Raw genomic sequence first — 72,089 nt, 5'->3', positions numbered from 1 at the left:
CGCTTGACTGGCCAAGTTTGACTGACCCCTGAGAGATACCGTCAGAGGCTTAGGGACAGTACCAAACTTTCCAAACAAACCTGGGTTGACTGTTTTGATTTCTCCATTAAGGCACTAAATGGTTGGATGCGGGGCAGCAAAGTAGATGATTACAAAGGATTATATGACTTGATTCTGAGAGAGCATATGCTCAGTATTTCTTTTACAGAGATGCACCAGCACTTGGTAGATAGTAAGCTGACTGATCCCAGGAAGCTTGCTGAGGAGGCAGACCTCTGGGTTAGCACCAGGGTGTCACGAAGGGTATCTGTGGGGGACACCCACAAAGGTGGTCAGGGTTCCCAACAGAAGAAAGAGAAGGGAGATAAACTTACAGATAAGGAACTCTCAAAAAGCCCCCAAAAGAATTCCCAGGGAAGAGGTGGCAACTATTCCTCTTCCAGATTTGGGAAAAAGACAGGGTATTTTGATAAATCATTAGGGAAATTCATCCCCAAATGCTTAGAGTGCTACCAGCATGGTCACTCTAAGGGCGACTCCCAGTGTTCTAAGAGAGCACCGTCCACTACCGGACAGACACCTGGGTCAAGTAGTGTAGCGCTCGGGGGGAGACAGACCCAGAAGCTTTGGGGAGCAGGCAGAGGTTTACCTAGTGTCCCTGGGAGAAAGAGAAATGGTGCCCAAAGCCGACATGCCACAAAATACTTCCAAGTATAGGCAGTGGGTCACCATTGATGGGCAAAGGGTGGAGGCTCTGCGTGACACAGGAGTCAGTATGACTACTGTCAAGAGTCAGCTGGTGTCAACAGAGCAGATAGTCCCTAATACATTCCACCAGGTCATAGTCACTGACAATCGCGAGAGTCACCTACTGGTGGCTCTGGTTCCCTTTGAGTGGGGGGGGTCTCTGGTACTCTGAAAGTAGCTGTGAGTCCTGCCATGCCTGTAGATTGTCTGCTAGGCAATGATCTTGAACATACTGCCTGGAAGGAGGTAGAGCTCAGATCCCACCTGGAGATGTTAGGTTTGCCTGAGTGGGCTGCATGACCACACGGTCCATGGCTGCCCGGGAAGGGTGTCAAGGGCGTCTGGAGCCTGGAACAATGGCCCAGACAGCTGCAAAAAGGAAGGGCAAGAGGCGCGGGAAACCCTCTTCAAATGTTCCCACGGTGGTGGACGGGACCCCTGAGGGAGAGGAGGCCCCTGAGCCAACTGGGGAGGTGTAGGAAAGTACCATCTTGCCTGGCATGTTACCCCCATTTTCACTGTACGTATGTATGTTTTAGCCCTTGTGTCAATGGGACCCTGCTAGGCAGGACCCCAGTGCTCATAGTATGTGCCCTGTATGTGTTCCCTGTGTGCTGCCTAACTGTATCACTGAGGCTCTGCTAACCAGAACCTCAGTGTTTATGCTCTCTCTCTGCTTTCTAAATTTTTCACTGCAGGCTAGTGACTAAATTTACCAATTCTCATTGGCACACTGGTACACCCATATAATCCCCTTGTATATGGTACTTAGGTACCCAGGGTATTGGGTTCCAGGAGATCCCTATGGGCTGCAGCATTTCTTTTGCTACCCATAGGGAGCTCAGACAATTCTTACACAGGCCTGCCACTGCAGCCTGAGTGAAATAACATCCACGTTATTTCACAGCCATTTGTCACTGCACATAAGTAACTTATAAGTCACCTATATGTCTAAACCTCAACTGGGGAAAGTTGGGTGCCAAGTTACTTAGTGTGTGGGCACCCTAGCACTAGCCAAGGTGCCCCCACATTGTTCAGGGCAAATTCCCCGGACTTTGTGAGTGCGAGGACACCATTACACACGTGCACTATACATAGGTCACTACCTATGTATAGCGTCACAATGGTAACTACGAACATGACCATGTAACATGTCTAAGATCATGGAATTGTCACCCCAATACCATTCTGGTATTGGGGGGACAATTCCATGATCCCCCTGGGCTCTAGCACAGAACCCGTGTACTGGCAAACTGCATTTCCGGGGTTTCCACTGTAGCTGCTGCCAACCCCTCAGACAGGATTCTACCCTCCGGGGGTCTGGGCAGCCCCAGCCCAGGAAGGCAGAACAAAGGATTTCCTCTGAGAGAGGGTGTTACACCCTCTCCCTTTGGAAATAGGTGTGAAGGGCTGGGGAGGAGTAGCCTCCCCCAGCCTCTGGAAATGCTTTGATGGGCACAGATGGTGCCCATCTCTGCATAAGGCAGTCTACACCGGTTCAGGGATCCCCCAGCCATGCTCTGGCATGAAACTGGACAAAGGAAAGGGGAGTAACCACTGTCAACACCAGGGCAGTGCGCGCTCTATTGCCGACTAGGATGCAAAAACCCAGCACTCTCAAAACAACGTAATTTATGCATTGTGCGGATATGTTGTTGTTTAACCTTTTGCATTGCAGAGTTCAATCCTGAAGACTTATTTTTAATGTGCTTACAAATGCTGTTCATTTGCAATGTATTGCTGCAGGCTTGTGTGTTAGGGGGTGGTCCCTTTCCAGGGCCTTCTAGATACTTTCCCTGCAGCATGCCTGGGTGTGGTTGTGGGCTGGGCCAAGACTCTATAAAAAGGAGCCAGCCCAGCTCCAAGTGCTCACTATTCAAAGGTCTCGGTGCAGAGCAGCAGCTACTTCCCGAGCTCCTGTCCCGGTGGCCTATTTGATCTTCCAGACATCTGACTTTCATTCTTCATTTGGAGATCTATGTTCTGGGCGGTAAGACGGTGGTTGGGCTGGCCTCCCGACGCCATTATCGAGAACTCTCATGTTCTTGGGCCTAATTCTTTTATGATTTGACAGAGTACTTTGCGCATGTGAAATATGCGCTTGAGTGTTTGTGACATTTGCAGGGTGACTTGCGAATCGGCAAGAAGCGCAATTCGTTTCATGATAATTTAATCTTATTAATTATTGCGCGCTACCATTTCTTGACATTTACATGGTGGCTTAAGAATCGTCAAGACGCGCGATTTGTTTTATGGTGTTTTAACTTTGTTGTTCATTGTGCGCTACCATTTCTTGACATTTACATGGTGGCTTAAGAATCGGCAAGACGTGCGATTCGCTTTATGGTGTTTTAACTTTGTTGTTCATTGCGCGCTACCATGTCTTGACATTTACATGGTGGCTTAAGAATCGGCAAAAGACGCGCGATTCGTTTCATTGTACTTTGATCTTGTTATTCATTGTGAGCTGTTATTTCTTGGCATTTACATCGTGGTTTACGAATCGGCAAGACGCACAATTCTCTCCTCGAGTTTAATTCATGTTGTTTATTGTATGCCACTATTCTAAAATAGTTATCATGTAATTTTCGAGTTGACAAGTTATGTGATTTGTTTTTCCTGAATCCATATTGTGTTATTCATGATGCACAATCCTTTTATGGTGTTTAATATATATATATATATATATATATGTATATATATATATATATAAATCTACAATATGCGCAATTTGTGTTGAAACATTTTAAGAGTACACAGAAGATCAGAGTGTCTAGATGCAATATTGTATGGTCCTAGTATGCATTCTCAAAAAAGGATTTATATGACTGGTTTAAAATTTAGTCAGAACGTTTTTCTGATTCTCATGTAAAGGAAAGTACTTAAATAAGAAAGTTTTCATTTAATCCATCTTGATTCCTTTACAGGTATCCAGTCATCTTGAAACTTAGTCATTTTAGACTCAATTCTTGGATTGTTCATGTTTTCAGAATGACTATGCTTAGAATCATAGTCTAGTATTGATTTCACGAGATATAACGTTCATATTGTGTGTTCTAACCTTTTTCTTACTGCAGGTCTCCTTCCCAGCTGTTTCCCTTCCTAATCCCCTCTTGAACTCTCTTAGCCTCTGTGATTTATCTATCAGAGTCTTGGAGCTGTTCAGTGGTGGACGTGTTGGGAACGTGCGCAGACCCCGAGGATCTGGTGACTCTGACACCACTCCCTTCACCAGTACCTCCCAGGGGAGGTGCCCAGAGCTCCTCCAGTGTGTCCCAGACCTCTTCCATCTTGGAAACAGAGGTGTTGGGGGCACACTGTACTGCTCTGAGTGGCCAGTGCCAGCAGGTGACGTCAGAGACCCCCTCTGATAGGCTCTTACCTCTCTTGGTAGCCAATCCTCCTTTCTTGGTAGCCAAACCTCCTTTTCTAGGTATTTAGAGTCTCTCCTCTGGGGAATTCTTGAGATAACGAATGCAAGAGCTCACCAGAGTTCCTCTGCACTTCCCTCTTCGACTTCTGCCAAGGATCGACTGCTGACTGCTCCAAGACGCCTGCAAAACCGCAACAAAGTAGCAAGATGACTACCAGCAACATTGTAGCGCCTAATCCTGCCAGCTTTCTCGACTGTTTCCTGGTGGTGCATGCTCTGGGGGCTTTCTGCCTTCACCCTGCACTGGAAGCCACAAAGAAATCTCCTGTGGGTCGACAGAATCTTCCCCCTGCTAACGCAGGCACCAAACTTCTGCATCACCGGTCCTCTGGGTCCCCTCTCATCTTGACGAGCGTGGTCCCTGGAACACAGGAACTCTATCCAAGTGACTCCCACAGTCCAGTGATCCTTCAGTCCAAGTTTGGTGGAGGTAAGTCCTTGCCTCCCCACGCTAGACTGCAAACCTGTGAACTGCTTGATTTGCAGCTGCTCCTGCTTCTGTGCACTTCTCCAAGGATTCCTTCGTGCACAGCCTAGCCTTGGTCCCCAGCACTCTATCCTGCAGTGCTAAACCCTCTGAGTTGGACTCCGACGTCGTGGGACCCTCCTTTGTGACTCTGAGCCAGCTCAAGTTCACAAATCTTCTAAGTGCCTGCTCTGGTACTTTTACGGGTGCTGCCTGCTTCTGTGGGAGCTCTCTGAGTTGCTGTGCGCCCCCTCTGTCTCCTCCTCCAAGGGGCGACATTCTGGTCCTTCCTGGTCCTCAGCAGCATCCAAAAACCTCTACTGCAACCCTTGCAGCTAGCAAGGCTTGTTTGTGGTATTTCTGTGTAAAAACACTTTTGCAACCTCCAGCACGCCGTGGGACATCTTCCATCCAAAGGAGAAGTTCCTAGCTCTCTTTGTTGTTGCAGAATCCTAAGCTTCTTCCACCCGGAGGCAGCCTTCTTGAACCTTCATCCGGGGTTTCCTTGGCTCCTGCCCCCCCTGGACACTTTCGCAACTCTTGGACTTGGTCCCCTTGCCTTGCAGGTCCTCAGGTCCAGGAATCCGTCTTCAGTGCTTTGCTGGTGTTTGTGGTTCTTGCAGAATCCCCCTATCACAACTATTGTGTCCTTTTGGGGCTGTAGGGGTACTTTACTCCTACTTTTCAGGGTCTTGGGGTGGGGTATCTTGGACACCCTTACTGTTTTCTCACTGTCCCAGCGACCCTCTACAAGCTCCCATAGGTCTGGGGTCCATTCGTGATTCGCATTCCACTTTTGGAGTATATGGTTTGTGTTGCCCCTAGACCTATGTTTGCCTACTGCATCCTATTGTAATTCTACACTGTTTACATTACTTTTCTTACTCTTACTTACCTGTTTTGGGTTTGTGTACATATGACTTGTGTATATTACTTACCTTCTAACCGAGGGTACTCAGTGAGATACTTTTGGCATATTGTCATAAAAATAAAGTACCTTTATTTTTAGTAACTCTGAGTATTGTGTTTTCTTATGATATTGTGCTAAATGATATAAGTGGTATAGTAGGAGCTTTGCATGTCTCCTAGTTCAGCCTAAGCTTTGCCATAGCTACCTTCTATTAGCCTAAGCGGCTAGAAGCACCTCTATTCTACTAATAATGGATAACTGGACCTGGCACAGGGTGTAAGTACCACAAAGTACCCACTATAAGCCAGGCCAGCCTCCTACAGGAGGACATAGCTGACCTGGGCAACCTGCCTGAACTTGCTGGCTGGCAAGTAGAGGGTGGGCCACCCAGGGCAGAATTCTGCACAGCGCAGAAGGAATGCCCCACACTGGAGGGTCTGAGACAACAGGCCACAGCCCAAGCAGCAGGTGACGCCTCTGGCACTCACTATATTTACTGGGAGAATGAGCTCCTTTACAGTGAGCGTAAGGTTCCAAGTCCTGAGGCAGCACGTGTGCTGGTGGTCCCCCATTGTTACTGGGCCTTCCTACTGGGTCTGGCTCACGAAATTCCCCTGGCAGGACACCTGGGCCAAGACAAGACCTTTAACCGGCTTGTCACCCACTTCCATTGGCCCAGAATGAGGATAGCCTCAGATAATTTCTGCAGAGCTTGCCCCCACCTGCCAGGCTAGTGGGAAGACAGGGAAACAGCTTAAGGCTCCCCTGCTCCCACTCCCCGTCGTTGGCACCCCCTTTGAAAGGGTGGGCATCGACATTGTTGGTCCCTTGGACCCCAAAACTGCCTCGGGCAACAGGTTTATCCTGGTTTTGGTGGGCCATGCCACTTGTTATCCTGAGGCAATCCCTCTGAGAACAGTGACTGCACCGGTGGTGACCAGAGCCCTGTTTGGAATATTTACCCGTGTGGGATTCCCTAAGGAAGTTGTGTCTGATAGGGGCACAAACTTCATGTCTGCGTAGATGAAGTCCATATGGGATGAGTGTGGGCTGCCCTACCGGTTCATCACCCCTTATCATCCTCAATCCAATGGGCTTGTTGAGAGATTCAACAAGGCCCTGAAGGGCATGATTAGTGGCCTGACTGAAGCCATGAGGCGTAAGTGGGACGTCCTCTTACCATGCCTACTGTTTGCTTACAGAGAGGAGCCCCAGAAAGGGGTGGGGTTCAGCCCCTTTAAGCTTCTCTATGGTCACCCTGTCGGGGGACCTCTAAGCATTGTTAAAGAGGGCTGGGAGAAAGCTTCCAAGACACCTCCCCAGGATGTGGTCAGCTACATGCTGACCCTCCTCAACCAAACCCAACACTTCTGGAAGCAGGCCAAAGATAACCTTGAGGCCAGTCAAGAGGTGATGAAGGAGTGGTACGACCGGAAGGCCACTCTGGTTGAGTTCTCACCTGGAGACAAAGTTTGGGTGATGGAGCCAGTGGAGCCTAGAGCTCTCCAGGACTGCTGAACTGGCCCCTTTGAAATTAAGGGGTGGAAGGGGGAGGCCACTTACCTAGTGGACCTCAAGACCCCTAGGCACCCCCTAAGGGTTCTCCATCACAACCGACTCAAACCTCACTTTGAGAGGTCTGCGGTCAGTATGCTCCTGGTCACAGAACCTCTCCGTGACCTCCTCTCTGCAAAAGAAGGTGATGGGTCCGTAGGGGCTGTCATTCTATCTGACTCCCTGACTCTAAACTAGAAAGGAGACTGCTATGAGCTGTTAGAACAGTTCTCTTCCCTGTTCTCCCTTACTCCTGGACTTACCCATTGATGTGTTCATGATATTGACACAGGAGACAGTCCCCCTACAAAGAACAAAATGTACAGGTTATCGGATAAGGTCAAGGCCAGCATCAAGGAGGAGGTCTCCAAGATGTTGACCTTAGGGGTTATTGAGAAATCCAGCAGTCCCTGGGCCAGCCCTGTGGTGCTCGTCTCCTAAAGCTGCTGCCCCCGGTGCCAAGCCAGAACTCCGGTTCTGCGTGGACTACCGGTGTCTCAATTCAGTCACACGGACTGACGCTCACCCCATCCCCCGAACAGACTAGGCACTGCCAAGTTCCTGAGTACATTTGATCTTACATCAGGATACTGGCAGATCGCCCTGACTGAGGGGGCTAAAGAGAGATCTGCATTTTCCACACCTGATGGCCATTACCAGTTCCGGGTGATGCCGTTTGGGTTGAAAAATGCCCCCGCTACCTTCCAACGTTTGGTAAACAGGGTCCTAGCTGGCAAGGATGCCTACTGTGCAGCCTACCTGGATGACATAGCTGCCTACAGTTCCAGCTGGGAGGAACACCTGCTCCACCTCAAGGAGGTGCTTCAGGCTCTGCGACAGGCAGGCCTGATCATCAAGGCTAGTAAGTGCCAGATTGGGCAGGGTTCCGTGGTGTACTTGGGACACCTAGTAGGTGGTGGCAAGGTGCAGCCACTCCAGGCCAAGATTGACACTATCAAGGCCTGGCAACCATTTAGAACACAGACTGAAGTGGGAGCCGTTTTAGGCCTCACTGGATACTACCGCAGATTTGTCAAGGGCTATGGTACCATTGTGTCACCCTTGACAGAACTCACTTCCAAGAAACAACCTAGGTTGGTGAATTGGACAGAGGCTTGTCAGAAAGCCTTTGATTTTCTGAAGGAAGCCATGTGCATGGCCCCGTGCTCAAGGCCCCTGACTTCTCCCAGGAATTTATTGTGCAGACAGACGCTTCAGATGTCATAGGGGCTGTTCTAGCACAGCTAAATGAGGAGGGCTCAGACCAACCAGTAGCCTTTGTCAGCAGAAGGCTATTACCACAGGAACAGAGGTGGAGTGCTATTGAAAGAGAAGCATTTGCTGTGGTCTGGGCACTGAAGAAGCTGAGACCAACCCTGTTTGGAACTCTCTTCCAGGTTCAGACAGACCACAGGCCCCCTCCGATGGCTCATGCAGTTGAGGGGTGAGAATCCAAAGCTCTTGAGGTGGTCCATTTCCCTACAGGGGATGGACTTTACGGTGGAGCATCGCCCGGGGATTGACCACGCCAATGCTGATGGTCTCTCCAGATAATTCCACCTTAGTGATGAGAGCACCCAGGAGGTTGGGTAGCTCTCCCCACTTTCAGCATGGGGGACACATGTTAGACCTGACAGCCTTAGGGTAGTCACCACTAACTTTTTGCCTGCCTCCCTCCACTTTTTGGACACTGTTTCTGCTGTTTTTTAGACTCTGCACACTTTACCACTGCTAACCAGTGCTAAAGTGCCAATGCTCTCTCCCTTTAAACATGGTAACATTGGATCCTACCCAATTGAACTATTTAATTTATTTATAAGTCCCTAGCAGAAGGCACTATGGGGGTTATTCCAACTTTGGAGGAGGTGTTAATCCGTCCCAAAAGTGACGGAAAAGTGACGGATTTACCACCAGACGTATTACGAGTCCATTATATCCTATGGAACTCATAATACGGCTGGTGGTATATCCGTCACTTTACCGTCACTTTTGTGACGGATCAACACCACCTCCAAAGTTAGAATAACCCCCTATGGGGGTTATTCTAACTTTGGAGGAGGTGTTAATCCGTCCCAAAAGTGACGGAAAAGTGACGGATTTACCACCAGCCGTATTACGAGTCCATTATATCCTATGGAACTCGTAATACGGCTGGTGGTATATCCGTCACTTTACCGTCACTTTTGGGACGGATTAACACTCCTCCAAAGTTAGAATAACCCCCTATATGTGTCCAGGGCTTGTAGATTGAATGCTACTAGTGGGCCTGCAGCCCACCCACTTAAGTAGCCCCTTAACCTTGTCTCAGGCCTGCCATTGCAAGGCTTGTGTGTTTAGTTTCACTGTCAATTCGACTTGGCATTTAAAAGTGCTTGCCAAGCCTAAAACTCCCATTGTTCTACATATAAGTCACCCTTAAGGTGTGCCCTAGGTAACCCCTAGGGCAGGGTGCTGTGTGGGTAAAAGGTAGGACATGTACCTGTGTAATTACATGTACTGGTAGTGTAAAACTCCTAAATTCGTTTTTACACTACTGTGAGGCCTGCTCCCTTCATAGGATAACATTGGGGCTGCCCTCATACATTGTTAGAGTGGTACCTGCTGATCTGAAAGGAGTAGGAAGGTCATATTTAGTATGGCCAGAATGGTAATACAAAATCCTGCTGACTGGTGAAGTTGGACTTAATATTACTATTTTAGAAATGTCACTTTTAGAAAGTGAGCATTTCTCTGCACTTAAATCTTTCCGTGCCTTACAATCCACATTTGGCTGGGTTTATTTGACAGCACCTTGTGCATTCACTCAGACACACCCCAAACACAGGATACTCAGCCTCACTTGCATACATCTGCATTTTGAATGGGTCTTCCTGGGCTGGGAGGGTGGAGGGCCTGCTCTCACACAGAGGACTGCCACACCCCCTACTGGGATCCTGGCAGACAGGATTGAACTGAAAGGGGACCTGGTGCACTTCTAAGCCACTCTTTGAAGTCTCCCCCACTTCAAAAGCACATTTGGGGATAAAATCAGGGCCTCTGCCCTACCACCTCAGACACTTCCTGGAGAAGAAACTTGTAACCAGAACCTACATCCTGCCAAGAAGAACTGCCTGGCTGCCCAACGGACTCACCTGACTGCTTTCTCTGAAGGACTGCTATCTGGATGTTGCCCTGCTGCCTTGCTGGCTGTGGTATAGAAGTACTCTCCAAGGGCTTGGATAGAGCTTGCCTCCTGTTCCCTGAAGTCTCAGGATCAAAAAGACTTCTCTCTTGCAACTGGACTCCTTGTGCGGCGAAAATTTGACTCACAGCTTGCCAAAAACGACGCACAGCCTGTCCCGCGGTGAAAACGTCACCGCACGCCGAACCAGAACGACGCCACTCGACTTTGCAAGGAAAAAATCGATAAGGCGCCTGTGGTGCGACCAGAACTTCGGCACACAGCCCACCAGATCGACGCACAGCCGACCTGGGGGCGACGCAGCCCGACCTCCAGAGGAGAAGTCGATGCAGCGCCTGCAGTGCGGGAGAAATTTCCCCGCGCCGCCCACCAGAATGACGCAGAGTGTGTCACAAGCCCAGGATTCCATGCACAGACCCTGGGGTGTCTGAAAACCCCGCAACCCGAAGTGTATCCACGACCAAGCATTGGAAATCGACGCACAGCCATCCTTGCATGGAAACTAAACAACGCATCAACCGTGTGCGGCCCGAGAAATCGACGCACACCCCTTTGTTTCCCGGCTTCTCCTCCTCTGCGGCCCCTTTGCGGAGATTTTACACACGAACCAGGTACTTTGTGCTTGAAAGAGACTTTGGGGGTCATTCTAACCCTGGCGGTCATCGACCGCCAGGGCTAAAATGACGGGGGCACCGCCAACAGGCTGGCGGTGCCCCGCAGGGCATTCTGACCGCGGCGGTTTGGCCGCGGTCAGAAGTGGAAAACCGGCGGTCTCCCGCCGGTTTTCCGCTGCCCATTTGAATCCTCCATGGCGGCGCAGCAAGCTGCGCCGCCATGTGGATTCTGACAGCCCATACCGCCATCCTGTTCCTGGCGGTTCGCCCGCCAGGAACAGGATGGCGGTATGGGTTGTCGTGGGGCCCCTGGGGGCCCCTGCAGTGCCCATGCCAATGGCATGGGCACTGCAGGGGCCCCCGTAAGAGGGCCCCACAAAGAATTTTACTGTCTGCATTGCAGACAGTGAAATTCGCGACGGGTGCCACTGCACCCGTCGCACCTTCCCACTCCGCCGGCTCCATTCGGAGCCGGCGTCCTCGTGGGAAGGTTGTTTTGCACTGGGCTGGCGGGCGGCCTTTTGGCGGTCGCCCGCCAGCCCAGTGCAAAACCCAGAATACCCGCAGCGGTCTTCAGACCGCGGAGCAGTATTCTGGAGGGGGAACTCTGGCGGGCGGCCTCCGCCGCCCGCCAGAGTTAGAATTAGGGCCTTTGTTTGCTTTTAAAAAGACTTAAGACACTTTATATCTCTTTTCAGTGATATCTTTACATTTTCTTATTGCATCTTTTATCGTTTTGACCTGCAATTATCCAGATAAATATTATATATTTTTCTAAACACTGTGTGGTGTATTATTGTGGTGCTATATTGTGTTATGGTATGATTTATTGCACAAATACTTTACACATTGCCTTCTAAGTTAAGCCTGACTGCTCAGTGCCAAGCTACCAGAGGGTGGGCTCAGGCTAATTTGGATTGTGTGTGACTTACCCTGACTAGAGTGAGGGTCCTTGCTTGGACAGGGGGTAAACTGACTGCCAACCGAAGACCCCATTTCTAACAACATCCTAGGGATTTATATACATCATTCAATCCTCTAGCCATCAACCTGCAAAACTAGGTCTGGTCATTCCTCTGAAGAGTATCTTATAAATCTGTTCAACCTTTTATTAGAAAGGCTCTTTTTGTGACCTTTACCTATCAAAGGGTCGGAAACAGCATAGTTTACCAAAAGGGAAGATCTGCACATCTCACTGGATATTGACAACAAAACTGCCCTCATACTCCTGTGCCTTTCATCTTCCCTCAACACTGTTAATCACACATTCCTGCTGGAAAGTCTAGAATGTTACGTATACATATCTGGAAACATGCTGCAATGGGTCCAGAGGTTTCTTCTTGATTGCAGCCAAAAGGCTCACATATATATGTCTTTTTTCTGCACTATAATGATTTTTGGTACAGCTCACTGAGTGGTACCAGGTGAATTTCCAGATGTAAACTGAGGGCACACCAATACACTCCTTTTTGGATAATGGTCCAAAGAATCCAACAAATATTACTTTGTGTCTAGGCCATATTTATCTCTGTATAAAGGAGAGCTTCCTACAGTAACGGCTGGTGACATTTAAAAATTGAAGGGCATAAAAGTTGAGTAGAACTTTTACGTGGAGGGAGACACGAGCAAGCTAAATGGACAAACGTGGGGTCGAGAGAAGGTCCTTCTCCCCAGAAAAAAAATAAAAAGATTGGCAAATGGAGTATTTTAAACAAAACAATTTAGTCATAAAGCAAGGCTTATAAAGCAGTGTGAATATATAGTCTTGAAATATTAAACACATCACACTAAAAACTGCCACATATCTTACTGCATTAATATGTTCAACAGCTACTGAAATGTACATGTTGTATAGCCCGACAACTTCAGCCCTTACACATGTGTGGTTCCTCAGTATCTTGGACTGCATGCAGCATCTACTTTGGAAGAAAATGATCTAACTTGGCTTCAGGAAGCACCCACAGCTGCTGGCTGTAATCAATCGTATGAAAGAAATTCCAGACAGGTCTTTAAGTAGGATGAAGAAAGTTAGGGGCTCTCTAAAAGGAAACATGTAAAATAAATATCTTTGATTCCTATTGTGTGCCACCCACCTAGCATTTTGGTTTCTCTTTGAGATGCAATTGCATCCAGATATATAACACAACAACTGACATACACCTAAAACCTGTCAGTACAATTCGCTTAGTCAATGGTTGTTAGCTTTTAAAGATAAATGAGTAACAACCTTTGTTATAAATAATTGACTTTTGAAATGTTTCAATTCTTAAATTGTGAGTCTGTGAATTAAATAGTATTGATGTCTGTTGAAGATGTTTTGGTCTTCAGCTATGTGCGCTTTATGTTACATATGTACGCCTTTTTTTCTCTGCATAGCTCGTTCATCTGCACATCTTCAACTGTACCTTTTTCCTCCTCAGCACCCATATTTCACTCTTCTGCGAATGCACTTGCTCGCATCTCCCTCGCTTCACAACTTCCAAACATACACTGCACTCACTCACATTTAAACAATTTATTTGCTTTTGCTTTTGCCTTGGAAATCTTTTGACATCTGCATACGCCTTCAAACACATTGCCACAGAATTTAGTTTGCAACTGGAATACATGATGATAGTTCTGTGTGCTCTGCAGAGAGGCCAACCAACCGACAAGCACTTGCTTTGGCTTCAACTTCAGCATAAGAACTCTCAATCAAATCCCCTAAAAAACACCTGTCATGGCTCAAAGTTTGCACTTGGCAAGATTCATAAAATGCACAGAAAAAATAACGAAACTCAACATGATTAAATGGATAACACTCTTGAGGAATGCAAGATTAAGTAAAACATGCAAAATAAGAGAGGAACTAAATATCTCACATACATTTCCTTAACGTTTTTCACGCTCATTGTTTGTAACGTAATCCATGTTTTTGGCATTAGTGCTAAGGTCATTGAAGATAGGGCCAGTATTATTGCCATACAGTAGATACATGTCTTTATTATAAACACATATTCCTCCCTACATGTGAATCAGAAATTTGGATCAACTTCGTAAGGGAACAAAACGCTACCCGTTTTTTGGATCAATTTCTGGTGGGGGGGATACAAATACAGCAGTTCTACTTCTAATGGGGCCAGGGCCTGGGGTGTCACAGTGGGGGAGGTGAGCATGACTTGGGGTCTGAGCACAATATACATAATACAAGATTATCATTGTAAAACTTATCATTACCCAGGACAAGGCACAAAGTTACATGTGCTTGTATCCACTCCTATGTGTGACAAATGGGAAAGGGTGGGATCTATGCCTATGAATGACAGATGGCTGCCCTATTGCAGAGGTGGAGATTCTGACGCCTGAAACCATGGTGCTGAAATACCAGAAATAGACTACAATGGCAATGAAGGGCTTTAGAACGGTAAGCCCTGCGCCCTGCGTCACATTGTAGAAAATTGACTTACTGCCTGGCTTCCAACTCCTGCTTCAGAGCGAGGCTGGGCAGGCAGCCTGGGACAGGCAGCCTGGGACAGGCAGCCTGGGACAGGCAGCTCAAACTTAAATACCTTGATTTGTTTAGAGATACTATAGGGCCGTATTTATACTCCGTTTGCGCCGAATTTGCGTCGTTTTTTTCGACGCAAGTTTGACGCTAAACTAACGCCAACTAACGCCATATTTATACTATGGCGTTAGAGGCGTATAGCGCCAAAGTTCCCGGAATGTGCGTCATTTTTTAGCGTGAACCCCTTCCTTGCGTTAATGATATGCAAGGGAGGCGTTCCCGTCTAAAAAATGACTCCCAGGCCTTTACGTGGTATTTATACTCCCGGGCAAAAGAGACGCCCGGGAGTGGGCGTGGCTAAAAACAGCGCATTTGCGCCGCTTTTTAACGCCTGGGTCAGGCATGGCGTTAAGGGACAAGTGGGCTCAAAATGAGCCCAGAGTGCCCTCCCCTGCCCCCAGGGACCCCCCCTGCCACCCTTGCCCACCCCAGGAGGACACCCAAGGCTGGAGGGACCCACCCCAGGGACATTCAGGTAAGTTCAGGTAAGTATTTTTTTATTTTTTTTAAATATTTTTTTGTGGCATAGGGGGGCCTGATTTGTGCCCCCCTACATGCCACTATGCCCAATGACCATGCCCAGGGGACAGAAGTCCCCTGGGCATGGCCATTGGGCAAGGGGGCATGACTCCTATCTTTACAATGATAGGAGTCATGTTGATGGGGGATGGGCGTCGAAAATAAATGGCGCAAGTCGGGTTACGATGATTTTTTCGACGTAACCTGACTTGCCCCATTTTAAGACGCCCATGCGCCATTTTCCCCCTACGCCGGCGCTGCCTGGTGTACGTGGTTTTTCTCGCGCACACCAGGCAGCGCCGGTCTGCTTGCGCCGGCTAACGCCATTCCATAAATACGGCGCCCGCATGGCGCTTCAGAATGGCGTTAGCCGGCGCAAAACTTTTTGACGCTAAACTGCGTTAGCGCAGTTTAGCGTCAAAAAGTATAAATATGGGCCTATAGTAACTCTAAATGAATTGATCTAATTAATATTTATGCAGGATTGTTTAGGAATTTCAGTGGGACGCAGCCCCTGAGCCCTCATGTGGAATCCGCCCCTGGCTTCCTGTGCCTGAATGTGGTTGAGAATGAGGTCACAGCAAAAGACTGAACACCCCTCAGTACACTTTGACTGGCCTTCAAACCATGGAACACTTCTACGTTTCAAACCCCTTTCAAGTACACGTCCAAGGAATTCTTATTGAAAGTGTATCACTTACTCTCCCAAATGCAATCCTGTGGTTAAATAGTGTGAACATGTAGCTCTCGCTTTTGCAGAAAATCCTGCCACTTCTCTTTAAGACCATGGCATTGAGCTGACAAGAGCCTTTATGTGGGCGTGCATTGACAAATGCAATATCATTTTTTGTCTTCCTACAACACTCATTGCCGTGTTTCAAAGACTTCAGAGCCAGACTCTGGGCCTGATTTAGAGTTTGGCGGAGGGGTTACTCCATCGCAGTATTCCGATTTCCATAGGATATTATGGAATCTTGATGTGAAGGAAGGGATATACATCACGTTTGAGACTGAGAAACCCCCTCCACCAAACTCTAAATCAGGCCCTCTGTCTTTACGTGCATGGGAGCACCACAAATCTGCTTCAATATTAAGTTTTTGAAGAAATGGACTATTCGTACTAGCATTTATCATTAAGATGTTGCACTCTAGTATGTGGCGGGGCTATCCATTCAAGATTGTAGCCATGTTGTGAGTGAGCTCTGGCCAGGCTGCTCAATTTGCTGTTACCTTACATTCAATAGGACTGCTACTCTTGATCCATGGATTTGTTGGTATCCTGTACCCGTGGTGCCTGCTGTCATTCTGTTGTAGCGCCGACCATCACATTATGGCAGCAACTCCAAACCCTGGGTGGGCACTGCTGCAACTGTGCAGCAGATTTGGGAATCCCATCAAGGTCTCCAGGCCCCCTGCTGTGTACTGTAGCCCTGGTGTAGATAGGTGGGACTGCCCTGTGTCAGCATGCAGTGGGTGTCTGGAGCTCCGGTAGAGTGGGCATTCTTCTTCTGAGGTGGGTCTCACAGTGCCCCTGCTGTTCTCCTCACTAGCCCACCTGGATGTTCATGGCTCATGTTTGTTCTTCACTACCGTAACTCCGACTGTTGGGGCTTGCACTTTCATTTTTCCTAGGCTGTCCTGGTCCCCAGGTCTCTGACATCAGGTGGTATAGATGCACCGTGCTGCTGCTTTGTCCCCACCACAGCTGTACTTCACCTGCATGTTGTTCACGCCCCTGTGCCCTGTGCAGAGGTTGAATTTGTGACTCCTGTTGCTGCCATATACTTGGGATTCCAGTTTTGGGATTGATGTGCCTGTTCTCTACAATTGCCCAGTCTGATTGTGACCTGGACCTTTTGATTATGGGGCTTCTCCTTTTTAAGGGGTCACCACTCATGGACACCTCCATGGGCATTGTGAACATGGTTCCCCTTTTCTTTTGGTAACTATCTGTCTATGATAAAGGTAGCCACTTCTGGGGGGACATCTGTTTGCCAACTCCCTGCCTGCTTCTATTGTTCGTCCTGGCCACCTCATTGCTCATTACTCATGAGCACATTGGCTGGCATGAGCCTGGCACCTACACCCATCATACACTGAAGAGTGTCTGACACTGATGTTGTTGTTGGACTGTGGACTCAGAGCTGGCTGCTTGTGCCTCTTACTACCACCCTTCTGAGTTTTCCTACTGGAGCTAGTTTGCACGGAGATGTGAAGGCAAGGGTAAACAGCTACTTCATTCTTATTTGCTAAGGATTTATTTGCTTGTGATTTGACTCCCAAATACAGCACCTTGAAGCTGCTCCTTCCACCCTTTCTTACCACGGGTGCCTCATTACAAAGCCCCTCATCTACTCTCCTTGTTCACCCACTAGCTATTTACCCTTGAGACGTGTTGGCAGCACAACTGACCACACCAGCTCCTGCCCACATAAGGAAGCCTAGAGCCCAAATCCTGACCCTGCTCACTTGAAAATGTTGAACTCCCCAAGACTGGCCTGCCCACAACATCTTCTCATCAGCTAAACTCAACAAAGTTATACATGCCACCGAAGCCTCACACGTAATTTTGAAAACAAAAATCAAATCAGTAGCCACCGTCTTTAACCTGGACCAACACAAACTTGCTGAAAGGGTCACCAATAAAGAGTTGCTTTTACAGGATAGCCACTCTTGCACACAAGACCTTAGCCAGCAGCTAGAAGAACTCAGTGAAAGAATCCAGTTTCTTGAGCGCAGGGCTTAGGACTGCAAGTCCTTCCAGACTGTGGGGGTGCTGGAAGGAAAAGAAGGCACCAGTGCCGACAATGGTTGACGAAAAAGGTGGTTACACCCATCCATTCTACCATGTTTCCAGTGGAGGGGGCTCATAGGAATTTCAGTTGTCGCTGTCCTCCAGGTGCACCTTCCAAAAAACCTTTGGCCATATTGCTGAACTACAGAGACAGAAATCACTAGATACAATCTCAATGTCAATCTGACCACTTTGGCATTGATGGAAATAAAGATGTTCCCTGATTTTATCATGGATGATCTACACAGGTGCACTTCCTTTAATGCCAGCAAGTGGCACCTGAGAGACCTTGGCCACCACAAAGCCTTCATCTTTCTCACTAAACTGAGAATCATCATGGATCAGCAGGATCACGTTTTCACTGAACATGAAGAAGAGTGGGGCTGGCTAGACATTCGCATTACTGCAGACAGCATTCGTCCAGAGCGTGGCCACTCTCGCAATGAGTCTGGGCATGCTAGATCTCAGAATGTCCCCTCTAACTCGCAGCTATTTCAATACAAACCAGCTGCCCTAGTTGCAACTGCAGGTCTGCATTGATAGGATGTCCTGTCCTCAGCCAAGGGATCGGGCTCAGTGCAATCCCACACCACAATTTCATCCTAGGCCTGTAACAATACACCTGACTGTCTCTCGCTGTGACCCCTCAGATGGCCAATAACTTAATGACTCACAATGCTGGCAATACTTCAACAAAGTGAACTGTGATCATTTGTACTCAGGCATCTAATTGGCTTCATATGTGGCTACACATGTGTAATATATATATATATATATATATATATATATATATATATATATATATATATATACAATGTTGTCCTGTTCTGGTTAGCAGAGCCTCAGTGACAACACACACATTAGGCCACAAACTATGAGCAATGGGGTCCTGGCTAGCAGGATCCTGTGAGACAGGCAAAACACACTGATATATAGGTTTTTATCCATGAGCACTGGGGTCCTGGCTAGCAGGATCCCAGTGACACAGTACAAACACACTGACACACACTCACAAACAGGACCAAAAGTGAGGGGTAACCATGCTAGAAAGAGGCTTCTTTCTCACAATTGGTATACCTCCTTCTATTCCCATGCAGTTCGTTCACAAAGCGGTAGGACCTCAGGGGGTTTGGCACAATTAATTCGCACAGGCGTACAGTGGTCAGCTACGATCCTATCTACTAGTTTTTCGGACATGCTGGCTGTTAGAATTGGTTTTAGTAGTGGAAACACCATGCTGCTGATAAATGTTTATAACGGAGTTATAGGGAAGAAGGATGAAACCGAAGTGCTATTTGCTCTGGAGGATTTTCAAATTGAGCATCGAGGTGTTGGAGAGCTCTTTACAGTGGGTGATTTGAATGCCACCATTGTTCATTTGACCTGGACCTAGTGGAAGAGCAAGACAGAGAGTGGAGAATCCCATTCCTAGATCTTCCTCCTGTTACGTGGTCTCCAAGAGCAGTACATATACTTGCCCTTACATTAACTTTTGACTTAAGAGCCATAAATGGGCGGACTTCTTCTGATTTGGGTAGTAAGCATTCCTTTAACAGGCCTGGCAATACAAATCGATCCGTTTAAAGTGCTGGCTGTATGTTTATGACATGGTAGTCCTTGACAGGGCGGACAGCGATCTCAATGCTCTTAGTCTGTTGGCCTCCTTTGCAAACACCCCCAAAAGTCCTGGGCCGTGCTCTAGTAGGGAATGCTGAAATCGCCAACAATGGCAAGGCCATTAAATGGGGGTGTGTTGAAAGGAAACCTGAGCTTGTGGAGGCAATAAACTCTGTGGCCAAGGAGCAAGTAGATCTACTGAATAACTTTGCCCTAGAGGAGAGAGGGCTGGTTTGGGCAAAAGCCCACGATTCTTTATTCGAAAACATAAGAAAATTGTTGCCCCAGGATAATAAGTGCTCACGTAAGGGGCAGAAAGAAAGTCCTTGGTACACCAAGGCCTGTAGGGAGGCAAAAATACAATTATTACAAACAATTACCAATAAGGTCAAGTCGCAGATTGTGCAGTGTAGGTCAAACTATAAGAAAGTATTGGAAAGGGCCAAGAGGGCTGGGAAGATTTTCTGTGGGTTGAGCTGTCCCAATCCCTGGCCTCGAAAGATAATGAAAAAGTTTGGGCAAATCCAGCCTTGCGGTCGAATGATGGTAAGAGACTCTTGGAATATTTCATACAACACCAGGAATGGGTCTCCCATTTTAGCAACCTATAATCGTGTTTCAGCATCCAAGGGTGGTTCACTGTGGATCCCCTGCTGTTAAAAAAACTGAAGGACCAAGATATCCTAGAGGTAACCCTTGGAGAGACTGAGAAGGCTATTAGTTCCATGTTGCGAGGGAAGGTACCTGGTCCCGATCATATCCCAAACGAGCTCTACAAATCTAATGTGGGTGTTTGGGGTCCATACGTGGACCATTTTGAAGGGTATGCCGGTCCCTGCTTCTTGGCATTCAGCAGAAATCATCCCTATTAATAAAAAGGGCCAATACAGTGCCCCTCGCAACTATAGGCGATTAGCTTTATAGATGCCTCCCAGAAGATTGTTTGTTGACAAGTTCTGAACCATTTCCTAGAGTGGACAGAGGAGAATTATATTTTATCTGAGTTCCAGGCAGGGTTCAGAAGCGGTGTTAGTACAGTAGATCAGATTTTCTGCTTCAATAGCATCTTCTGGAAGACAGTGATGGTAAATAGTGGATGGCTCTTTGTTGCCTTCTTTTACCTATGTGCCACATTTGATTTGGTACTCCGTACTATGCTCTGGACAACTCTAGATAATATGGGTATACCACCCATTTATTGGCAATCCTAGGAAGACTGCATGAGGAAAATTACGCGTATGTATGATGGGAAGACAAGGGGCAGTTGACCCCGCCCATAAGTACTCATAAGGAAGTCATGCATGGTTGCGTCATGGCCCCTACTCTGTTCTCCCTCTACTTAAATGATGTTGTGAGAAGGTTGGATAGGAATGGCTGCAATGCTTCTAGGGTGGGGACCAGGAGAGTGCCGACTCTGCTTTTCGCTGAAGACACTCTCTTGACTTCAAAATCGCTACGCAGATTGCAGCAACTGTTGGATAATTTTAATACTTTTTGCCAGGAACGGGGTCTGGAACTCAATAGTGCGAAAATTAAATGTATGGTTTTCCATCCAGCTAGATCTAAAGCTTATAAATATAAACTTGCTGTTGACACGACCCCGATTGAGCAAGGATCCAACTTTGACTACCTAGAATTGAGGTTAACACCTAATCTAGACTAGATGATGCAAGTTTCAAAGGCTGATTGCTCACTTTTGCACTATTCTTTTCAACTGCTATTGCTATTTAATAAAACGTTTTTTAAGAAAGTTGCTCCAGCAATAGAAATTTACAACATCAAGGCTCTGGGTGCAGCACTATATGGAGTAGAGGTATGGGGCTATGCTAATTGTGATGCCCTATGTCTCTCAGAGAAACTGTTTCTGAGACAGTTATTTGCACTCCCAAAGAGTACTCCTTTTGTCCTGCTTTTTTAGACTTGGCATTTAAGACAATTTCTCAGAAGGCTGAGGTTTGTCTTCTATTGTATTGGCACAGGACCTGGTCCTCACCCGCTCTAAATGCCTAAAGAGCATCTCTTAGAGATGTGCTAGCTCTTTCTGGCACTCAGCGGATACCATGGCTCATGCACATAAGGTCCTTGCTTAGGAAACAGCGATTGAAAGACCTGTGGATAACACTTGAGGCTTGTACATTTAGCTCCAGAACTATGATTAAATCAGCCTTTTGGCAGGTGGTACATAAGGAGATCATAGGCAATAGCAAAGGTACCCTGACCCTAGATTTTCTGGAGTTTCAGTCGACCCCAGCTACAAGTCTATGATTAATGAGATTACTCCCACTTTGGCTAGGAAACTGTTTTTACAATTTAGATATCAGACCCTACCAATCAGGTCTTTCTGCCCCAAATGGGTAAATATGTATCAACAGTGTTCTGAGTGTCCAGGCTGTAAAAGAGATAGAGCAGATGTACCTTACTTTTTGTGTTTTTGTCCAGTGTACAATGCACAGAGAACAAAATGGTTACTACCCTTATGTAGATCACTGGGTGTTAGGAGTTATCTGGCTGCTGCAAGGATTTTAAGAACTGACACCTCCAGATTGGTGATGTTTACAGTTGCTAGATATCTCAAGGCAGCCTGGATCTGGTGGTCTAAGTGAATTTGTGCTATTGAGACCTAGAGTACTCTATATTCCTCCTTTAGAAGGAATGCCTTAACACCTTTTTTTAAATATGTTTTGAACTTACTTACCTGACGTTCTAATAGTTGGTTTTTAAGGGTTTTACACATATTTTGCCCATCATATCACATTTTTTAGATGCAGTTTTTATTCTAAAGTCTTACAGTTCATGCACAATTCACTTTATCTTTTAAGGGGAGATAGGGAACCAGAAGTATCCCCTATGGCCTTCTTCATGCCAGATGGCATGTTGCACACACTTTTGGAGTAAGATTTAAGCTTCTCTCGAGGCTCTTTGTTTTAATTTGTATTCTTGTACTTATTATTATTATACTAACTGATTGTATTGCACTAGACTAAATACTGTATTTACTGTTTCATGTAATGTACATTTATTGTATTGTGCTTCTATGGTGATTTGAACCAAAATAAAGCTGATATGATGTTTTATTCCCCTACCCCCACACAAGAGATAAGAGTAGCAGAAATGCGACCTCACGTTGATACTACTAATGTACATTTTGGCAAGCTGAACAGAGTAAAGGTTCTATTGCTCAAAAAGCAAGTGGTGTTGACATCGGTCAAGGAGATGTACAATCTCCAAATAGTAAGATCCTCATCTGAGATACAATCCTTAATAAATACCAACTTCCCTAAGCACTTTAGAGAGCTGGTCTGCAGAATATTCACTTTTTTTAAGGCTGCTGGTTCTGGATGTGTTTTCACCTTCCAGACTGTCTTCGGAGTCATTCCTTCAGCTATCTATTCACTCTTTTCAAGTGTGTTTCATGGATTTCCTATAACTTTGGTGCTGAATGGTGGACTATTGCTGCTCCTATTCCTAAAACACAGTGGTTGTGCTTTCTCAGCTAAGCAGAGTGCTAGAACTACCACCAGCCCAGCTGTGTCGTGATTGCATGATGCAGTACTATGGCGCTCCATTGCTGGAAGAACTGGAACATGATTCGTCATTGTCATTCCGACCAGTCCTGTGGTATGTGAAACCTGTCTTTCATTGCACCTGGTGCCTATTCGAGTGTATCCTGTCAGCGTGTCTTGCAATACAGCCAGTGTCTCCTGTGGACAAGGGACTGTTAATGTTCCTGATGAGGGTTAATTCACGGTCATGCCCCATCAGACTGAGGTTGATTTGCGAGGCCACCTCTGAGCCACTGCTTGTGAACTGCTTGGCTCCAATGACACCAGGCACAATGGATGGTGCTGCCTTCGTGGGTGATCCTGCATCTGAGGCTTCTCCACACTTCTGCTTCGTCCCTCGCTCTGAACATGTTCCATTCATTGGGCATGTGAAAGGTCCACTCCCCCCACTGGATCAGTGTCATCATCCACATTGTTATCAGAGGTGTCACTATCTTCTGTCACTATGCTGGCATCTGGATCTCGAAGTTTTTTATATATTCCTCACCAGATAATGAGCTCATCTACTTTTTCATCTCTCCGACTGAGCTTCATATGAGCCTCCTTTGTTAGCGACCACTCCTCCACACCCCTATGACAGTTCTCTATTTCAGGAGCCCTCTGACCCATCCAAGTAAAGGTGACCCCGCATCTCACCAGCACCAGTGCTAGTTGCAGAAATGTATATGCCATTTTGCAACCGTCAGGTCTTTTAATGTTACCCAGTAAGCAGCACTGTGTGTGTGTGTTCTATTCTTATGTGTGTAGCCTGTTTAATTTATCCACCACCTGGTTCCAGAGAATTCTGCAGTGCCCGCCAGTCCCAGGCCAAGTGCAGAAAGCCCACCCCTCAAGCATCACAATGTGGACTGCGGGTTGCGTCTGTGTCATGTGATGAAGGGCAGTTAAATAGGTTCTGTGCAGGAAACTATAGTGCACCAACTTGAAGTGGGTGTTGCATGAGACTGCTTGAGCAATTTCACAGACATGCCCACGGTCCCTGTCTCCCAGTGGGGTTTTTAGGTCAGCAACCCAGGCTGCATGTGCCTGTGGTTGCTTTCCAGCTGCATCAGTTCTCATGGCTTCATAGAATAATGTGATCAGAAGCCTACCTGTCCCACAAGACATCAGGATCACCAGTGTGTGGGTGGACATGGGCACAGCATGGTAGGAGGGCCAGGTCAGCTTGGCCTCCTCAGCCAAGGCCACATGGTGTGAGAAGTGCCTTGGTCCTAGAGTAAACTCCGTGCAAGCCTCCTCAAATGTGAAATAATTGTCTCCAGGGTATATGTTCCCAAGTAAGGCATAACCACTCTACTTCCATGCCTGGAAGGACATAGGACATATTGGCCATCATTTGTCTTATCAGCATCAGTGTCATTAACAGTAGTTCTCAGTGGAATGGGGCATGTTTCAGCACTGCCTCAGCAAAGCCATAATGCAACAGACAGCAAGAACCATGGGATGTCTTTTGATACCCTTGCACCCTCCATTAACAGTTCTGCAAGTCAGTCTGTTTCCACCTTCTCTGCCAGCAAATGTTTTTCCCAATTGTCTCTCATGTCCAGCTATCAGGCTGCATGCTGTAAGTGCTCAGCATATGAATACAGGTACAGTCATGGCACCTCCAGTCTGCCTTCTTCATATTTTTTTGTTAGTGTGGCCAGGGCCACCCTACTACATCTGCCTGTCCACAGCAAGGAGCTACAATCAAGTCCAGTTGTCAGAGCACCCTCGCAGGGGAAAGAGCATAGCAATTCTGAAGGACATACAAACATTGAGGCAGTAGCACCATCTGTGAGATGGCCAGCCTGCCCATCAAAGAGAGGGGGAGTGTGCTCCAGATGTCATCAAGGTCTTTAGTGAGTCCAGTACCCTGCCCATGTTAAGGTGCAGTTGTTGTGTCCTGGGGTGTGCTACAGTGATCCCCAAGTATCTAAATTGTGCCAGTTCACAGATCAGACCGATGTCCAGGAGCCTCTGCACCAGAGTCGCGACCAGTGAAGCGAGCGAGAACAGCAGCAGCTTTGCACAGTTGAGTCAGAGACCGGACAGGTCACCAAACTCACCCCACAGACTCAACAGGATCATCAGTGAGATGTGGGTAGAGGAAAGATAGAATAGGACATCATCTGCATATAGCGATACAAAGCAACAAACACTCCCTAGGCGAAATGCCCCAATCCTACAGCTCCCGGCGTGCCCATACCACCAGGGGCACCATCGCAGTGCAAACAGGAACACTGAAAGCGGACATCACTGACGGGTCCCACAATCTAAAACCCATTTCTCTAAGTGACTCTCTCTCATGCTCGTTCCGGCACTGGGTTCAGTATACAGCAGTCGGACCCACCCATTAAACTGGGTCCAAAGCCTATGACTCTCAGGACCTTGAGTAAATAGCCCCAACCCACAATGTTCAATGTTCTAGGTCAACAAAGACGAATGCCATTTCCCTCATCATGACTCTGAACCTTGTGTAGAACATGGGCTCAGCACCAGTTATTCAGTATGGGGTTCTGTCCTGAGAGGAACCTGCACTGGTCCTCATGATGATGGTTGGTCATGTGTAATGTCAGTCGGTTGGCAAGCAGTTTACATAGAACCTTCATGTCAGAGTTAATCATGATGAGTAGCCTGTATGCTGCATGATCGGCCTTTTTGCTGCTTGGTTTTAGAAACCTGCTTATCTCTCCCTCCCTCATAGCTGTAGGCAACATCCCAATGTAGCAAGCCTCGAGTAAGACCTCCAGGATGTCCTGCATTATCATTGCTGAGAAAGCCTGGTAAACTTCAGCTGGGAAGCCATCCGCGTCTGGTTTCTTAGCCTGTGGGAGCACACCTAATGCTGTCCTTAGCTCCTCGAGTTCCATGGGGGCGTCCACGGCCTCATCAACCTCTAGTTCAAGTCTGGGATATTTCCAGGCTCTCCAAGAACAGTGTGTGTCAGTTCGGATCTATTTCTGGGTCTGCAGTGAACACTTACTGTAGATGTTCCTGGAATGCGCCCACTATGCCCACAATAGTGGTGACACTAGTGCACCCTGGCATCATCAGGTGTGCTGTGTGTGCTCTGTATGGAGGAGCCAAGCTAGGAGCCTACCAAATTTGTCATCCTCTCTGTGCTGCCTCTGTCTATACTGTTTCAGTGTGTAGTTATCTAGATCAGTGTTTTTCAACCACTGTTCCGCGGCACACTAGTGTGCCGCGAGAGGTTGCCTGGTGTGCCGTGGGAGGGGGCGCCGGACTGTAGGACATTGTGAACGGGTCGTTACGACCACGTCCACGCCAGCGCCAGCGCCAACCAGCTTCTCGCCAGGAAAGTCAGTTGCGCGTTCCCATGTCTCCATGGGAACGCTCCGGGCGTCGATGACGCGTTTCCCTGTTTCCAGGGAAACGCTTGAGGAATTCCGGGGCAGCGATGGTGAAAAGGCGCCAGAGCCGAAAGACGCGGAGAGGGAGAGCGCGACGAGGTCAGGGATTGATTTTTCTGGCTATCCAGTTTGGAGTGCACCAGTACTGTGATCCTGTGACACCAGTGGTAAGTGACATGAGCCACAAAGGGTAATATCCTTTAATCTCTGACTGTCCCAGGGCCTTAAGAGAAAGGCCTTAAAGTGGGCCCATTGTATTTAATCTCTTGTCTCTTCTCAACTGTGAACACAGGAATGTGTGTACTGTATGCTTCATAAGCCCTGCAACTAATGGTACAGCTGGTCCTGCTTGTGGTTGAGGCAGTATTGTTTTAAAGATGATTAAGAAATCATTATGTTGAAGAATAGCTTCAATGTTCCATGTAATCACTGCCCAGTTGTTGACCTCCCTGAATGTTACTATAACTTCCCCCATGTAAATCTGGTTTCGAAGCATGTGTGAAGTTTTAGGGAAATATGTGTACCCAACCGAAGTCAGACATTGTAGCATTTACCAAGGAGGAACAGCCGAAGTCGTATGTCGTGGCCATTATTTTGCTGGTTTTGTCTGAGGCAAGAACCCTTGGGGCTTTTCCCACTAGCGCACTTTACAAATTCTTTGATTGATTGATTGACTACTAGTCTGTTTCTGTATGGGATGCTCTGCTTGGGTCTGTGCCGATGCTCCTGTCTGGGGAAGTTCTCCTTTCAGCAACCATTTTAGTGTCTCTGTGCCCAAGCCTGTCACACCTTTGTATTGTGCATTGTGAAAGAAATGGTATTACAGGTGATGGAAGGTTACACATATCTGTGGTCTAGTCGGAACTGGTTACTAAAATTTTTGAATCCCACCACTGATGTTAAGGACTATAAATAGCTCCGGTGTCACTGTTACACTAACAGGAGGAGGACAGGAGGAGACATCGCCGATGAGCAGAAGAGCGCCAATGGATCTGGATTTGGAGGAAACATGAGCAGAAGAGCAGAAGAGCGCTGACTGATGGATCTGGATGGAGACATACGCAGAAGAGTGCTGAGTGTGACGGACAGCGGCTATCTGGAGGAGACAAGCGCAGTAAGTACTGAGTGACAGTGAGATACTGCAGTGATGGACAAGTTTTTGAAAAGGAAAGAACTGGACTCTGAACAAAATTTGGAGCCAGATGAGAGCCCAAGTACGAGTGGGGATCAAAAGAAAGCAAAGATGGTTAGCTCAAGCAAATTCTCTGGCACAAGGCAATATAGCGAAAGCTATATTTCATTTGGATTTACTTTCACCGGAGATGCAAACAAACCAACTCCACTGTGCGTGGTGTGTGGTGAAAAGCTAGCTAACAGTGCTATGGTCCCAAGCAAACTTAAACGCCATCTCCAAACGAAACACCCTTCGCTTCAAAACAAGAATGCGGACTATTTTGTTCGCCTGCGTCAAAACACGGAGAAAGAGGCAACTTTCATGAGAAAAACCACAAAGGTAAATGAAAGAGCTCTTAAAGCTAGCTATCAAGTTGCTGAACTTATAGCCAAGTCAAAAAAGTCGCACACTGTGGCAGAGACATTAATACTTCCCGCCTGCAAAGCTATTGTAGAGGAGATGCTCGGACCTGAAGCAGCTAAGGAAATAGCCAAAGTCCCTCTCTCAGACAACACAATTTCCAGACGTATTAATGACATGTCTGCAGACATCGAAAGTGTGGTTTTGGAAAAGATCCGTATCAGTGAGAAATTTGCATTGCAACTTGACGAGTCTACTGATATCAGTGGACATGCTCAACTCTTGGCCAATGTGCGTTTTGTTGATGGTGATGCAATTAGAGAAAACTTCTTTTTTTGCAAGGCATTGCCAGAAAAAACTACAGGAGAAGAAATTTTTCGGGTCACATCAGAATACCTTGAACAAGGAGGACTTAAGTGGGAAAACTGCACAAGTGTCTGCACCGATGGAGCTGCAGCCATGGTCGGGCGCACCAAAGGCTTTGTAAGCAGAGTGAAGGAAAGAAATCCAGATGTTATTGTTACGCATTGTTTTTTACACCGTGAGGCCCTCGTAGCCAAGACTTTACCAGCAGACCTAGTTCATGTGTTGGATGATGTTGTGCGCATGGTAAACTTTGTAAAGTCACGACCCATGAAAACTCGCATATTTGCAGCTTTGTGTGAGGAGATGGGAGCGAAGCATAAAACCTTGCTGTTTCATACGGAGGTCCGGTGGTTGTCGCATGGCAAGGTCTTGGTTCGTGTGTATGAGCTGCGGGAGGAACTTAAAGTGTTTCTGACAAATGAGAGGTCAGATTACGCAAAGCTGCTTGCAAGTGATGAGTGGTGTGCAAGGCTGGCATACCTGGCAGATATATTTCATCATCTGAATGAACTGAACACACGAATGCAAGGCCGAAATGAAAACCTGCTTACAAGTACAGATAAAATAAATGGATTCCGTTCAAAGGTGCAACTCTGGCATCAACACGTGGAAAGTGGCAATCTTGAAATGTTCACACTCACCAAGCAATGGCAAGGTGTTCACACTGCTGCACTGTGTGAGATAATAGTTAAACATTTAAAAACTCTTGAGGAGAAGTTGTCATTTTATTTCTCTTCAGTCTCCACTGAATGCCTTGACTGGGTTAGGGACCCTTATAGCTCAGTATCAGTTGGTGGAAAGGACATGACTTTACAGGAGCAGGAGGAACTAACTGAACTGAGACAAAATCGTGGTTTCAAGCTAAGATTTGCTGATCTACCTTTGGACAGTTTTTGGTTGGATACTGCCAAGGAGTTCCCCCTTCTGGCAAACAAAGCTATTTTGACATTGCTCCCATTTTCCACTACATATCTGTGTGAGATGAGCTTTTCAAGCATGATTGCTATAAAAACTAAATACAGAGAGAGACTGAGAGCCGTTGACGAAGAGCTACGTGTGTGTCTTTCTTCGATTCCAGCCAGAATATCAGCTTTGTGTTCAGCCAAACAGGCCCAGGTTGCGCACTGAATAAAGTATTTTATAATTTTTCATATTTCTGTTTACTTACTATTTCATAATAAAGTAATTATAAAATACTTTCTTTGTGTTTATTTGATTCCTATTCAAGAGAATTACTTTATATATAGTCAATATAGGCACAGAGTTAAATTTTTTAACATTTTCTAATGGTGGTGTGCCTCGTGATTTTTTTCATGAAACAAGTGTGCCTTTGCCCAAAAAAGGTTGAAAAACACTGATCTAGATGATCCCTAATATCTGCTATTCGCCTGTGCACACTCTGTTCTCTCCTGCATACATCAGGAAGAGTCTGGACCTCCACTTGTACTGAGACCAGCACCTATTCCTCCCTGCCCAATTCTGCCTGCAACTGTTGTTGCTCCCCGCAGGTTAGCCCCAGGTAAGTTCCCCTCATAACTGCTTGCAGCGCCTCCCATTCGGTGGCCCTAAGAGCCGTGAAGCCCCAGTTGGCCATCATGTAGTCTTTTATCATCTTTGATAGTGCTCTCCTTCCAGTCGGGTCCATTAGGATATCCACCAGCATCCTCCATGACAACTTGCTTTGTATTGGGACTCCCCAGTGTAACGTGCAACTGACTACGGAGTGATCTAACAGGAAGCATGCTAGGTGTGTTGACTCAATGTCCTCTGCTCGTAAGATCCCTCCTACCAATATCCTATCTAACCCACTAAAGGTGTTATGCATCATGGAATGGCATGTTTATGTCCTTTGGGCGGAGTGACTCATCTGTCAGATGTCCTCCAGGCCCATGTTATGCATTACCCCAATAAGCTGTTTAGTGCCCACTCTGGGTGGCATTCTGTCTAAGTTGCATTCTAGTATGCTGTTGAAGTCACCTACCCATATCAGGGATGACTCTGCATCCTGCATTACCAGGTCCTGCATTGCCCAGAAGTATGCAAGGTCATAAGTGTTCAGCATGGTTAGTATCCTTCCATCCAGGGCCCCCTGCAACAATACATTCCACCTTCCCACGTCAATCTCCTTGTACTTTAGGGAAAATGGAACTCAAGGGGCCATCCAGAGTAAAGTACCCCTGCCATATGTAGAGTAGGAGGAGTGAAAGACCTGTCCCTACACTTTTTAGCTAGTTATGTAGCACCTATGTCATTCAAGCATGCTATACTAATTTTATGCCTTTTCAAAAAGGTGAGTACCTTATAACTCTTGATGTACGTACCTAAACCCCTGACATTTCAGGCCAGGATTCTGTAGTCATCACCCATCACCCTCTGATAGTTCTGGTGTGAGCTCCCTCTCCTCCCACTACATGATCACTTACACTCAACTGCCATCCAACTAACAACACCAGTAACCAATACAAACCAAACTCCCCCACCCACCCACGAAGAAACATAGGGCAACTGTTTGACTAGCTATGTCCATCCTTTCGATGTAACAGGACTTACACAGCATCTCAGAATGTCCAGTAGGAAGCTGGCCAGCCACTCATACCTGCACATTTTATCTCAGCTTTTCTCATCTGCAACTGTTGTCACCTGGCGAGTTTATGCTCTCAATCTGATAATCCATGCCGCATCTAAGCATGTTATATCAATTCAAACCAACCCAAACACAGAAAAGCAGTTTATTTAACCTCTGCTTAAGAAGATATTGATTAATTAACCAATAGAATCACGTGTTGGTTTAGATCCAAGAGAGGTTGTTTATCCATAGTGAGGTCTGATGTGGAGAAAGTTATGAGACACTGGATGATGTCCTCTCCCTTTGATTATATTGAAATTAAGCAAAAAAAAAGAGCTTTTGATTGATAGCTTTATAAATCTGGAAGTTCGCACTCACCAAATAAAAGATATTGTTACCTCTGAGATTAGAATAATGAATTTTCCTTCGCCCCTGTCAGAAGTTATCAACAGTATACCCAATCTCAGTCTGAACATGGAGAACTTGTGAGGGGTAGAGATTCTACTATTCCTGATCAGCAAATTAGTAAAGATGACTCTGATATGAATTGACTGACTGGACCAGGATACTGAAGACTTGGGAAATGTTAGGTCTTTAACTCTCCCACCTACAATAATGAAGACTATTACTAGAGATACTGGAGTACGGGACTGCGCCATGTCATTTTCTAGTCCCATGAGGCAACAATCTTGGGAGAGAGAATGTGATTGCAGCAACCTTGCAGGGTCACTAGCCCAGCAAGATGGTCTCATTTTTATCTCATGGAACTTGGCTGGGGTTAAGATGAAGTTAAATGATCAAGATTGGCTGTCTTTTACAGGGTGGCATGATGTATGCCTATTTCAGGAAACTTAGGCAACGGACAAGGATTTTATTAATGGGTTTGTTAGCATAGCATGGAAGCAGAACCCTCTAAGAAATTTGGGCAGGGATAGGTGGGCTGATGATTTTAGTTAAATGCAACATTGTTTGCTCCCATGAATTGCTGAACATAGACTGTCCCGATTTGTTGGGCCTTGGGTTCATATTTCCAACAGGTCTACATCTGTTTTTTTATGTATATGCTAGGGCCATGCCCACCAGAAGTGATTCCCCAGTTATATCTAAATTTAAATGATCTAATTGATGTACGTCAACATGAAGCTAAAGCCATCGTAGCTGGAAACTTTAATGTGCCTTTTGAGCCTTCACCGCTTATTAGTCATGTAACTGAACAGGAGGACGAACACGGGGTGTCCCAAGTCTTACAGGGGCACCGCAGCAACATCCTTCCAACACTGCCATGAGATTGTATCGATGGTGGTGGGACGTGGCTTGAGAGTGTGTAATATGAGCACCCCTTCTGATCCTGGTGGAGAGGTTACATTCAAGAGTGGTTGACAATCTAGTGTCTTTGATTATGTCTTACTTGACATTAGTCTTAGGCCAAGGCTCCAGAACATGGCAGTTGTTTGTTGCAGTGACACAGACCATAATTCTCTGATTACCACCCTATTTGGGGATAAATATAAGAGATTATCATCAGTCTGTCCTGCTGTGCCCCCAGAACCCATTCTGAAAATAACTTTAGATGATTTCCTAGGCCTAGAGTATTGGCAGACTAAGAACTGCAGGCAGAGATCTATCAATGGTTTGGACATTATAAGTGAAAATATGAGAATATCCCAGAGTCTGCTATTCCAATTTTAGATATCCATAAGCATTTTAGCTCACTGAAGGGAATCTTTTATAAGGAGTCACGGAGCAAATAAAAAAATTGAATTTGATAAACACACCCTAAAAAGGGCTGTTAAAGGGTGTAACTGTTCAGAAATTTGTGAAGCATGTTTTAGATGTAGAGGATTGATTAATCAGGCTAAGCGTAAATGGGAGGGCAAAAGCAGACAGAACATGCTTCAGGCCTTGAAAGTCAAGGACAGCCAGACACTTTTGTGCATACTTACACATCGGAATGCTGGGAGTACAAATCCCAGGCCCTATCATATCCAACCCAAGAAGTGGGACGAGCATTTTTCTGAACTGTATGCTTAAGCTAGCCTGAATGAATATTCGCTCCCTAAGAGTAACTGGAATTTAGGGGAGTGTTATATCAAAAACAGGCAACAGGCATGTTGTAAGTGTTTCATGTAGTTTAGAAGACATAATTTTAGCTATTTGTAGCCTGAACCCTTTAAAGGCACACGGCCCTGACCATATTGCAGGTAACTTGTTTAAGTCTGAACCTCAGCTTTGGGACTCCTATGTGAATTATTTGTCAAACACAATTGCAGGAGGGGAAGATCCCTGATACCTGGAGGGGAGCTGAGATAATCTCTATTTTTAAGAAAGATGATGCAGACTGCCCTGCCAACCACGGCCTTTTAGCCTGATCACCAACCTCCCAAAAATATTCTCCAGTTAGGTACTTGATAAATTGCAAAATTGGATGAATGCTGAACAGATACTGTCCCCATTACAGGCAGGGTTCCTTGCAAAAACCAGCACCATAGACCAGGTCTTTAAATTCCCTCTTTAATATTGAAAATATGTTCCTCTTAGCGGTCAGAAATTATATGTTGCATATGTTGACCTCAGCACAGCGTTTAATCTTGTGATAAGCTTCGGAGAGAGTTAGAAGACATGGAGGTTCCCAGAGGCTTATTAGATCTTCTCATTTGCCTTCATGAAAAAAACTATGCACCATGTTAAGGTGCAGTTGTTGTGTCCTGGGGTGTGCTACAGTGATCTCAGAATGTCCAGTAGGAACCTGGCCAGCCACTCATACCTGCACATTATCTCACCAAATAAAAGATATTGTTACCTCTGAGATTAGAATAAAGAATTTTCCTTCGCCCCTGTCAGAAGTTATCAACAGTATACCCAATCTCAGTCTGAACATGGAGAACTTGTGAGGGGTAGAGATTCTACTATTCCTGATCAGCAAATTAGTAAAGATGACTCTGATATGAATTGACTGACTGGACCAGGATACTGAAGACTTGGGAAATGTTAGGTCTTTAACTCTCCCACCTACAATAATGAAGACTATTACTAGAGATACTGGAGTACGGGACTGCGCCATGTCATTTTCTAGTCCCATGAGGCAACAATCTTGGGAGAGAGAATGTGATTGCAGCAACCTTGCAGGGTCACTAGCCCAGCAAGATGGTCTCATTTTTATCTCATGGAACTTGGCTGGGGTTAAGATGAAGTTAAATGATCAAGATTGGCTGTCTTTTATAGGGTGGCATGATGTATGCCTATTTCAGGAAACTTGGGCAACGGACAAGGATTTTATTAATGGGTTTGTTAGCATAGCATGGAAGCAGAACCCTCTAAGAAATTTGGGCAGGGATAGGTGGGCTGATGATTTTAGTTAAATGCGACATTGTTTGCTCCCATGAATTGCTGAACATAGACTGTCCCGATTTGCTGGGCCTTGGGTTCATATTTCCAACAGGTCTACATCTGTTTTTTTATGTATATGCTAGGGCCATGCCCACCAGAAGTGATTCCCCAGTTATATCTAAATTTAAATGATCTAATTGATGTACGTCAACATGAAGCTAAAGCCATCGTAGCTGGAAACTTTAATGTCCCTTTTGAGCCTTCACCACTTATTAGTCATGTAACTGAACAGGAGGACGAACACGGGGTGTCCCAAGTCTTACAGGGGCACCGCAGCAACATCCTTCCAACACTGCCATGAGATTGTATCGATGGTGGTGGGACGTGGCTTGAGAATGTGTAATATGAGAACCCCTTCTGATCCTGGTAGAGAGGTTACATTCAAGAGTGGTTGACAATCTAGTGTCTTTGATTATGTCTTACTTGACATTAGTCTTAGGCCAAGGCTCCAGAACATGGCAGTTGTTTGTTGCAGTGACACAGACCATAATTCTCTGATTACCACCCTATTTGGGGATAAATATAAGAGATTATCATCAGTCTGTCCTGCTGTGCCCCCAGAACCCATTCTGAAAATAACTTTAGATGATTTCCTAGGCCTAGAGTATTGGCAGACTAAGAACTGCAGGCAGAGATCTATCAATGGTTTGGACATTATAAGTGAAAATATGAGAATATCCCAGAATCTGCTATTCCAATTTTAGATATCCATAAGCATTTTAGCTCACTGAAGGGAATCTTTTATAAGGAGTCACGGAGCAAATAAAAAAATTGAATTTGATAAACACACCATAAAAAGGGCTGTTAAAGGGTGTAACTGTTCAGAAATTTGTGAAGCATGTTTTAGATGTAGAGGATTGATTAATCAGGCTAAGCGTAAATGGGAGGGCAAAAGCAGACAGAACATGCTTCAGGCCTTGAAAGTCAAGGACAGCCAGACACTTTTGTGCATACTTACACATCGGAATGCTGGGAGTACAAATCCCAGGCCCTATCATATCCAACCCAAGAAGTGGGACGAGCATTTTTCTGAACTGTATTCTTAAGCTAGCCTGAATGAATATTCGCTCCCTAAGAGTAACTGGAATTTAGGGGAGTGTTATATCAAAAACAGGCAACAGGCATGTTGTAAGTGTTTCATGTAGTTTAGAAGACATAATTTTAGCTATTTGTAGCCTGAACCCTTTAAAGGCACACGGCCCTGACCATATTGCAGGTAACTTGTTTACGTCTGAACCTCAGCTTTGGGACTCCTATGTGAATTATTTGTCAAACACAATTGCAGGAGGGGAAGATCCCTGATACCTGGAGGGGAGCTGAGATAATCTCTATTTTTAAGAAAGATGATGCAGACTGCCCTGCCAACCACAGGCCTTTTAGCCTGATCGACAACCTCCAAAAAATATTCTCCTGGTAGGTACTTGATAAATTGCAAAATTGGATGAATGCTGAACAGATACTGTCCCCATTACAGGCAGGGTTCCTTGCAAAAACCAGCACCATAGACCAGGTCTTTAAATTCCCTCTTTAATATTGAAAATATGTTCCTCTTAGCGGTCAGAAATTATATGTTGCATATGTTGACCTCAGCACAGCGTTTAATCTTGTGATAAGCTTCGGAGAGAGTTAGAAGACATGGAGGTTCCCAGAGGCTTATTAGATCTTCTCATTTGCCTTCATGAAAAAAACTATGCACAGGTCAGATGGGGTGTTAAGGGCGAATCGACAGAGCATGTTCTAATATCATGTTGAGCAGGCAGGGCTGCGTTCGTTCGCCTACTTTGTTCAACTCATATGTCAACAATGTGGTAGTGGAGTTAGGAAATTAAGTCAATGACTCCCCCACTTTAAATGGGGTAAATATAGCAATACTGCTCTGCACAGATGACTCCCTGGTAATATCAAAGACTCTGATGGGCCTCAAATACTGCTTGACAAATTCCTAGATTTTGGTAACAAAATGAGCTTGGAGTTAAATGTGGCCAAGACAAAGGTTATGGCATTTGATAAGAGCACAACTAAAATCAAGGTCATGAAGATTGGAGCTGATGCACTAGATAGTGTGTATAGTTTTGACTATCTGGGTGTGATGCTATCAGATAAATACCACTTGGGCCTCAAATCACCAAAGGTTCACTTATAATGTCCCATAGATCTAAAGCTATACTTCACTTCTATAAAAAGACACACTCACAACATATTTCACCTACCTTGGAAGCCTATTGCGCCAAGGCACAGAGTGCTGCCTTATACGTAGCAGAAATCTGGGGTTATACCAAAACCATAAACTGACTGTAGGAAGCACAACATTTCCAGGGCATGTGTCTGTACCTGTCAGCACACCCAAATATTTGATTTAGGCCTCAAACTTGTATCAGATTTGGTTCAGTTGAGGCCTGAACCTTTTGATTTTAGAGACTCCTTGCATGATTGAATGAAATTAATTATGCTCAAAAGGCACCCTGGTTGAGATTTGTTGCCAGCTGATGTAAAAAATAGGACTACTTAAGCTGTGGCTTTCCCCCGAATTAATCTGCAAAGGAGATAAAATGATTCTAAAAGCAACTTACAGGTCTTATGTGCAAGAACATCGATTAATTAGGAGTAACCTGGGACTATTAGAACAGTTTTTGGATGTGAAGACCCCACCTCTGTTTGGGAACTTTTTAGACACCATAACTCCACCCCTGGCTAAAAGTTTATATATAAGATTTAGATATGGTTGTCTCCTCTAAGAACCTTTTCCAGAAATTAGGGGACGACCAGGCAGTAGCCCTTTGCCCTGTTTGCGGTACAGATCCTGAAATCCTGAAATGGCTTGTTATATCTGCGGATGCTACGGGTTTTAATTCTGCACTGTCCCTTTTATTTCCTTGTTTTTGTCATTTACTTTTTAGTTTAAATATTCAGGGAACACTTATAAATATGAAATTATCTGATTATGTAGCTTATTTTATTTAGAAGTGTTATTATTTTTATGACTGAGAATGCTTCTCCTGGTTATAGATCCCTGCACTGATCATATATGCTAGTTTGAAATCCCGATCCTGAAACAGCGGATCACGTTATGTTTGTTTGTCCAAGGTACTGCGGCTTACAACAAAAATGGCTATGTCCTCTCTGTTTAGCACTGGGAGTGTACAGCTGCTTCAAGGCACACCCTGTGCTGAAATATTATGGGCCATATTTATACTTTTTGACACAAAACTGCGCTAATGCAGTTTTGCGTCAAAAAAATTAGCGCCGGCTAACGCCATTTCAAAGCGCCGTGCGGGCGTCAAATTTATACTTTGACGCACGGCGGCGCAACCAACAGGTGGGAGACATTATTTCATGACGCACACAGCGGCGTTACGTCGTAAAGGAAACCAACGTTAACGCGACGCAAATCACTGTGGGTCGATTTACGACAGCGCAACCCGGAAAGCGTTGTTTTTCTTGACGCTATTGCGTCAAATTTAACCGCGAAAACTGCCCTTTCAGCAGAGGAGAGCCAAAATGGATCCCAGATGCCACTACAGACCCCAGGAGGATGACAGCAGACCAGGAACCAGCCAGGAGGATCCATACCGGCTCCAGGACATTTTTAGAAAAAAAAGAAAGTGTCGCTTCAGTGCAGAGGAGCAGGAAATCCTGGTGAAAGAGGTGACGGAACACCAGCACCAATTGTTCATCACCTCTAAATTGCCTATCAGTAGGAGAGAGGCCATATGGAAACAAATTGTGGACAAGATCAACAGTGTGGCTGAAGAACGCCGCACAGTCACCGAGTGTAAGAAACGCTGGCATGACTGCAAACGTAGGACAAAAGAAAAAATGGCCAGGAACAGGAAGGCAGCAATGCAGACTGGAGGGGGGAGTCCAGCACACCAGGAGGCCCTGGACCACATGGAGGAGATGGTCGCAGCCGTCATCCCTGAGGAGATCGTCACAGGGATTCAAGGACAGGACAGCGCAGACTACCACGACACAACGCACATGCAGGGTAAGTCGCATGGGGAATAAAAATGCAATAATGGGGACTGTAAGCAGGGGGGGGATACCTACTACACAATGCATGTAAGTCAGCACATATATGAAGTGGCATGAGTAAAGGGGCACGGCAGGGGGGCATGCCCAGCACAGACTGAATCTGGGGCACGACAAAATACAGCACCAACAACAGTCCCATGGGGCCATCCTGTAAGTACAACAATAGAGCCAAGGGAAAGCAGCGACAGGTGTGAAGGCCACTACGTCAAACTCACATCCAGGCACTTGTCTTGCAAAATCTATCCTACATCAACTAGGTCCCTATCAGTAATGCAGTGGCCAAAACAACAACTGTAATGTAACTGCCACAACAGTTGACAATAACACCTCTCATCTCTGTGCAGCTATAGTACCAAATGGCAGGAACCTCCCCATGGAACATACATACCTAAATTAGGGGGTGAGGATGACATCTGCAACTATTCATAGAAATTAGACAAAGGCACCAGTACACTCAAATGCCGAATGTCCATACTTGACACATACATAAGCCAAAGTAAACATCAATAGGAGCCACACAGCACTAAGGACACACACATGCTGCATACGTCAGGGTCTCTCACGTGCCTGGCTAACAAGGCTACATCACTAATGTCATACTGCTCAGACAACAACATTGAGGAGGGGACACAGGCAACTGGTCACTGAAACACACCTGCACAGTCTGACAACCAAATAGAACCTTCATACGATAAACAGGCCAATCCAATTAAACACACATGACCCAACATCATCTTCAAACATCAACAATGTTTACATCCATACCACATCCTAACATTGACATGCATAGGATATGCCACGTCACATGTACATTTCGGGCAATGTGAATAAAAAGTGTTTGGGGCAGGTCCTGAGAGGCAAGTGTGCTGCCAGGGCATTCACAACACCCACAGTCAGTCAAAGTGTAGTGTGGTAAGTGTAACGTATACTTTGCGCATTAGCTTCAGGCTTTAGGCCTTTGTGCACCTTGCCCTGAATGTACTTTTACTCATTTGCTCACATCTAAGAGCCTCAGAGCACTTTGCACTAAATGCTTTTTATTGGCCTTCCTATCAGTTAATTTAGCAAATAGCCAGTCCTACGGTGTTGTTAATTAGTCAAATCACACTGTTTTGCCTACTTCTGCACTGGAGTTTGCCAGAACATATTCACTCTGTGCCCCAGTCAAGGATACAGTCTGGTACATTTCCGATAGATGTGGTAGGGGTTAAGATTTGGCATTCCTGCGTAGGGACACTTTGTCATCACAATGACATATGACTTATAAAATCACTTCCTTGTCCCAAGACACGCAAGAGGGAGTTTCCAAACAGAGAACCACAACTAGACGCTGCCTGCCTTGCTGCAGATGCAGAACCAGATCACAGGCCATTGCTCTGATATGAGGGATGATGTCTCCCCAGTGATTCAGACAGGCAAGCTCCAAGCTTAACATGCTGTGCTATAAATAGACCAAGCAGAGGGATAGTATAAACAGGTAGGCTGCATGATAGCTTTGTACTAATGTTTTACTCTCCTGCTGACTATTTCAATTCTAACAGTTTGTATTGTTTGGGTTATTGTGGCTCACACCTAAATATGTACAAGTCAGTTGTACAATGAAATCATCATATTAAACAAATACTGTCTTTGTCATTTGTGTATGAGAACATACTGGAAAAGAGAGAATTGTGTAGGATCTGAGTGACCACGACTTCCCTGAGAAGTTCCAAAGATGTCATGCGCTCGGATGTCTAAACATTCCTTTGCTGTGGGAGACCAGGGGCACTGCTAGTTAGCCAGAGCAAAAAGAAAGAATCAGGGGGACAGAGTTAATTACAAGTGTGTCAGACTTAGTCCCCCACACCATTAGCTATCCTGCTGCCTAGAAAGCCAGTAATCTCATGTAGGATAATGAGAGCCCACCCAACAAAATGTCCCTCCATAAGAATAGTTAAACACGGAGGGAGGAGTAGGACAAAAACATGCCTATTCCTAAATTTTTACGAAGCAACACCTAGAGGCGATCAGGCAGCCAAGTCTGATAGCTCCATATCATACATGTGACACACAGGTGGGCCATAGGCCTACAACAATGCCCATATGAAGGACAGCAGATACCAAGACAAAAACAGAGCACAAAGTTAAGGCATCCAAAGGCTTGTATCTTAGTGCAAAATTGTCACAACACAGACACACTAATTGTACCCTGTTTCATTGCAGAGGCACATGGATCTCCTGCCGATATGCCTGTCCCTGATTTCCCTGATGACATGGATGACGAGCCCATAAACATTCCACCGGAGACCATCCAAATGGTCCTTGAAAGCCTCCAAACCCCACCTTCAGTCACAAGGAGGAGCACAGAAGAAGCAGCCACCACAGGAGAACCACCCGCCACCCCAATTGTAAGACCTGCCAGATCCAACACAGCTGAGGACTCTGACGACACTGGCACCAGCTTCGAAAGAACCGTCGTTGGGGTACAGCGGGAGCTGGCCAAGGAGGTGCGGGTGGGGATGCAAACTATGGCAGCCAGCCTTGAGGGGGTGCGTTCGTGCATGATGTCTTCTGCTGATCAGGCAGCTGCTATGCAAGCCCGAACATCTCTCTTTCAGGAACTTGCCAAAACACAGAAGGAAATCTGCACAGCTGTCATCCAGTTGACACAACACCTACAACTGCAATCCAGTCAACGTGTGCACGAATGCAACATAGAACCCCTCAGGGCCGACCTGGCTGCCTACCATCGTGATGTGGCTGCCATTCTCAAAAACCAGCAGGCCCTCCTTGCTCCAGTACTGCCCTTCATAACTCCACAGGGAGCAGCCCCCGGGATGTCTGCCTCCATGTCTTCTAACACTGAGGTGTGTGTTGCCCCTTCACAACCAACAACAACAAGGACAAACCAGGCAACACACACATCAGAAGAAGACATGGAACAGATAACATTCTCACGGAAGAGTACCCGGAAGCACTAGTCCCTGCACCATGGCCTACTTTGACCAAGGTCCTACGTTTTGTCAAATGCCAGTCTCACTACAACTACACTCAATGACTGTTCGGCAATCCACTGTATGACTTGTCCCCATTGCCAGTGAATGTCTCTCTCCTACTATTTGCCAATTCCTGTCCCTCTGCACTGTCTGTGACATCACCCCAGCATGTCAGGAGCATCATCCACACCCCTTCTGTAGGATCACCATGTAAGAATGCACCAGAACGGACTCAGCAAAAATGGTGAATGGACATTTTGCACTACAGCTCCTATAAATAAATAGCACTTGCACACCTATTATGTCTCTGTGTTATTTCACACTTCAACTGTGCAGTATCTAACTCCAAAGTGCCTGTGTGGTAACCATGTAGATTCTCAATACTACTGTCCTGATTTCATGTATTCTGAAACATCTGTGCAGTGACCAGGATTGCATCATAGCCTTACCATACTGAGGAAAATAACTGATGAAGGGACTAAGCACACACAATCATGCTGTGTTGGACAGAATGATGCACCATCTATAGCTATTCTAGACAACTAATGGTGGCTGAGAAATGTAGGCACCATGCAATACTAAAATAAGAAATAATGCCGCAAAATGTAAGGAAACATTTACAAATTACACTGCATCAATCACCCTTTCGGAGTATACTTCCATGAAGGAAAGTCATGCAGAATCAGTACACACATGATGTAGGTCAGCAATGAAAGCAACAAGACAAGGGTGTGAACAACTCCTCATCTACAAAGATCTCCCTGAACTTCACACTGCTGTCCGACCTATCAATTTACCCACAATAACAAGTCTGGAAGCACTCTTTGTGAAGTAGGATACATACCAACACAAAACCTTGGTGATCAATGCACACTACCAATGGTGGGTCTCCCAAATGGTGGATACTTACCAAGTTAGCACACGGGTAGCTGGTATGTTAAACCTCAATTTCCTGGGGATGGCGAGCATAGGACACAAATGTCATACTAAAACATTCAGCTACACTGATGTCAAGGCCATGATAAAGTAGCACCTAACGCATCATGTAAAGGGTTAACTATATATTTATTTCTATTGAGCAACACAAGAGGCAACTAAGGGAAAGGTAAACCTACACTAATCTAACCTGACTACTACTAACCCACAACTGTCCCTAACTAACCTAAGCTAAACTTACTCTACACATGTAACGAAACGATCTAAACATCAACCCCCCACCCACCATTATGAGACAGGACACATGCAGGACAACACTTACTAACCTACACACATACTATACTATCCTAAACAAACATATATGTTTTTGTAATTTTTTTTTTTAATTTTTTTAACAGGAATCCCAATATTGCCCCCCACCCACCCACCCACACAAAAAATAAAGACAGAAAGAATAAGGACCCCCACCCTCTTCCCTAACACTAACTAAGCTAATTACCTATACTTACCTAATACTAATCCCCAAAACCCAACTAACAGTAGAAAATAGGAAAGAGGAGAGAGGGGAGGGGTAAAAGTTCTACAGGGCAAAAGTCCTACAGGTTCGCCCTCCGTAGTGTCCGCCTGATGGAGCGGACCCTTTTTTTAATATAGCCCATATCCTGGCTCAGGTTGTCCACCTTCTTGACAAGCTTGTCCATTTTTCTACTTAATGCCAGGAAGGCAGCTGGGTCCACAGGAGGGGCTGAGGTTGTTTGTGTGCCCGGCGGAGGTTGAGGTTGTGGCAGGAGTTTGTTGCCCACTGGACTGTCCTGGTATTACAACACGGCTGGGTCCAAGTCTGGAGGAAGAGCCAGGGTCTATTGTTCCCGACGTTGGGGAGACCTGGTGGATGTGGTGTTGGTGGCTGTTGATGGCAATGTAGGGGGAGCCTGTGGTGTGGCCCACCACGCCCCGGAGGCCCGATCCGAATGATATTTGCGGGCCATCCTCCGGTACCCACACTGCACCTGCAGGATGTGCCTGTATCTCATGGCACGCCTCTCAAAATGGTGTCGATCTGCTGCACTCATGTTTGCAGCTGTGAAGAGAAAAGGCAAATATTTACCTTTGGAATTGCATTGGGTGGAATAGCACAATGGGTTATTTGTACATTACTAGAAATGTATTGGTTGCAGCAAATGTCACAACATAGTTCACTGAAAGGCTCAGAGGAAGTACATGTGAAGCATGCATACATAAGGGCATATCACACCTAGCATATACATGTCTCTACATGATGGATGACATCACCCTAAACTACTCATCCAAATTATACCTAAGGCATCTGACATTATGGCTGCACCTCTTCCGCATACTGACTTCACTACATATGTCACTCTATGTGATAACTATCACAATCCTCACTCAATGCCATTTGTAATTAGTTGTGTGCTAATATTGAACCCATGGGCCATAACCGAATGTGTACACTAGGGGCCAGATGTAGGAAGATGGAAAATTGAGACTTGCAATTTGCTATGCAGAACGGTGTCTCCGACACCGTCTGCGAGTCGCTATGGGGTCGCTAAGACCCACCTCATTAACATCAATGAGGTGGGTTCCAAGTTGCGCCCCTTTAGTGACTATGGGCACTCACGGGGATGGAGGCCTGCTGGGAAAAGCAGACCTCCATGGCCGTGACTGCTTTTAAATAAAGCAGGTTATTTTTTCCCAAGTGTAGGCCGTTTACCAGAAAGAAAAACGAGCTGCACTTAGAAAAAAATACAAAATCTTCAATCTTGGATTATTTCAGGGCAGGTAGTGGTCCCTTGGACCACTGGCTGTTTTGTAAATGATTATTTAGGTCCACTCACAAAGGGGAAGGGTTCCTATGGGGACCCCTTCCAGTTAGCAAGTGGGTTACCATCCACTTCAAGTGGATGATAACTGCGACTCCCTTTGCGGCCACGTACTCGGTTGCAAATGGAATTGCATACCACTGCGAGTCGCAAATAGGACGGGAAAACCCCTTCCTATTTGCGAGTTGGAAAAGCATTTTGCAAGTATGTTCAGAATCACAAAATACATTTCTGAATAGCAAACAGACGTTTGCAACTCACAAAGAGCAATTTATGACATTTGCAACTTGTAAACAGTTTGCTACATCTGGCCCTAGGTTCTAAATCAAGGCCCAAAAGGTCGCAAGTACGTGTAACATACTGGTTGCTACAGTCCTAGGTACCCTGTTTCACATTAACATGGCAGTCTTTGAGGGTGGTGTGGAAAGAACAACCAACAATCCCATGTTCAATGCACACCCAGGAGTGTATAGAAAGTTCAACAAGTATGTGCCTTCACACACAACACCTATGAAGGGCTAGCAACACGTTGGAGTCAGCCAAACATTGTCACATCCAAGGTCCACACATGTCAAAATGCTATGACTTAGGCCAACATCACATACTATAAGTGAGGCATGTTTTACAACACACACAGAGGAGCAAGAACACCCATTATCATGAGTCGACAGAACACCTAGGCCATTGCACTCAAGTCACACACACTTCTAGTTCACCTTGTGGAAGTACATGCCCCCGGAAAATCGGTATTGGTTTACAGAAACAGAAGTGCTATTTGATATCCCACTAAAGCAACAATGCCAATGAACAGCCAGCGCATCAAATCATGAATTCTGTTGAACACACAGTAGTCCATCATGCATCACTAGCAAACAATAAAAATAGCACTCAGGCCACACTCACTGTAGGTATCGGGGTCCTCAAAATGTGCCACCTCTCCTACGGTGTACGGTGCTGGTCCACCTGTAAAGCATGAAAGGAAGAATATACTCAGACTGGGTGCACTGACAAATAATTGCAGTTACAATGACACTGTGTGAATATGACATGGTAATGATACACTTTCCCACATGCTCATACTGCATGGATGAATTTGTATTCAACATTAACATTGGATGAGTCTCCTGCTGCAGTTACACACCCTACTACACACATGCAGTGGCCAGGACAGTCAGGTGTTGTCAAAGATACCCCTCCATTAGTATGCCCCAACAATAATGTCTTCCATACATCTCAGCATGTGCATCCCAGAGAGACATCCAAAAGCTGGTTACTTGAGGACTGCATGACCCCTCACAATCACACAGGCTAGGTGGACATGTTCAACACACAGCAACCAGACACACATGTGACATATGTGTGGACAACATATCTAACTTCATGTGACGTGAAGGCAACACACATTTATAGCATCATCATGGGTTCCAAATTTTCTGTCTAGCTATGGCGTCAACATATGTAGGTATGTTGTTTGTACATGACTTACTCACTGGCCAATATGACCTGTAGAGTACAAATAGAGGCATTAACGTGTCGCTTGTCTGACACAAATGCAACACTACATTACATACAGCTACAGGCATCTGGTATGTGTTGAAAACATGAGCCATCTGACTGCTAGCATTGGTCTTCCTACACATTGTGCAACAAATACAAATTAGGGCACATATTTATACTTTTGTAGCGCAGCATTTGCATCATTTTTTGACGCAGAGACGGGGCAAACTAGCAAAATACAATTATATTTCGTAAGTTGGCGCCGTTTTTGCGTGAAAATGTGGCGCAAAATCGGGGATAGAAATGTATAAACATGGGCCTAGGTTTCCCTAGCATTACACACAGTCAGCTACTTATCTAGCAGATTGGGTAACTATCATCACATGTCCCCACACAGATTTCTATTATTCCCATGTAATTGATTTGTACTCACCAACATGGCCACCAATCCTGATTCCCAGGTGGTCCAGCAGGTCCTGTTCCCTGGATATCAGATCTGCCCAGCGGTGCTTTAATTGATGGTCATTCCGCATGCTCCCATACACCCGGACCAGGTGATGGCGCACCTTCCCCCACCGGACTTTCCGTGCCTCCGTGTGATACCCCTGTATCACACGGCCCCCAGCCTCCAGCATCAGTGGGAGGAAATGGCAAACTAGCCAAATGAATCCCCCCAATTCATCCTCACCCATCCAGGAAAGGCGAGGCCTACCTGACATATTTACACAAAAAATTAGAAAAATGAAATAAACAAGTAAAAGTGGGAAATGGGGAAAGGTAGAGTTGTGAAGGAAAAAGAAAAATGAGAAAAATAGCCCAACTAACCCCAAAGTTATGCTACCCAGAACAGACTCCCACAGACAATACAAACAAAAACAGGATTAGACAAAACTTGACTAAACAGACTGAGACAATATTAGGCAACAAGACTAGGATCACAAAAAGACAAAATACAAGGTACACAGGACACAAAAGCAGTTAAACACAGGACAACACCTTTCACACAACCACACAGTCTAGATAAATCTGAGATTGCAAAGTGAAAGTGAAAGTTAACTCCCAGTACAGATTTAGTAAACAGGAAATCCTATTACATCACTTCCTGCATAAAATGGCCGGCGTTTTTATTTTCCCGTTATGCGTCATATTTTTACGCATACACAATGTGCGTCATTTTTTTTTACGCATAACATTGCACATGATGCAGAGTCAAAAAATATTATATGAAAATTAATAACTTAATAAGGTACATGAGATGTCCAACATATTGTCCATGTTGCGTCAAATTTACCACGCATACATCATGGGCGTCATATTTTTTCCACGTACAGGAGTGCACATGATGCAGAGTCAAAAAATATGATATGAAAATTAATAACTTAATAAGGTACATGGGATGTCCAACATATTGTCCATGTTGCGTCAAATTTACCACGCATACATCATGGGCGTCATATTTTTTCCACGTACAGGAGTGCACATGATGCAGAGTCAAAAAATATGATATGAAAATTAATAACTTAATAAGGTACATGAGATGTCCAACATATTGTCCATGTTGCGTCAAATTTACCACGCATACATCATGGGCGTCATATTTTTTCCACGTACAGGAGTGCACATGATGCAGAGTCAAAAAATATGATATGAAAATTAACAACTTAATAAGGTACATGAGATGTCCAACATATTGTCCATGTTGCGTCAAATTTACCACGCATACATCATGGGCGTCATATTTTTTCCACGTACAGGGGTGTACATAATGCAGAGTCAAAAAATATGATATGAAAATTATAATTTCATGGTTAAATATGAGAAACATTTATGAAAATTTATATTTGACTCTGCATTCTGTGCACTCCTGTACGTGAAAAAATTATGACGCCCATGCTGTATGCATAGAAATTTGAGCAATTTTTAAATTATGTCTTCATTTTTTAAACTTGGGGAAGGTGATTTGTCATGGCCAAATGGTGCTATGTGATACACATTTGTGGTTAGCTATGACACATGTCCGTTGTTGTATGTATAGAAGGCATTCACACTGTAATATTTATGATACGTTAAATAATGTATTAACCATATTTGTCCACATATTTTGGGTAATTACGGATGGCTATTTTGAAATGATGGATGGGATACCATGATGTATTCCTTCTCCAAAATGTGTCCACAATTATGATGGTGATGCTTTTATCTATAGTCCGAACAGGGAGTGCAATAGTCACTTACAGTTTTTATGGGGCTAACCATGTCCCATTATGAATTTGTGTTTTTGATTTTTGTTTCACTTTTGACATGTAGCCCACACATGTGCCTTATGCATGTGTTTAGTTCACAAGTACAAGATTCTTGTATATTTGTCGGGCGGTAGTGGTGGACTGAGGCCCCCAGCACCCTAGGGTTTGCCCATCCAGATTAGCTAATGTATCCATGGCTTTTATTTATTCTGTTATGCAAAACCTGCAGCAGCAGGCTAATGTAAGGCCATATGGTATGAATCACTGTTAACCATTCATTCATCTCATTAGCCCATTTGACGTTTGCACTATTGATGATTTGGAGCAATCTGGCATACCATTTTCCAATGACTATGTTTGCAAAATCTCAGCGTTCCTCATGTGCTGATGACAAATATTTTGTTGATGTCTGTGGCCCTTTCTGCATTACCTGGTTTAGTGGCATGTTACATTCTTCCTGCTAGGTTCAAACTGGGACACTACTGTGATGGGCTGCTTTCAATTATTTGGTTGATTGGATGACATATGTGTACATGTGTGTGGGAATGTGGATCCACTATCACCTGTCTGGGTGTATGTTGTCACTGTAACATCAAGGTCTCCTCATGAGTTAGTGGCAGCTAATGTTGTTCCAATTGGGTATTGCTCATATCACACACTTGAGAGAAGCCATTGATGACATGGTCACGTACACATGGATGGTCCCACCCTGTCTCTGAACACGTGTGATGAGACTTTCAAATGATCTACATTTTTGGGCTGGGTGAGAGACTGTCTCAGGTGTCTGGATCAGGCATGTGTAATTGCCACATTTGTACTCCTGTTGGCCTCTGTGTATGGTAATGTATCATGTCACATCCTACCCTCTGTGCATGCATTTGTGATGATTATTTTTGGTGTGATGATTGTTATAGCATTCTTGCTCAATGAGACGACATTCTTCTTCAGCAATTTCAAACTAAAGGTGGTCAGAAATGCATAGGCCAAAGCATGATGTGGTGTTTATTATCTGTGTTTATTTACAATTGTGCAATACGAGTTGTTATAAGAAATTATGAAAAAAAATTATTGACAAGCTGTTGGCGCCTACGCACTCCTGCTGCCATGTTAGGTTGTTCCCCCTCTGTTGCAGGCCAGCATCCTCCTCTTCGTCATCCTCAGGCATGTCTGGGTCCGGTTCAAGGAGGGGAATGTTCCTTTTTACACAAATATTGTGCAATATGGTACTCACCAACATGGCCACCAATCCTGATTCCCAGGTGATCCAGCAGGTCCTGTTCCCTGGATATCAGATCTGCCCAGCGGTGCTTTAATTGATGGTCATTCCGCATGCTCCCATACACCCGGACCAGGTGATGGCGCACCTTCCCCCACCGGACTTTCCGCGCCTCCGTGTGATACCCCTGTATCACACGGCCCCCAGCCTCCAGCATCAGTGGAAGGAAATGGCAAACTAGCCAAATGAATCCCCCCAATTCATCCTCACCCATCCTGGAAAGGCGAGGCCTACCTGACATATTTACAGAAAAAATTAGAAAAATGAAATAAACAAGTAAAAGTGGGAAATGGGGAAAGGTAGAGTTGTGAAGGAAAAAGAAAAATGAGAAAAATAGCCCAACTAACCCCAAAGTTATGCTACCCAGAACAGACTCCTACAGACAATACAAACAAAAACAGGATTAGACAAAACTAGACTAAACAGACTGAGACAATATTAGGCAACAAGACTAGGATCACAAACAGACAAAATACAAGGTACACAGGACACAAAAGCAGTTAAACACAGGACAACACCTTTCACACAACCACACAGTCTAGATAAATCTGAGACTGCAAAGTGAAAGTGAAAGTTAACTCCCAGTACAGATTTAGTAAACAGGATATCCTATTACATCACTTCCTGCATAAAATGGCCGCCGTTTTTATTTTCCCGTTATGCGTCATCTTTTCACGCATACACAATGTGCGTCATTTTTTTTTACGCATAACATTGCACATGATGCAGAGTCAAAAAATATGATATGAAAATTTATAACTTAATAAGGTACATGAGATGTCCAACATATTGTCCATGTTGCGTCAAATTTACCACGCATACATCATGGGTGTCATATTTTTTCCACGTACAGGAGTGCACATGATGCAGAGTCAAAAAATATGATATGAAAATTAATAACTTAATAAGGTACATGAGATGTCCAACATATTGTCCATGTTGCGTCAAATTTACCACGCATACATCATGGGCGTCATATTTTTTCCACGTACAGGAGTGCACATGATGCAGAGTCAAAAAATATGATATGAAAATTAATAACTTAATAAGGTACATGAGATGTCCAACATATTGTCCATGTTGCGTCAAATTTACCACGCATACATCATGGGCGTCATATTTTTTCTACGTACAGGAGTGCACATGATGCAGAGTCAAAAAATATGATATGAAAATTAACAACTTAATAAGGTACATGAGATGTCCAACATATTGTCCATGTTGTGTCAAATTTACCACGCATACATCATGGGCGTCATATTTTTTCCACGTACAGGAGTGCACATAATGCAGAGTCAAAAAATATGATATGAAAATTATAATTTCATGGCTAAATATGAGAAACATTTATGAAAATTTATATTTGACTCTGCATTCTGTGCACTCCTGTACGTGAAAATATTATGACGCCCATGCTGTATGCATAGAAATTTGAGCAATTTTTAAATTATGTCTTCATTTTTTAAACTTGGGGAAGGTGATTTGTCATGGCCAAACGGTGCTATGTGATACACATTTGTGGTTAGCTATGACACATGTCCGTTGTTGTATGTATAGAAGGCATTCACACTGTAATATTTATGATACATTAAATAATGTATTAACCATATTTGTCCACATATTTTGGGTAATTGCTGATGGCTATTTTGAAATGATGGATGGGATACCATGATGTATTCCTTCTCCAAAATGTGTCCACAATTATGATGGTGATGCTTTTATCTATAGTCCGAACAGGGAGTGCAATAGTCACTTACAGTTTTTATGGGGCTAACCATGTCCCATTATGAATTTGTGTTTCTGATTTTTATTTTACTTTTGACATGTAGCCCACACATGTGCCTTATGCATGTGTTTAGTTCACAAGTACAAGATTCTTGTATATTTGTGGGGCGGTAGAGGTTGACTTAGGCCCCCAGCACCCTAGGGTTTGCCCATCCAGATTAGCTAATGTATCCATGGCTTTTATTTATTCTTTTATGCAAAACCTGCAGCAGCAGGCTAATGTAAGGCCATATGGTATGAATCACTGTTAACCATTCATTCATCTCATTAGCCCATTTGACGTTTGCACTATTGATGATTTGGAGCAATCTGGCATACCATTTTCCAATGACTATGTTTGCAAAATCTCAGCGTTCCTCATGTGCTGATGACAAATATTTTGTTGATGTCTGTGGCCCTTTCTGCATTACCTGGTTTAGTGGCATGTTACATTCTTCCTGCTAGGTTCAAACTGGGACACTACTGTGATGGGCTGCTTTCAATTATTTGGTTGATTGGATGACATATGTGTACATGTGTGTGGGAATGTGGATCCACTATCACCTGTCTGGGTGCATGTTGTCACTGTAACTTCAAGGTCTCCTCATGAGTTAGTGGCAGCTAATGTTGTTCCAATTGGGTATTGCTCATATCACACACTTGAGAGAAGCCATTGATGACATGGTCACGTACACATGGATGGTCCCACCCTGTCTCTGAACACGTGTGATGAGACTTTCAAATGATCTACATTTTTGGGCTGGGTGAGAGACTGTCTCAGGTGTCTGGATCAGGCATGTGTAATTGCCACATTTGTACTCCTGTTGGCCTCTGTGTATGGTAATGTATCATGTCACATCCTACCCTCTGTGCATACATTTGTGATGTTTATTTTTGGTGTGATGATTGTTATAGCATTCTTGCTCAATGAGACGACATTCTTCTTCAGCAATTTCAAACTAAAGGTGGTCAGAAATGCATAGGCCAAAGCATGATGTGGTGTTTATTATCTGTGTTTATTTACAATTGTGCAATACGAGTTGTTATAAGAAATTATGAAAAAAAATTATTGACAAGCTGTTGGCGCCTACGCACTCCTGCTGCCGTGTTAGGTTGTTCCCCCTCCTGTTGCAGGCCAGCATCCTCCTCTTCATCATCCTCAGGCATGTCTGGGTCCGGTTCAAGGAGGGGAATGTTCCTTTTTACACAAATATTGTGCAATATGGCACAACTGAGTATGATCTTACAGACCATCTCTGGGGAATAGAGTAGGCTACCGCCAGTTATGTCAAGGCAGCGGAACCTTGACTTTAGGATCCCAAAGGTCCGCTCCACAATGCTGCGTGTCCTCTTGTGGGCGTCATTGTATGCCCGCTCTGCAGCAGTATTTGGGTTCACAAATGGTGTCATTATCCAAGGCTGGATGCCATACCCCTGATCAGCTGAAAGAAAAACACAGAATGGGATCAATTAGATGTAGGAGGCACTGTTGTACAGATCTTTGATGGCAGTAGTTGTCTTGTGTTGTCTGTGACTCTTTTGTGTACTAATGTAACAACCTATAGTTGTTGGTGAAAACTTTTGCATTGAGTTTTTTTCCTTGGCTGAGCAAGTGTTTGTTGGCTAACCGTTTGTCAGCAGTATGTATTTGTTTTTTCAGTACAGTGTGCCCTCCCTAGCATTGTGACTTGTCATACAGGTGTCCGTGTGTCTTCACTGGGGGTGAGATGATAGTTCCATGCAGAGTTGAAACATGAAAGTGTAGTTAACACATTCATGTGAAAGTACCCAGGCCATCCCATACCTTAAAACTTATGCAATGTATTAGTGTACAGGTTATTGTGAGACTTCCAATTTGCAAGGTGACATTTAGGCAACCACACTCATTAATGTCGTCACATTAAGCTGTAGAGTAAAATCAAATGTGTGACAGGTTCAATGGTGACTTCTGAAACATGGCTAGTGATGTGAGTACCTCAGTGTGTTCCTGGCTAGGTGTTGCTATTGTGGTGTATGTGTTGTTTGTCCTAGAGGTTTGCTGTGCAGTGTGTATATAAGTAGGATTTTTGTCCTTACCAACAAGTAGTCCATTGCCATACCGTCCATCCTGGAAGTGTTGGTTGATGGTGCTGTGACGGAAGATGAATGCGTCATGTACACTCCCAGGATATTTAGCCACAATGTTGCTGATCAATCCTTGGTGATTGACTATGGCCTGCACGTTGATGGAATGTGTGTGCTTCCTGTTGCGGTAGAGGTGTTCAGTCGCAGCAGGTGGCACAAGGCGTACGTGTGTGCAGTCGATTGCACCAAGGACGTGCGGGAAGCCACTGATGGCGTAGAACCCCTGTTTAGTTTCCTGCTGATTCTGCAGTGTGTTAGGGAAGCAGATGTGGAGGGGTGTCAGTCGAATGATGGCATCCAGTATTTTTGGCAGGAATGCAGAGAATGATAGTTGGGATATTCCACCAACCAGGGCACCAGTTGTCTGAAACGAGCCACTTGCCAGCAGGTGAAGTACGGCAAGCAGCTTTGTTTCTGTTGGGATAGTGCGGGGAGTCACTAAAGTGGGGGCCAACTGCTGTTCAATATTTCTCAGCAGCTGCTGAATGGCCTGCCAGTTCAACTGGTACCTCTGGATGATGTCCCGTTCCCTGAGGCCATGCAGGTTGTTCTTGGGCGGAATATCCTCTCCTGCCTTCTGCGCTGCCTTTGGGGTCCCTGCTGTTGTTGTTGTAGCTGCTGTTGTTGCTGCAGGGCTCTGCGTCTACGTGCACTCTGAATGAAAATCACCTCCATGTCTCCCTGTTGCTGCTCTGCTGCTCTGCTGCTCTGTTGTTTGTTCTGTGTGTTCTGATTAAATACAGGTGTGTTTGCCCCATTTGAACGCCTGCCCTGACCCAGGCGTTAAATTTTGACGCTATTCGTGCTTTGCGTCATTTTTTTGCTCCGCCTACCGGCCAGGAGTCATTTTTGCCCGGAAGCATAAATACGACGCACGGCTGTGTGCGTAGTTTTTTGGATGGGAACGCCTACCCTGCATGTCATTAACGCAGGGCGGGGTGCCGCATCCAGAAACTGACGCACATAGCGGAATTTTCCTTTGCGCCGGCTCGGGCGTCAGTGTTTAAATATGGGGCAACGTTTGCGCTGAATGTGCGTCAAAATTTTTGACGCACATTCGGCGCAAACGGAGTATAAATATGCCCCTATATATTTGGCCCGATTGTATTTTCTGTCAGTCGTTTTCTGAATAACATCTGGCTAAGATGGGAGAACCTTCCCCCTGTTGTGCCAGAGTAAAAACAAAGAGAAAAAACGATTGTTGCTCCCACTATTTGCACTTTCGGTTGATTGCACCATGTTTTTGCTTGCTATTTTTACATACTGGGGGGAGGTGCATGTTATATCTGCATATTCTGTGTGTTGAAGCAGATATGCTAATTAGAAAATTATTAATGTTGTTTGTGTGTTTTGAATAATGAAAAGTTGTAGAGAAATTAATCTTAGAAAAGTAATGTGCACGTTTGAAAATGTGCCCTCGGGGCACGACAGCCATAAATTCGATATTGTACTGAAACAACTGAAATAGTGTGAAATAACGAAAATATATAGGAATAATGTAGTAATATGTCATAATGAGATGTATAACCTATGTTTCACATTAACTCGCAGTGTTAACTTAGCTGAAATAAGCGCATGGTCTTCCTAGGCCTTGCATACGAAGAGCTGAAATACTGAACACTTTGCAAGAAGCTGGATGCGTAACCTGTCCTTGATCCACTCGATGTTAAAGTTCCTTAGCTAGAATTTTCTGCAGTGTACCGGCAGACAGGAGATGATGAAGAATATCTGATACAATTATGTGTAGAGTAGGCTAAATGTACTTTCCCAGGACTTGAACAATAAAGGCACTGACTGAAGAGGAACATGCAACAATTTTGATACCTGAAGATCCGGATGATGAGGACATCGTATGGCGAACCAATCCACATATTGTGAAAGGACTAATATTAAAATTTGAAGATTTGGTAAACAAATGCTATAGGTTAAAGTCACATCTGCTAACTGACTGACCAATTGGGAATTAGGGGAAAGGACTGGGAGACCCTAAGAAAAAATCATTACAAGGGGCTAAAATTTCAGATGCGAGGAGAGAATTGATGACGTCAGGAGACACTGTTTGAGATTCTGTCGTTGGGCTCAAACTCTGAGAGTCTGATGTGTAGCTGATCAAGTTGATGACCTGAAGACGATCTGACTTTGTTGCTGATCCATTTTATGGATAAGTAGCTATGAAGATGTGACTGACTAACTTGTGCCTCTTCTTCTAGATACCAACTGCGCTGTTTGATAGATTTTCACTTAGAAAGATGTTTTTCCAAATGTATGTTTTTCTCTAAGTTGTCTTGCATGAAGCCCTACATGCTGATGCTAATCTTGGTTAAATAGGCTTTCTAAGGGTGACGTTGACAGTGACAAAAGACTAACAAGCTATTTGCTGAACTCTGCTTTTGATGCTGGAATCTTTATTGGCTTTTATTCAAGCATATGTTTATCTTCAAGTTCTGATTGACTATGTCATTTGTGTTTTAATTAATAAATTAATAATTGAATTGATTGAATAAAGATTGAGCTAACAAATGACTTAGTATTATAATCAATAGGGAAATAAAACTTGATTAACTCTTTTACTGAGTTGAGGTTATTCATGAGTAGATGGTTTTGAGTTGTTTTTCCATAGAATGCTTCCTTGATTATTGATGATAATTATTGATTCTGTAGTCACTGCATAACTAGGACACTCCATGCGATCCAAAAGTTCATCGACCTTACGCGTCCCTTTGTAAGTTTACTTACTAAGGACCAGGCGCGCTAGCATATGTATTTTAGTTCTGCAGTATTGCTTTTATTTCATTGTTTTTGTCACTTACCTTTTAGTTTAACCATCCACAGAACAATGATAAATAGGGAATTAGCTGATTATGTAGTTTGTTTTATTTAGGAGTATACTTAATTTTACGGCTGAGAATGCTTCTCTGGCTACAGATCCCTGCACTGATGATATATGCTTGTTTGCACTTTATCCACTTTATCAATTGGTGTTGACAAGAACTGTTAAAAAGATATACTGCTGATCCAGTTTTTTATGTATTTTACCTTCCTAGACATGCAGAGGCCACAGATAACTGTGGAGTTCCTGCTGATTTTTATCTTTCTGTGGGTTTCTGCATTTGAATATGTATTATGTGTGCTATGATTGTCTTGATGTGTACTTTTATGGTTTACAACCGCATAGTTGTATTGCTGCTATATCAGTTCATTGTTGTCTCCAGCCCAACACACTACTGTCAGGCTCAGCACATTGCACTAGTGTTGTATTAACTGTCAGCAGCATTCAGTCTCCCTCAGACATTCACCACACTAGCCTCCAAGTTGACAATTCACGAATTCAAAGGGCAAGTATCACCTTCAGTCATCTCCAATACCCACCTCCGGGGCGACCATGGTATGCGGTACAAAGTCCAATGTTGGGCTTAGGCCCCAGTCTCTGGTCCATCAGTAAGTGACTGAATACCATTGCCCCGTTCCATGTCTTGCACTTCCGAGGTGTGTAGCTGTTTGATCCCGTCTTTACTTACTGTCACCCTCTGGGAGCCTAGAGAGAGGATGATCAGGCCCTCTCTCATAGAGAGGTTGAGACAGGGTGCCCTTCAGGGGCAGGACCCCCGCTTCCAGTGCTGGCTGCTCACTGGTAGGGCATTGTTGTCTTGTCCCAGAGTTTCAACCATTCCCACACCTCTTCCAGATGATGAAAAAGTGTGCCTTCCCCTGGAAAATGACCTTCACTCGCACTGGATACAGCAGCACATGTTGGAGTTGTAGCGCTCTCAGCATTTGCTTGACGCTTAGGAAAGATTTGAGCTGCATCAGTTTTGTGTAGTTCAGGTAAATGACTATCTTGCTGTTTCTGAAGAGGGGGACAGCCTGCTCACAGGCAGCTCAAAGTATACTGTCCCAATACTCAATGCGCTGTCTACACAATTAAAAATTCTGACAAGCCTGTGGCTTAAACTCTGCCAGCACCCATTCCTCTAGGAACGTTTTAGCAGAGAACCATTCGGCCCTCTTGAGGAACCCCATTACGCGGGGGCTCACGTGCTGTCGGCTATGTTGCCAGGCCATGCCTCACCACCCATCGGATGGCCTATTTGAAAGTTTTACATGGCTCTCCAGTCGTACTGATTCTACCACCAAATCTTTAAACTGATGCCATCCCATATAAGTGGTTTGCGAGGAACAATCTTATCTAGAATCTGATTTGTGAAATTGGGCAGAGCTCCAGATCCAGATAATGTCGCTGATGTTATTTTCAAATCTAAAGAGTAATTGGCGGGCTGGTTTATTTTTGCATTTGTTTTAGTGGATTCTTAAATCTGGTCTATTCTCTGATACTTGGAAGGGCTTTGTCAGCCAACAAACATTGAAGAAAGGTGAAGCCTGCCCTCTAATTGCAGAATGATTAGCCTTTTGGATATTTCAGAAAAAAATCCCAAGATGACCTCCAACACCTGGTTGAAGTCTTGGCAGCCAATCAGAGCTCCGCATTCCCTGCTTGAGCTTGTTATTCTTTTTAGAGTCGTCGGGGAGGATCCACTGCCCTAGATATACAAATGTGGATTTCCTTAATAACTTTCTCAACAACCACTGAACGGATTTACTCCTATTAAATAAAGTACAATCTGCGGAACAAAACCAAATTTGGCAGAAAGCTGGATCCTGTTCTGCAGATTGTGTTTTTTGTAATTTGTGTGTATCCATTCAGTAGTTTTGTAGGAATCAGAGTTTTAAAAATATAGCTATATAGGGATGCAGATTCTCCTCAAATCCAATTGTCCCTGTGCTGATATCTCATTGGCTGCCAACACTTAAACAAGGAAGTGTTGGCAGTGATCTTTGGAAGCGGCTTCAGCCGAGTCCACAAAAAAAGAACAAAAAAAAGAAAAGGGTCCCTTAGTCTTGGTGCAGGGTTCCTCAAGGGACCCCGTTAGGCCTAAAAAGCATTTTAAAATAAAAAATCTCTTAAAAATCTGTGGATGGATATGCATATTATTCTGAGAATTTTTTTAAGATGGATGGTCGCCCACTCTGCGCTTAAATTTTGACCCTGAATTTGCCAGATCCTGGGTGCATTGGGGGCTTAAAAAAGTAGGGGAGGCACAAGGGACCCCCCCTCCAGTACTTATATTAGGCCTGGGACCACCACCTGTCTGGGCAATGATGCAAAGATATGCAGGGGACCCCTGCACCTTGGGGACCACTACCTCCTTGGGGCAAAACATTTAATTTTCATTACTGCCACCAGGGGAGGTGAGGCATTGGTTCTTTATGGCTACTGAGGAGAGGTGAGGTGCCGGTTCCTTACGGGTGCAGGGGATGTGATGCGGCGTTGTCATCAAGGTGTTGGTTCCTTACAACACAGGTGGGGTTGATGAATCCAGCAGGTCAAGACGCAAGGCATCAACTTCACGGTGTTACGATCACACCACAGGGCCTCAGGTTGTGCAGTGGAGCCTGGTTCATGGATGTTGATGACACAGCACTCAGGACTCACATTGTGGCAGGGCTTCAGAGATGCTGCAGTGGTGTTGGGCCTGCATTGTAGACTGCAGTGATTGCACTCAGTGGGGACCACAGCTCTGGTGCAAGCAGCGGCACGGGGTCAGAGAGTGGCACCAGTTCTGAAGTCCTTCTGGAAGTTGATGTACTAGTTTCTTCCTTTTTACACCAGAACTCACTCCCAAAGACTAAGGAATTGGATTTGGTACCACTTGGCAAGTCAGCACTCAGCAAGAAAGCCCAGGCGCTGGCAGGTGAAGTCTTTGATGTCACAGAGACATTTCCTAACAGGAGGCAAGCTCAGTCCAAGCCCTTGGAAAACCTTTGGAAGCAGGATGTAGAAAGCCAAGTCCAGTCCTTTCAGTCCCAGGACAGAAGCAGCAGGCTGCAGGCCAGAACAACAAAGCAACAGGCAGAGTGTCAGTCCCTCCTACAACATCCAGCTCTTCTTCCTGGCAGAATTTCCTCCATCCAGAAGCATTCTAACTATGTGGTGTCAGAGGTCTGTTTCTGTTTTTGAAGAAGACAAACTTCATAGAGAAGTCTTTGTAGTGGTCAAGGCCTTGCCTATCCCCGCCCTTGTCCCTGACACAATCCAGGGGGTTAGAGGCTGCTTTGTTTGAAGACAGGCACAGCCCTATTCAGGTGCAAGTGTCAGCTCCTCACACAACTCTAGCACAGCAAGGCCCTTCATCCTGGTAATGGGCCATCAGGATATGCAGGGCACACCTCAGATCCCTTTGATTGACTGTCTAGAGTGAATGCACAGCATCCTGACCCAGACATGTACTCAGCAGACAGGCACAGAATGGTTAAGCAAGAAAATGCCCACTTTCTAAAAGTAGCATTTTAAAATGTACAATCCAAAAACCAAGTTCAACAAAAGATGCATTCTTAAATTGTGATTTCAGAGACCCTAAACTCCAAATCTCTAGCTGCGCCCAATGGGAAATTACACTTAAAATATATTTCAAGGCAATTCCCCTGTTATCCTGTGAGAGAGATAGGTCTTGCAATAGTGAAAAAATAAATCACCAGACTTTCACTATCAGACATGTAAAACACCCAATACATGTCCTACCTTTTAAATACACTGCACCCTGCCCATGGGGCTGCCTTGGGCCTACCTTAGGGGTCACTTAAATGTAGTAAAAAAGATGGTTTGGGCGTGTCAAATGGGTGCACTTACCAGGTTGAAATGGCAGTTTAAAACTGAACACACAGTCACTGCAGTGGCAGGTCTGAGGCATGCTCACACGGCTACTTATGTTGTTGGGACCGTCAGTGCTGCAGGCCCACTAGTAGCATTTGATTTACAGGCCCTAGGCAAACTAAGTGCACTTTACTAGTGACTTAGAAGTAAATCAAACATGTCGTTCATCGATAAATCAATCACCAATACGATTTAGACAGGGAGCACTTGCACTTTAGCACTGATCAGCAGTGGTAACGTGCCCAGGGTCCTAAAGCCAGCAAAAACTCAATTCAGCACAGTATCAAAAACAGGAAGTCAGAAGCAAAAGGACAAGAATCCACGCCAAGAGCTGACAAGTCTAACACTTCCCATGGTCCATTGTGCTTTATTGCCATCCCGCTTGTCCTGTGTGGTGTATTGTCCCAATGGAGCCCTGAATGTTTTCCCTGTAAAGTCAGTTTGGTGCCCATCTCCCTCTTGCCCTCAGTTATCTAACTCCATGTCCCTACCCCTTTCCTCCTGTCCTCCATGGTCCAATGTACCACACTGGCCAACACTTTGAACTTGGTAGGAGGAAGATTTTGAAAAATAACCTGGGAATTAATTTTCCCCTTTGGCTTAGATTGAAAAGAGAATAATTTAGGCAGGAGGCAGATAAAATAAAGCCCTTTTGGGCTTAAAAACACCAGGAGTCTCCTGCCTGAATAGGTTCTGTTGGCAGTTATGGTTGTACTGCCTCTTCCTTCTGCCCTCAGTGGTCTTTTATACTACCACAGCCTCTCTTGCCTGTCCTGCATAGTTGATTTGTTGCCCCTGCCCCCTTTTCCCCTGCCCTCCTTGGTCTATTGTGCTGTCACTGCCCCTCCCGCCTGCCCAGCATGGTCAACTTGTGGCCTCTGCACCCTCCTCCCTGCCCTCAGTTGTCCAAATGTATGCCCCAGACCTCTGCCTCTGAAGTTATTCTAATGAACAACTAGATTGTTAAAGTTCTATATTTATTACAAAAGTGTGGCTCACCTAACGTCATCTTGATGTAACCAACACTGTAAAACATAAAGCATTTACTTTAGAAATTATAAAAAAATAGATGGTCTTATTCCCATAGAAATTATGGTTAGCGCTGTAAAATCTAAAATGAGGACATCTTTTCTGGGTTCTCAAATAGCGACAAAGCACCCTTAATTTATTTCCTATCTTTATGTTTTTTATCCAGTTGTTCACTTGATTATTTGTTAAACATAGTGGCTCATGCAAAGCACTCCAGTACCTTTGTGACAAGTCTGTGCTACATAAAACTGCAAAAAACATAAAGTAAGTGTTTTGCACACTTCTGTCATTAGGCTATACATGGTCTACATTTGGGAGACATATGTGCTACAGTTGGGCTCTTTTTTCTCCTATGGCCATCTGAAAAGACTTATTTGTTATGAGGCTCCCTAATTTTTAGGCCCCGGCGGAGAAGTTTATGGAATTTGGGCACTTTGCGCTACGCGGAGTAGGGCGGAGTTCCAGATTATGCAATCCAGTGTGGACCAGAGTTCATTCACATGCGTGAGATTGGATTTTGGCCCTCTCTCACAAGCTCCATGATACTCCCGGGCCGCTATCTAGAGCACTAAAGACTTTTGGGCTGCCCACACTATTTCCGTCCACGCGTGTGAGATTTCACGTTTACCCCCGCTGCTTCCGGCTGGGGCGGCTCACGAGCACAAATGCACCTGATGTAGATTTTCTCCTTGAGATACATCTAAATCTAATTAAAAGGGGTTTTTGAGTAAATTTTCTTCTCCAATGGACCCTTCAAGTTGTTTTTTTAGTGTGAGAAGCATTTTTATTTTCAAACAGGAAGGAAATGTCCCAGAGACTCCAACTCCCTCTTCCCGTCCAGCATGCTCCTCCCAGTGCTTTGTCCATCTCCTGGTCACTTTTCACTTGGAATTCAAGGTGGAAGGATGACTCTCTTTGTCTTCTGGATATAACTTTGGATTTAAGGACTTTGTTTTTGTGAAAGCACACAAGTATGTTCTAAAACTATTGAATAAAGGTTTTGTTTGTTTCGCTTGTGCATACACCAATATTTCATTGTACTATTGTGAGAAGGTAGCCTCTTTCTAGCCTTGTTACCCCCACTTTTGGCCTGTTTGTGAGTGTATGTCAGGGTGTTTGTCACTGTTTTCACTGTCTCACTGGGATCCTGATAGCCAGGCCTCAGTGCTCATAGTGAAAACACTATGTTTTCAGTATGGTTGTTATGTGTCACTGGGATCCTGCTGGTCAGGACCCCAGTGCTCATAGGTTTGTGGCCTATATGTATGTGTCACTGGGACCCTGTCACACAGGGCCCCAGTGCTCATAGGTGTGCATGTATATGTTCCCTGTGTGGTGCCTAACTGTCTCACTGAGGCTCTGCTAACCAGAACCTCAGTGGTTATGCTCTCTCATTACTTTTAAATTGTCACTAACAGGCTAGTGACCAATTTTACCAATTCACGTTGGCTTACTGGAACACCCTTATAATTCCCTAGTATATGGTACTGAGGTACACAGGGTATTGGGGTTCCAGGAGATCCCTATGGGCTGCAGCAATTATTTTGCCACCCATAGGGAGCTCTGACAATCCTTACACAGGCCTGCCACTGCAGCCTGAGTGAAATAACGTCCACGTTATTTCACAGCCATTTTACACTGCACTTAAGTAACTTATAAGTCACCTATATGTCTAACCTTTACCTGGTAAAGGTTAGGTGCAAAGTTACTTAGTGTGAGGGCACCCTGGCACTAGCCAAGGTGCCCCCACATTGTTCAGAGCCAATTCCCTGAACTTTGTGAGTACGGGGACACCATTACGCGAGTGCACTACATATAGGTCACTACCTATATGTAGCTTCACAATGGTAACTCCGAATATGGCCATGTAACATGTCTATGATCATGGAATTACCCCCTCTATGCCATCCTGGCATAGTTGGCATAATCCCATGATCCCAGTGGTCTGTAGCACAGACCCTGGTACTGCCAAACTGCCCTTCCTGGGGTTTCACTGCAGCTGCTGCTGCTGCCAACCCCTCAGACAGGCATCTGCCCTCCTGGGGTCCAGCCAGGCCTGGCCCAGGATGGCAGAACAAAGAACTTCCACTGAGAGAGGGTGTGACACCCTCTCCCTTTGGAAAATGGTGTGAAGGCAGGGGAGGAGTAGCCTCCCCCAGCCTCTGGAAATGCTTTCTTGGGCACAGATGTGCCCAATTCTGCATAAGCCAGTCTACACCGGTTCAGGGACCCCTTAGCCCCTGCTCTGGCACGAAACTGGACAAAGGAAAGGGGAGTGACCACTCCCCTGACCTGCACCTCCCCTGGGAGGTGTCCAGAGCTCCTCCAGTGTGCTCCAGACCTCTGCCATCTTGGAAACAGAGGTGCTGCTGGCACACTGGACTGCTCTGAGTGGCCAGTGCCACCAGGTGACGTCAGAGACTCCTTGTGATAGGCTCCTTCAGGTGTTAGTAGCCTATCCTCTCTCCTAGGTAGCCAAACCCTCTTTTCTGGCTATTTAGGGTCTCTGTCTCTGGGGAAACTTCAGATAACGAATGCAAGAGCTCATCCGAGTTCCTCTGCATCTCTCTCTTCACCTTCTGCCAAGGAATCGACTGCTGACCGCGCTGGAAGACTGCAAACCTGCAACATAGTAGCAAAGACGACTACTGCAACTCTGTAACGCTGATCCTGCCGCCTTCTCGACTGTTTTCCTGCTTGTGCATGCTGTGGGGGTAGTCTGCCTCCTCTCTGCACCAGAAGCTCCGAAGAAATCTCCCGTGGGTCGACGGAATCTTCCCCCTGCAACCGCAGGCACCAAAAAGCTGCATTACCGGTCCCTTGGGTCTCCTCTCAGCACGACGAGCGAGGTCCCTCGAATCCAGCGACTCTGTCCAAGTGACTCCCACAGTCCAGTGACTCTTCAGTCCAAGTTTGGTGGAGGTAAGTCCTTGCATCACCTCGCTGGGCTGCATTGCTGGGAACCGCGACTTTTGCAGCTACTCCGGCCCCTGTGCACTTCCGGCGGAAATCCATTGTGCACAGCCAAGCCTGGGTCCACGGCACTCTAACCTGCATTGCACGACTTTCTAAGTTGGTCTCCGGCGACGTGGGACTCCTTTGTGCAACTTCGGCGAGCACCGTTTCATGCATCCTCGTAGTGCCTGTTTCTGGCACTTCTCCGGGTGCTACCTGCTTCAGTGAGGGCTCTTTGTCTTGCTCGACGTCCCCTCTCTCTTCAGGTCTAATTTGCGACCTCCTGGTCCCTCCTGGGCCCGGCAGCGTCCAAAAACGCTAAACGCACAATTTGCGACTAGCAAGGCTTGTTGGCGTCCTTCCGGCGGGAAATCACTTCTGCACGACTCTCCAAGGCGAGAGAGATCCGTCCACCAAAGAGGAAGTCTCTAGCCCTTTTCGTTCCTGCAGAAACCTCAGCTTCTTCTGTCCAGTCGAAGCTTCTTTGCACCCGCAGCTGGCATTTCCTGGGCATCTGCCCATCTCCGACTTGCTTGTGACTTTTGGACTTGGTCCCCTTGTTCCACAGGTACCCTAGATTGGAAATCCACGGTTGTTGCATTGCTGGTTTGTGTCTTTCCTGCATTATTCCTCTAACACGACTACTTTGTCCTTAGGGGAACTTTAGTGCACTTTGCACTCACTTTTCAGGGTCTTGGGGAGGGTTATTTTTCTAACTCTCACTATTTTCTAATAGTCCCAGCGACCCTCTACAAGGTCACATAGGTTTGGGGTCCATTCGTGGTTCGCATTCCACTTTTGGAGTATATGGTTTGTGTTGCCCCTATCCCTATGTGCTCCCTTTGCATCCTATTGTAACTATACATTGTTTGCACTGTTTTCTAAGACTATACTGCATATTTTTGGTATTGTGTACATATATCTTGTGTATATTTGCTATTCTCTTACTGAGGGTACACTCTGAGATACTTTGGCATATTGTCATAAGTACCTTTATTTTTAGTATATCTGTGTATTGTGTTTTCTTATGATATTGTGCAAGTGACACTAGTGGTACTGTAGGAGCTTCACTCGTCTCCTAGTTCAGCCTAAGCTGCTCTGCTAAGCTACCATTATCTATCAGCCTAAGCTGCTAGACACCCTATACACTAATAAGGGATAACTGGGCCTGGTGCAAGGTGCAAGTACCCCTTGGTACTCACTACATGCCAGTCCAGCCACCTACAACTATAATTTGATTTTACAATTTATATATTGGTAGGTGGCCTGAAGTTTAAGTATGGGCCTAGTTATTTATTTTCATTGTATTGATTTTTCATCTTTTGTAAAGGAAAATTGTTGCACAGCTCAGTACCTTTTCTACGTGTTTGTAACATTTGCAATATCATTTTATTATTTGGCCTAGATATCCAAAGCACCATCTAGCCAGTAGACCCCAGTACTAGTAGTCATCAGTGCATGAAATACATATTTCCCTTGTATATGTTTTTAAAACTTCATTTAGAGCAGGGGTGGCATTAGATTAAATTGAAAATGTTGGCTATTGTTTGCATTTAATTTCTTTGCAAAAAGTGTGTATGTTGTGTGGTAATATTTGATGCCATCGGAGGATGTGTTTACAGTTGTTGTTCATTTTCATGTTTTGCATTGCTGAATAATGTTAGTGTTTCCACCATTCCGCCTTATGGCGAGTGTGTATGTGTGGATGTGACTGTGTGTGTGTGTTTGGGTGTGTATGTGTGTGTGTGTTTGTCATCATCCACTGTGTGTCTTGCCTCTCCATGCCGCACGGCCAGGGGACATTTTGTATAGTTTATGCCAATTTCTTTGTTTTCAATGCTTCCTTGTTCTTAGTTGTTGTTTCGGCATGTGGCTGGTGGCCATTTTCTGCATCCAGCAAGTGTGTTTTTGCCATAGACTTGCATGTGTTCTTCTTTGTTCTCCTTGCTCCTTGTTGTTATTTGAATATGTGGCTGGTGTAGGAAGGTGGCTTTCTTCTAGCATGGTTACCCCCATGTTTTGCCTGTTTGTCAGTGTGTTTTAACTGTCTCACTGGGGTCCTGCTAGTTAGGACCCCAGTGCTCATAGTTTGTGGCCTATAAGTCAGTATGTTTTACTGTTCTGTCAGTATGCTTGACTGTATCACTGTGCTCCTGCTAACCAGAACTCCAATGCTTATGTTCTCTCCGATTCCAAATTTGTACTTACATACTGGTAACCCAGTATTACACTCCATACTGGCATACTGGACCGCCTTATAAGTCCCTAGTATATGGTACCTAGATGCCCATGGCATTGGGGTTCCAGGAAATCCTAATGGGCTGCTGCATTTCTTTTGCCACCCATAAGGAGCTCATACAAACACTTCTTCAGACTGCCATTGCAGCCTGAATGAAATACTATAAGTACTATTTCACAGCCATTTTCACTGCACCAGGTAACTTATAAGTCACCTATATATCTAACCTTCAGACCCTGAAGGCTAGGTGTAAAGCTACTGTGTGTGAGGGTGCCCCCACGCCATCCAGGCCCATTTGCCCAGACTTTGTGAGTGCGGGGACACCATTACAAGTGTTCACTACATATAGGTCAATATATATATGTAGCTTCACAATAGTAACCCCAAATGTGGCCAAGTAAGGTGTCTAGAATTGAGAAATTGTACCCCCAATCCGATTCTGGTATTGGAGGGGCAATTCCATGCACCCTGGGGGCTCCACCATGGACCCCCAGTACTGCCAGACCAGTCTTCTGAGCTTTTCACTGCAGCCCCAGCGGCTGCCACCTCATAGACAGGCTTCTGCCCTCCTGGGGCTTAAGCAGCTCACTCCGAGGAAGGCAGCATTTCCTCTAGGAGAGGGGTGTTACACCCTCTCCCTTTGGAAATAGGTGTTACATGCATGGAGGGGTATCCTCCCAGACCCTCTGGAAATGCTTTGAAGGGCACAGATGGTGCTCTCCTTGCATAATCCAGTCTACTCTAGTTCAGGGACCCCCAGTCCCTGCTCTGGCGCGAAACTGGACAAAGAAAAGGGGAGTGACCACTCCCCTGTCCATCACGACCACAGGGGTGGTGCCATAGCTCCTCCAGAGTGTCCCTGGGTTCTGCCATCTTGTTTTCAGGATGGTCAGGGTACTCTGGGAGCATCTGAGTGGGCAGTGCCAGCAGGTGACGTCAGAGACCCCTCCTCATAGGTGCTTACCTGGTTTGGTGACCAGTCCCCCTCTCAGGGCTATTTAGGGTCTCTCGTCTGGGTGTTTCCTCAGATTTGGTTTGCAACACTCAAGCAGGACTCCTCTTCAACCTTTGCTTCACCTTCTACCATCGGATCAACCGCAGAACTGCTCCAGGAACTCTACAACTGCAACAAAGTATCCAAGACAGCCATTGCAACTCTGTAACTCCAGCTCCTGCCAGCAACTGCAACAGTTTCCAGGTTGTGCATGCTTAGGACTGCCTGTCTTCATCCTGCACCAGAATGACCAAAGGAATCTACCGTGGAGTGACGGAGTCACTTCCCTGCTTCAGCAGGCACCTCTCTTCAGCGATGACTGGTTATCTGGGTCCCTTCTCCTGGTGACGAGCATGAATCCTGGAACACAGGTGATAGACTGAAGTGACCCTGACTGTCCAATGGTCCAGCTTTCTAAATTTGGTGGAGGTTAGAGCTTGCCTTTCTGAGCCAGACAGTACCCCTGGTCACCAAGTGTTTTGCAGCTCCTAGGGCTTCTATGTGCTTCTCCAAGAAATTCTTCATGCACAGTATAGCCCAAGTCCCCAGCACTCTATCCTGTGATGTTCAGCTCCCTGAGTTGTTCTCCGGCAGCGTGGGATCCCTTTGTGTAGTGCTGCAACAACCGCAATTTCCAATTGCTTTGTCCCCATGTCCTGGGACTCCTGTGGGTGCTGCCTGGTCTTCTGGGGGCTCTCTGAAGTGCTGCGAGCCCCCTGTGTCTCCTCAGTCTGAGTTGAGACCCCCAGGTCCCTCCTAGGTCCAGGTAGCACCTCTTCCTGCCAAACACGTCTTTTGCGTGAGCCAAGGCTTGTTGGCGGAATCCAATGACGAAAACCAACCTGCATCCATCTACTTGACGTTGGACATCTCTTGCACCAAGCAGGAACCCGCAGCTGTCTTCTTTGGTGCCTGTCTGACTTTTTCTTCTAACAGCAGAATCTACTTTTGCACCTTTATCCGGGGAAGCATGGGCTCCTGTTACTCCTGACTCTTCAGCTGTTCTTGGACTTGGTCTCCTCTCTACGCAGGTTTTCAGGTCCAGGAATCCATCACTGGTGTCTTGCAGTCTTGCTTGGTTTTTGCATAATCCCTTCTCACGACTTCTAGTGTGTCCCGAGGAAACGTGATGTAGTTAACTCCTGTTTTCCTGGGCTCTGGATGGGGGTCTTTACTTATCTTTGGTGTTTTCTTACACTCCCAGCACGCCTCTACACACTACTCTTGCCTAGGTGGGAAATCAACATTCGCATTCCACTCTTTTAGTATATGGTTTGCGTTCCCCTAGGCCCATTGTAGCCTAAGGTGATTTTCACTATTTGCACTATTTTATGACTGTTTACTTACCTGATTTTGGTTATTAGTGTATATTTTTTGTATAATACTTCCTTCCAAAGGGAGCAAAGCCTCTAAGATATTTTTGGCCTTGTGTCCTGTAGGAGGCTGGACTGGCTTGTAGTGAGTACCAAGGGGTACTTACACCTTGCACCAGGCCCAGTTATCCCTTATTAGTGTATAGGGTGTCTAGCAGCATAGGCTGATAGATAATGGTAGCTTAGCAGAGCAGCTTAGGCTGAACTAGGAGACGAGTGAAGCTCCTACAGTACCACTAGTGTCACTTGCACAATATCATAAGAAAACACAATACACAGATATACTAAAAATAAAGGTACTTATGACAATATGCCAAAGTATCTCAGAGTGTACCCTCAGTAAGAGAATAGCAAATATACACAAGATATATGTACACAATACCAAAAATATGCAGTATAGTCTTAGAAAACAGTGCAAACAATGTATAGTTACAATAGGATGCAAAGGGAGCACATAGGGATAGGGGCAACACAAACCATATACTCCAAAAGTGGAATGCGAACCACGAATGGACCCCAAACCTATGTGACTTTGTAGAGGGTCACTGGGACTATTAGAAAATAGTGAGGGTTAGAAAAATAACCCACCCCAAGACCCTGAAAAGTGAGTGCAAAGTGCACTAAAGTCCCCCAAAGGACATAGAAGTCGTGATAGGGGAATTCTGCAGGAAAGACACAAACCAGCAATGCAACAACGATGGATTTCCAGTCGAGGGTAACTGTGGAACAAGGGGACCAAGTCCAAAAGTCACAAGTAAGTCGGAGATGGGCAGATGCCCAGGAAATGCCAGCTGTGGGTGCAAAGAAGCTTCTACTGGACAGAAGAAGCTGAGGATTTTGCAGGAACGACAAGGGCTAGAGACTTCCCCTTTGGAGGACAGATCCCTCACGCCGTGGGGAGTTGTGCAGAAGTGTTTTCCCGCCAAAAGACCACCAACAAGCCTTGCTAGCTGCAAATTGTGCGGTTAGCGTTTTTGGATGCTGCTGTGGCCCAGAAGGGACCAGGATGTCGCAAATTACGTCAGGAGACAGAGGGGACATCGAGCAAGACAAGGAGCCCTCTCAGCAGCAGGTAGCACCCGAAGAAGTGCCAGAAACAGGCACTACAAGGATGCGTGAAACAGTGCTCACCCGAAGTTGCACAAAGGAGTCCCACGTCGCCGGAGACCAACTTAGAAAGTCGTGCAATGCAGGTTAGAGTGCCGTGGACCCAGGCTTGGCTGTGCACAAAGGATTTCCACTGGAAGTGCACAGGGGCCGGAGTAGCTGCAAAAGTCGCGGTTCCCAGCAATGCAGTCTGGCGTGGGGAGGCAAGGACTTACCTCCACCAAACTTGGACTAAAGAGTCACTGGACAGTGGGAGTCACTTGGACAGAGTTGCTGGATTCAAGGGACCTCGCTCGTCGTGCTGAGAGGAGACCCAATGGACCGGTAATGCAGTTCTTTGGTGCCTGCGGTTGCAGGGGGAAGATTCCGTCGACCCACGGGAGATTTCTTCGGAGCTTCTAGTGCAGAGAGGAGGCAGACTACCCCCACAGCATGCACCACCAGGAAAACAGTCGAGAAGGCGGCAGGATCAGCGTTACAGAGTTGCAGTAGTCGTCTTAGCTACTTTGTTGCAGTTTTGCAGGCTTCCAGCGCGGTCAGCAGTCGATTCCTTGGCAGAAGGTGAAGAGACAGATGCAGAGGAACTCTGATGAGCTCTTGCATTCGTTATCTAAAGTTTCCCCAGAGACAGAGACCCTAAATAGCCAGAAAAGAGGGTTTGGCTACCTAGGAGAGAGGATAGGCTAGCAACACCTGAAGGAGCCTATCAGAAGGAGTCTCTGACGTCACCTGGTGGCACTGGCCACTCAGAGCAGTCCAGTGTGCCAGCAGCACCTCTGTTTCCAAGATGGCAGAGGTCTGGGGCACACTGGAGGAGCTCTGGACACCTCCCAGGGGAGGTGCAGGTCAGGGGAGTGGTCACTCCCCTTTCCTTTGTCCAGTTTCGCACCAGAGCAGGGCTAAGGGGTCCCTGAACCGGTGTAGACTGGCTTATGCAGAAATGGGCACCAAATGTGCCCATGAAAGCATTTCCAGAGGCTGGGGGAGGCTACTCCTCCCCTGCCTTCACACCATTTTCCAAAGGGAGAGGGTGTAACACCCTCTCTCAGAGGAAGTCCTTTGTTCTGCCATCCTGGGACAAGCCTGGCTTGACCCCAGGAGGGCAGAAACCTGTCTGAGGGGTTGGCAGCAGCAGCAGCTGCAGTGAAACCCCAGGAAAGGCAGTTTGGCAGTACCAGGGTCTGTGCTACAGACCACTGGGATCATGGGATTGTGCCAACTATGCCAGGATGGCATAGAGGGGGCAATTCCATGATCATAGACATGTTACATGGCCATATTCGGAGTTACCATTGTGAAGCTACATATAGGTAGTGACCTATATGTAGTGCACGCGTGTAATGGTGTCCCCGCACTCACAAAGTCCGGGGAATTGGCCCTGAACAATGTGGGGGCACCTTGGCTAGTGCCAGGGTGCCCTCACACTAAGTAACTTTGCACCTAACCTTTACCAGGTAAAGGTTAGACATATAGGTGACTTATAAGTTACTTAAGTGCAGTGTAAAATGGCTGTGAAATAACGTGGACGTTATTTCACTCAGGCTGCAGTGGCAGGCCTGTGTAAGAATTGTCAGAGCTCCCTATGGGTGGCAAAAGAAATGCTGCAGCCCATAGGGATCTCCTGGAACCCCAATACCCTGGGTACCTCAGTACCATATACTAGGGAATTATAAGGGTGTTCCAGTAAGCCAATGTAAATTGGAAAAATTGGTCACTAGCCTGTTAGTGACAATTTGAAAGAAATGAGAGAGCATAACCACTGAGGTTCTGATTAGCAGAGCCTCAGTGAGACAGTTAGTCACTACACAGGTAACACATTCAGGCACACTTATGAGTACTGGGGCCCTGGATACCAGGGTCCCAGTGACACATACAACTAAAACAACATATATACAGTGAAAAATGGGGGTAACATGCCAGGCAAGATGGTACTTTCCTACACAACCCCCACCCCCCAAACGAAGGACAATAAGACTATCCATGACCTGATGAGTCTTCATTGTCTAAGTGGAAATATCTGGAGAGTCCATCTGCATTGGAGTGGCTACTCCCAGGTCTATGTTCCACTGTATAGTCCATTCCCTGTAGGGATATGGACCACCTCAACAATTTAGGATTTTCACCTTTCATTTGTTTTAGCCAAAGTAGAGGTTTGTGGTCTGTCTGAACAATGAAGTGAGTGCCAAACAGGTATGGCCTCAACTTCTTCAGTGCCCAGACCACAGCAAAGGCCTCCCTCTCTATGGCAGACCAACGCTTTTCTCTAGGGGTCAACCTCCTACTAATAAAAGCAACAGGTTGATCCTGGCCCTCAGAATTAAGTTGTGATAGGACTGCCCCTACTCCTAATTCAGATGCATCAGTTTGGACATAGAATTTTTTAGAGTAACAAGGGCTTTTCAGGACAGGTGCAGAGCACATGGCCTGCTTCAGCTCCTCAAAAGCTTTCTGACAGTTTGCTGTCCATAATACCTTTTTAGGCATTTTCTTTGATGTGAGGTCATTAAGAGGGGCTGCAATGGAGCCATAGTTCTTAATTAACCTCCTGTAATACCCAGTGAGGCCTAGGAAGGCTCTCACCTGAGTCTGAGTAGTAGGAGGATGATAGGGTGTTGTGAACTTGTACGTTACACCACACTCCTTCCACATGGCCTTTAAGTATGCAGACATGAAATTGCTTCCTCTGTCTGATACCACTTCCTTTGGGAAGCCCACCCTGGAAAATATTCCCAGGAGGGCCTTTGCCACTGCAGGTGCTGTAGTGGTCCTTAAAGGAATAGCTTCAGGATATCTTGTGGCATGGTCCACTACCACCAAGATAAACCTATTGCCTGAAGCAGTAGG

Source organism: Pleurodeles waltl, chromosome 4_2, assembly GCF_031143425.1.
Source record: "Pleurodeles waltl isolate 20211129_DDA chromosome 4_2, aPleWal1.hap1.20221129, whole genome shotgun sequence".
Lineage (NCBI taxonomy): Eukaryota > Metazoa > Chordata > Amphibia > Caudata > Salamandridae > Pleurodeles > Pleurodeles waltl.
The sequence above is the reverse complement of the archived record's forward strand: the minus strand, read 5'-3'. Positions refer to the sequence as shown.